This window comes from Myotis nattereri, assembly GCF_964212035.1.
Source record: "Myotis nattereri genome assembly, chromosome: 2".
Classification (NCBI taxonomy): Eukaryota; Metazoa; Chordata; class Mammalia; order Chiroptera; family Vespertilionidae; genus Myotis; species Myotis nattereri.
Genome location: NC_138076.1, coordinates 126,167,541 through 126,239,412, shown reverse-complemented (window position 1 = coordinate 126,239,412; position 71,872 = coordinate 126,167,541). Strand labels below are relative to the sequence as shown.

At 48.9% G+C, this 71,872-nt stretch overlaps 1 protein-coding gene and 1 long non-coding RNA gene across 2 annotated transcripts; both read right to left on the bottom strand.

The window, feature by feature from the left end:
* Nucleotides 1–17,878: 17,878 nt before the first annotated feature.
* LOC308513588 lies at nucleotides 17,879–50,985 on the bottom strand. The gene is made up of 2 exons (XR_013995560.1): nucleotides 48,411–50,985; nucleotides 17,879–18,245 (listed from the first exon to the last, which is right to left on the bottom strand). It is a non-coding gene; the product is annotated as an uncharacterized lncRNA (long non-coding RNA).
* A 519-nt stretch (nucleotides 50,986–51,504) lies between these two features.
* KCNA6 (potassium voltage-gated channel subfamily A member 6) lies at nucleotides 51,505–53,088 on the bottom strand (the record flags this gene model as incomplete). Its single annotated transcript, XM_081083726.1, has 1 exon — nucleotides 51,505–53,088. The coding sequence occupies one exon, from the start codon at nucleotides 53,086–53,088 to the stop codon at nucleotides 51,505–51,507; it is 1,584 nt and encodes a 527-aa protein (XP_080939852.1).
* Between the last annotated feature and the right edge of the window lie 18,784 nt (nucleotides 53,089–71,872).

The following is a 71,872-nucleotide window of genomic DNA, read 5'->3' as shown; positions in this document are numbered from 1 at the left end:
TTTTCCCCTTAGAGGGGGCTTGTTAAACATTTGCCAACACACCACTGTCTGCATCAGCACGCTCCCTCACCTCTGAGCGCTAAGGGAAGCTAAATGGCAAGGAACGTAGGAGCCTGAACTTTCTGCTCTGCAAAATGAAGGGACTCACCATTGTTTCCCACCTCCCAGGTAGGCACAGCCACATAAATGGGCAGGAGAGAGGGCCTTCCTGGTGGTATGGCTTGAAGGAATATGGATAGGATCGCCCCATCCAGACCTTATCCTAAGTACAAATTTGATCTTGCCACTTCTCTGCTCAGAAATCTTTGATGACTTCCTATTGCTTCCAGGATAAAGTCAAAACATGATCTCCCTCACTATCTTCTCCCACCTACCCTCTCGCTTTCCCTCCTTTCACCCCCTCCCACACCCTCCACTCTCCAGTCACAAGTTCAGGCTATTCTCCACATGGACCCTACTGACAGCTCCAGTCAATATTGCTTGCTCACTATGTCCCTTTCATTGGACATGAGCACCTTCAGTTTTGGAGGAGAGTTGAGCCCATTACCTGGACTAAAGGTCTGGAATGTGTGAGGGATAATCAGACACTAAAAACCAGATAGGGGCACTGCTTTAAGGCTTGGACTCTGGAGACTTCTTGCATGTGAGGCTCAGTTCCATTGCTTACCTGGTATGTGACCTTAAGCAAGTTACTTACTTCTCTGAGCCTTGGTTTCCTTCTCTTGATTATTGCACATCAAGGGCTTAGCACAGTGCCAGGTACAGAGTTAGCATAAACAAAGGTGATATCATCATCATCATCATCATCATCCCCATCATCATCACCATCGACATCGCCATTTTTATCATTAGATCATTCGCCTCAGGTCATCATCATCACTGTTCCCATAGCAGCATTTTGGACTATAAGTAAGTCTCCGCCCACACAATCCGTTGTGTTCTTCCGCACTTGGTTAGACTCTCTTTGGAGCAGGAAAGTCTCAGGAAACAGTTGGTGGCCTCCATCCATCCCTGCCACCCTGGCGAGGACAGACTTTAGAGATTCCTGGGGCCATGTTAACAGCCCTGACTTTCCCAGTCCCTTATAAAAGCCCACACTATGGTCAAATAAATATCCTAATGGACAAATAAGAAAACTCTGTTTAAAACATCCAGCGACAGCGGGAGTTTCTTGCAGGATATCTAGCCTAGGACTCTCCCACCCTGTGCAGCTCGGCTCGGTGTTAGCTCAGCAGAGCATTTTGCTGACAGCACATCCTCCCAGAAGCTGTGCGTCTCCCAACCAGCAGCTCAGTGTCGGGCGGTTCTGCTCCTGAACTTGCCGAGGCAGCAGAAGCGCCGGGGAGATCTGGTGGTCCATCACGGGAGACTTGAAGGGGCGGAGGATGATCCAGTAAAAGCCAGTGTTGTGAGACGTAGCAAATGCTCTCTGCATTCTAATGCAGCAGTACACAGCCTTCAATGACCCCTACGGTCCGACACATGCCAGGCAAACTTGCCCATCCCTCCCATCTGACTCATCTCAAATATCAGCTGGAGAACAGAAACTCATTCTCCACATATTCAGACCCATCTGCCCATATCTGTAGGACCGCTGAGGAGAATCTAACACAGCAGTTGATTGGCGTGAGAAAGGCTGCAGTGCCTGCTTGGAATAAATGGATGCCAGAGATCAGACCACTTCCCATCTAAAGCAGCAGCACAGCATTAGCGGGGAAGGGAGGGGAGAGCCCCGCGCCGCCGTGTGCTTCACAGATCACCCAGCCCCAGGACCTGCCCCTGGGTCCTGGCTGGTGGGGTGGGGAGAGGGAATGGGACTGGGAAGCAGGGAGTGGGAGCTGCTTCACTCAGCTCTGTGTGAGGCAGGGAGCGCAGAGGCATGGACTGCTGAAGTCGGCTTTCCCAGTCAAGGTGACCTTTGGGATGCTTAAAGGCAGGGATAGAAGCTGCGCCTGGAGCTGGAGGAGGAATGGGGAGAACCAGGAGAGGGCCTCACGATCGTGGGCTCCAGTGGCATTTGAGGACAGCAGCAGTGGGATCTGAGCATTCGCTGCCAGGACAAATTCTTAGAGCACAGGAAGTGTTTGGGAACACTCACCACCACCGGGTGCCTTGGTGGAACAATTTCCTCCTAGAACATGTGGAGACAGGGCCCAGGAAGGACCAGCTTTGGACTCTAGTTGTTATCTTATATGTATCCAGGTTTGTCCCAAGTCCTGAGGAAATGGGATTGTGATTATTCCCGCAGCACCCCACTTTCAAACCCTGTTCCACCCCTTACTAACTGCGGGTGGTTTGCCTGAGCAATTTACCTACATTCTTTGAGTCTTCGTTTTCTAGGGCAGATGTGAGAATTAAGTAGATTAATACCTGCAAAGTGCTTTGAGTGGGACACGGTGAATACTGTCAGCTGCATCTCCACCTCCGCTGTCATCATCCAGAGAGTAAAAGAATGGCAGAAGTGTCCTGCACCCAGACTGTCAGGGTTGGAATTCCGGCCCCACCCCTTAGAGACTGTGAGACACTGGGAATGTAGCTACTCTATCCCAGTGGTTCTCAACCTTCTGGCCCTTTAAATACAGTTCCTCATGTTGTGACCCAACCATAAAATTATTTTTGTTGTTACTTCATAACTGTAATGTTGCTATTGTTATGAATTGTAACGTAAATATCTGATATGCAGGATGGTCTTAGGCGACCCCTGTGAAAGGGTCATTCAACCGCCAAAGGGGTCGCGACCCACAAGTTGAGAACCGCTGCCTATCCTCTCTTCTATACATGAGGTTAATACTAATACCCATCCCTTAGGGCTGTCCCAGAGAATCAGCGACTCCTGTAAAGGGCTCAGACCTGCGTCACAGGGAGCACTCTTAGCCGTGTCCAAATGAATAGCCGTTATTCAGCTCCCTGTCAGTCTGGCGAATGTCCTTGCACTGTCTTCAGCCCACCCCACCATGGAGCAAGGCTCAGCCTTAAGGACGCACATTAACCAACCCGCACTGCGCCCTGCATGGAATACCCTCGCCTCTTCCCCTTTGTGTTTTAAGACCTGATTCAAGTCCTACCTCTTCCCAGAAGTCTCTCCATCACAGTGGCCTCCCCCTGCCTGACCTCCGACCTAATGAGCTCCCTCACAGAGAAGCACCCAGGTGTTCTCTGCCACAGGCACCTGCTACTGAGAACCTACTCGGTACTGGACCCCATGAAGATACGGGGGACAAGGTTCTGGATTGGAAAGGTCCCTTCCCTCAGGCTCATATTAAGGGGAGGATAGATAGATGAGGGGACATTCGCGTCCAATGGACAAATGTTACGACAGGAATAAGCTCAGGGGCTGATGGGACATGGAGAGGGAAACTAGCAGAAATTCCCAGAGAATCAGGCAGCTGTGCTGAGTCTTGGAGGGTGCGGGGTGGCAGGCTGAGGTAGAGGGATAGAGGAGAAGGGGTCCCCAGGCTGGACTGTTCTCCAAGACTTGCTGTAGAATCACCACATGTCCGTGGCTGAATGGCAGAATCTGTCGCTCCCATTTCTAGAGGCCCAATGTCTGAACTCAAGGTGGTGGTTGGGCCCTACTCCCTCTAACGACTGCAGGGGAGAAGCCTTCCTTCCTCTCCTAGCTCCCGAGGGCTCCAGTCTTCCCAGTCTTCACATGGCTTTCTCCTCCTCCTGTCTCTCCTCTGTGTGTGTCTGGTAAGAATACTCACCATTGGATTTAAGCTAGAATGCTTGCATTTCAAGATCTTTACTTAGTTGTATTAGCTATGACACTTTTCTCAAATAAGATCACATCCACAGGTCCCAGGGGTTAGAATGCAGACCTGTCTCTGTGGAGACCCCTGCACAGATGTTGGGTCAGTGTGAGTAGGGGGTGGGGCCCGGCAGTGAGTTTGTTTTTCACTCTCCCACAGGCCCTCAGGGACTCAGAGTCCAAGACACCAACAATGACTGTGGGCCCTTCTCGGCATCCTTGAACTCACCACTCCTCTCACGATTGCCAACCTCTACAGTCCTTCCTGTCTTTGTTCTCTCATCAGCACTGCTATCTCTGCAACTGCCCCCAGCATGCACATGCTGCTGGGGGAGAAGGGGACAGGTGGTGGGACCAGGCCGGGCCAGGCCAGGAGAGCCCCTGAGGAGTGGGCCTTGAGGCTGGGATGGATCAGCTGTGCTGGACTGAATGCTTCTTGGCAAGACAAGGTTATTCCAGCTCCTGAGGCTGGCCCTGACCAGGCTGGCATGTTCCATGGCCAGAAAGGCACATTCCTTCCCTCCCTCTACGTGGGACTCCAAGCTGCCTCCCCAAAGCCAGCCCTGATTAGGCCCGCCTGGCCAAGAGTGTGAAGTTCCAGCTTGGCCACTTACCTGTGGAGAGACTTCAGGTCAAGGACTTAACTTCTCTGAATTTCTGTTTCCTTAACCATAAGCACAGACCATAAATCCTTAAGCTGTTGGTCCCAGAAAGCACGTTGTGAAGATATGCAGCATAACGGGTGTAGAATAGCACTTGGTACATTGAATCGAATCACCCTAAGTCTGTTTTGGCACAAGTCACACATGCAAACATATGCACACACATACACACACACTCACTTTTGTTATTGATTAACATCATTGTTTCATGGTCTCCTCCTTTCCTAGTTACCCGGTTGCCATGACTCTAATCTGTGCTGTGGATACACATATGTTATAATGGTTCCTGGGTTCTGCCCACGCGAGTCAGAGTCCCTCAGAGCAGGGACATCGCTGCTTCTCAGAGTAATGGGGTTCAGTGCGGGTGTTGGCTGGCTGACAGACTGCTGTCCCCAGAACGAGAGGTGCTTCAGTGCCTGGTCCTCACACAGCTGCCTCTGCTGACAACTCAGTGACTAACACCTCAGGAGTGGGAACATGCGAGTGCAGCCCTGCGCCCCACCCCGCAGACCACCCTTGGTGAGGACGCTGACTCCCTAGGAACGAGGGTGACACAGCCCTGATCACTCCCTGTGAGCAGAGTGTCTGTCTCTTTGCTGCCTCAGTTTCTTTACTACTCACAGTGCGGGTCCTGCTTAGAGTAGCCGTCTTCAGAGGCAGGTTTTTCCACGGCCTCCCTGCTCCCCTCCAGGTGGCTGAGACCCTGGGGACTCTGTTTGCTAACTTGTTTGCCCCGAGTTTGGGAAGAAATCTTACCCCATGAGGAAGGAAGACACTTGCCTCCTTGGCCTGGGAGGGAATGTAATATTGTTGTCTTTTAAAGCAGAGAGGGTTTAGTGGCCACTGGAACTGCCGAAGTCATAGCCTGGGAACAAGGAACCCGGGTTCCACTCAGTCCCTGATTGGCTGTGTGATTCTGGGCAGGTTGCTTCACCTCTCTGGGCTCTAGTTCCCCCTCCTGCACACATGTGGGCTGAGCTCTGATGATTTCTTCAGCCTCTCCTGCTGAGGTTCTGAATTGTTTGTTATCCCGGAGCCCACACTGATCTCTGCGTGTCTGCTGGGTGTTGGGCTCTATTTTCCCGCATCACCTCCCTGAACTCTCCGCTGGCCCAGAGAGTCCGCTGGGAGAGTCAGAGAGGAAATCTCCCAGGATGCTTACACCATGGCCCACTTTGTTCTTTTTTATTCATTAATTCAACAAATACTAAAACATGGTCTAGGCACTGAGGAATTTGTTGTGACAAGGGAAATGAAATCCCTACCCTCATGGAGCTTAGGTTAGGAGACATAATAAACAAGCGATGGAAAGATACTGGTATGCCAGATGGTGGTAAACTAAACATTAAGCAAGGAGGGGAACAAAGGGGTGCCAGGAGAGGGAAGATGGCAATTTCAAATACAGGGGCAGGGAAGGCCCTACCGAGAAAGTGACCACTGATAACGAACGCGAGGGTTTCACAGAGATGAGAATTAGAGGAGGGGTGTCCCAGGGCTCTAGGCTTCCATGGAGCCTGATATAACAGGCACAGAGGGCACCGTGAGCTTGGCCTGGGTCTTGGGCAGGTAATGGTGGAGAGGCTATGAGTGTGGGGAATGTGAGGGGCTTTTGTGGGGGCATACAGAGCTCTGGCCCTTGTCCCCGTGTTGATGGAGCCAGTAAGGAAGGCCATGCTGAGCTGTGGGCAGGGCTGAGAGCCAGGCCAGGCCTCAGCTCCGGCCCCGATAGAGCAGCCTTTCCCAGGGGGCCTGCCAGCCCCAGGCAGACCGCGCACCAGCATCTCCACCGGCACTTGTGGGGACAGTCATGTGATCATGTGCTAGTGAGCTGGATGAAAGACACCCTGCTTCTCTGCCTCCTCCCTCCTCTCCCCTTTCCCCTTGTACAGCTGGAGATGGGGGGAAGGGGTCTGGGGGCAGGCGGGCATCAAGAACCCTGATCATCTGCAGGGCAGTGCCAGGCCCCACCTAAGTGCAAGGAGGAGAGGGCAAGGAGGGGTGCGATCAGCTAAGCTGGCGGAGAGGCTCAGGCACCCACAAGGAGGCCCTCTGCCGATTCCCTGCGTGGAAAGCAGAGGTAGGGAGGCCTTGGTTCAGTTTCGGAGCACATGCACCAACCGTGTCTGGAATTTTCCACTCAGGCCTCTCGCCCCACCTGCGCCATCCAGATCTTGTGGACGCCCCTCCCGGTCCCAGAGGCCTTGCAGTGGAAGGCTGAGTGCCAGGAATGGGGCTAGGGGGAAAGCGGCATCTATGGGGCTCTTCAGGAGGCCACCGCACCCCACCCGGTTAGCAGCTCTGCCCAAGCAGCGCTGCCCTCTGAGGCCTCGTTTTCTCTTTTCTTTCTCTTCTTCTCCATCTGTGGAGCCTGTGGCCACCAGAACTCTGCCTGCTGCCTTGTCCCCACCGACTGCGGAGGCAGCCCTCTGACCCCGGTGATAGTCTGTGCACACCTGGGCCCTTCTCCTCCCCCAGAACTGGCCTCCTGCCCACCCCGCTGTCCAGAACCTTACCCAACTCAGCTGGCCTCTGCAAGGTGCTATGGTGGAAAGGGAGGTGGGGAGAGACAAGAGACATGAGTGTGGACATCCGGGAAAAGGAAAGGCAAATGCAGTGAATCAAATCAATTGCCATGTTGGAAGGCAATGTCATTTCAGGGGCTGGATGACAGAGTCCGGCTGCCTGGTCCCAGCAGGTCTAAGCCCTGGGTGGTTAGAGGGAGGGGCCTGATGGGTCTTCATGCCCCCCCCTACCCCCCGCCCCCCTGCTGCCTGGGATCCAGCTTCTGCCAACACTCCGTAGGCCTTTCCTGACCACCTCCACAGGAAGACGCCCATCCCCACGCCCTGGTCTCTCCCACCTACTGCCAAGTCCCATGAGGAGTACTGCAATATTTGGGCTCCGTGAGGGCTTTATAAATAGACTGTGGATCCCCTGCAAAAAAATAAAAAAAAATCCCTGGCTAAAAATAGCTCTCAGCATCTAGGGGAGGAAAAAAGAAACTGCAGCAAAATTCAACGGGACCAGTGACTTTCCTGCCTCTGATGTTCCGGGTCAGTTCCAGCACCGAGAGGGCGAGGGGATGGCAGGCGAGGTCCTTCAAGGACAGGAGACAGACCCCTAATGGCAATCCAGAGCAGATGCTGTGTCTGTTCCCTGGCTTTGGGTCATTGGACCCTACTGGTCCAAGCAACCAGGCAGCACTCAAAACAGCATCAGGGGCCAGCCATGGCGCCCAAATAGGACGCTGTGCAGGGTGGCCAGGGTACCGGGGGCAGGCACAGCAGTGTCCCCCAAAACGAGAGTTTAGGGGAGCGGTAGGTCAGGCTAGGATCTCATGCTGCAAGTACCTGCCATCCAGACAGCTGCAGAATGGCTGAGGGGTGCGTGCAGAGGTGCTGGCTCAAAGAGCTTACTACTTTTGCACTCAACAAGAGACAAAGAAACCCTTTTGGAAAATGTCATTAGGGAAGTCAGAATGTACGTCCAGGACCTCAGCACAGGGGAAAGGAAATCCCATGACCTCATGTAAGACCCTCTCCGTGCTGGCAATACGCAGAGCCGTGTGGAACTGGCACAGCACGGAGATGTGGATTTGCTTACTGAGAGCACTTTAAGAAGAGTGCTCAGGGTGGGAGCTTATAGCGTCACACACACACACTCACATACACACACACACACACACACAGCCCCTTTGCTAATGCCAAAAAGCTAGCACAGGGAGCTGGAGAAAGCTCGTGCTGCAGCCTGAAAAGAAAGGGTCTGGCCCTCCACGTGGTTGTAATGGGGGCTGTATCTGACCCACTGGTTTGCCTGTGTTGGTCCCAGGAACAGAAGAATAGCTAGTGAATTACTGAGGGCCAGGGGAGCGCCCCTGAGGAGAGGTATGGGTGGACCCAGGAAATACACACCATGTCCCCAAACTAAATTTTTACAACTAATGTTCCATCACCGTAGAGGCTGTACACTGGCATGCACACAAAGGCACACACTTATATACACAGAAACATGTAGAAATGTGTTCCTCACATGAATTAGGTTTCAGAACACACACCTAGCCCACTGATGATTCCACATGTCCCAATGTTTCCTGGACTCATATCTTCTCTTCTAAACCACTAGGTGGCCACTTTCATGCCCAGAAAAGAAAGAAGGGGCTTTTTGACGACTAAAATGCAAACCCCTTCCAAATAACTTGTAGGAGATTAAGCTCTTCCCAAAGCTCATTCACACTTTATTTTTTTAAATATATTTTATTGATTTTTTACAGAGAGGAAGGGAGAGGGATAGAAAGTTAGAAACATCGATGAGAGACAAACATCGATCAGCTGCCTCCTGCACACCCCCTACTGGGGATGTGCCCGCAACCAAGGTACATGCCCTTGACAGGAATCAAACCTCTTCAGTCCACAGGCCGACGCTCTAGCCACTGAGCCAAACTGGTCAGGGCTCATTCACACTTTAGATGAAGAGGGTGTAATGAGTGAGGAGGAAGAGGCAGGGATGCCACAGAAACGTTAGGTGGTGAGTTCGTGGTCAGAGGTTCTAACATGCATGCCCCCAGATGAGACCAGCTGACAGGGTGTGGAAAGGCGACACCTGAGAACTCTGACACCGCACGTCTTTACAAGAGCAGAGTAAGTAAAAGGCCCTCTTGGCCATGGTATCTTCTTAGCTCCCAGGACTGCCTTACTCAGTCTTTTTCCCCCTAAAGAATCCCTTCGCTGTTCCCACCCCAGGGATCACAGCCTGACCAGCACCATGGCATTGGGTCAACAGAGGCCTCAGAGCTGGCCCGCCCGCACCAGGCTTGCATTCCCTCCACAACACACCTGGGCAGGACACATTTTGACCGAGCCCACCCAGCCCGACTTTACTGTGATCTTGCACAAGCTCTTTTCTCCCTCTTCTTCCCTTGATCTATCTGCAAAATTGGGATGGCAATCTTCATTCCACCTCAAACTTACAAGTCATCTATTGCATAACGGGGTGAACGTGAATGCATTGTGAGACAGAGGGTGGAAAACCAAACAACGTGAAACAGAAACAACCCCCGTCCCCGCTGAACCCTAGTTCTTGATGGTGCCTGCGCACACGGAGATTGCAGTGGCGCGTGCTGCTCCACACGGAGAGCTGCAGCATTCTCTGAAGAGCTTTGCTCACCCTCTCCAGTACTTTTCCTCTTCTCAGCCCCTCAGTCCTGGCTCCCCCTAGTGGCCAGTAGCCCATAGCACTAACCTGGGATGCTTCCCGCCAAGGTGGTAATTAGCCAATAGTTTGGTTAACAACCACACTCTCCATAACTAATGTGGGAGAAGGGGCCATCCCTGCTTCCTTGAGGATTCAGCTATGCATGCACCCATTGCACTGACTGTTCCCTGTGAGCTCGAAAACCCCAGGTTATCGTCTTCATGTTGCTCACTGCCCTGGATGTAGATGACAACCTGGTGTCATCACTATGTTCTAGGCCAGTGCTACTCGAAATGACGTGCCCTGACCTGCAGCATCGGCATTACCTGGAAGCCTGATAGAAATTCACATTTTGGGGCTCCTTCTCCCACCAACTGATCAGTAACTCTGGGGTTTGGAGCCCAGGAGCCTGCCTTTTAACAAGTTCTCCAGATGATTCTGAGAAAGGTCTGTCTTAGACCAAGCAAGCCCTCGTATTTTACTCCTATTAATGTCCAGTACCTTTTCTTAACTACTGAGGCACTGGACGAAAAGGAAACTGAAAGCTACTTCTTCCTTATTCTAACCAATAATGCATTGATTGAAGTAACGTATTGTTTGGAATAAGGAATACCTCTCCCAGGTTTGCAACTAAGGAAGTTCTACATCCCCTTCCCATTGTCACCCACTTTTTTCCCGTCAAAACCCAGTTTGGAATGAAGTCTTAGTCACTGAAGCATCTTTTAGCAATGCTTGGAAATTAAGAGCAATGAGGATCCTGTCACCAGGATGTGAGGCAACCTTGCAGAACCCCAACAAGCTGGCTGCAGCTGTCAAAAGTAAGCAGGACTGAGAAAGAAACCAGACAGTAGGCAAGTGATTGCTGACACAGAAAACGTAAACCTTAGCCCTGTTTTTGGACTTTTCTAGCCCTTTGCTGTGAAATGTACCAATTACTGTTGACACGGTTAAGCGCAGAGGGCTCTGAATCATTTTGATGAGTTGACTGGTTCTAGGAGGTCAATCTAATTTTAATTTTACTGGTATTTTTAAAAGATGCTTATGCGGGAAAGGGAAATGACTTTTAACATGTTTCAAGTTTTTGAAAAGAAAAGAGTTCGTGATAAATGAGCCGCAGTGCAGGACACCACACTGAACTGGCCACTGTTCCTTTCAGGCAGGACCTTGAAGGTCATTGAAATCAACCTCCTGTTTGACCGAGGAGGAAACTGAGGTCGAGAGTTGAAGGTTTACCCTAGAGGCAAAAAAAAAAAGTTGTGCACAAGGTCCCCTAACCACCTACTCCCTCCTAACCCCAGGTCCAATTAGCTGGTAGGAGTTCAAGATCACTCAGCCGGATTCTTAGCCTGGCGAGATTCTGGAAAGTCTCTGTGACTGGGTGGTATTTGAATTGGGAAAGCACTTTATCAAAAGAACCTGATCTCTTGTCATATCATGTCCCCAGCCTCAGTGGATAATTTCCCTCCACAGAGAGCAAATTGGGAAAAGAGTTCCCAGGATTCCGGGCTTCAGTGTGGAATTTCCAGGGCAGTTGCTTCTGGCTGCTCTGTTGCCTCTTCTGGGTGGTTGAGGACACCTCACAGGCAAGGGTTGCCCACCAGACTTCACAGACCAGGAGACCGGGGAGCCTTTGAAGCCTGGGCTTCCCTTACATCTGCCCAGGATCTCTGAGCAGCTTGTTCACTACTGCACATGGCACCTCCTCTTTGTATGGACAATGGGGCAGGCATCAGCCAGTTCACTGGACATCCAGCCACACCAGGGCTGCTGGGGAAGAGACCCTGGTGGCCCCAGAGGAAGGGCAGTGCAGACTCATGGCCTCGAATGGATTCACACAGGACGTTTGGTTGGTCATGCAAAGACCTCATAGAATGGTCCAAGTGTTGCCTCAGGAGCTCTTCCAACCAGGAGGTGCCATGGACCCCCAAGGGCAGCTCTGAGGGCCTTTGTTTCCCATCAGGCCTGTGGAAGAAATACAAGTGACAGTGCTCCTTCTAGTGGAGTTGTCAGAAATGGAAGGTGGCTCTGAATCTTAAATGAAGAAGGCACCTGCTGGAAAATACTGAGCTGAGAAGGTGGCCCAAAGATTCTTATGCATGTCATTTTAAGTAACAGCTAAAGTTTTTGGAGGAAGTCATTTTGTTTTGTCTTTTATCACCTCCAGCATGGAAGGCGGTGGCCGCTGGGACAAGCAATCTTGAGCTCTGGCTGTAGGTCTCAGGGTCAGTAACAAGCCAGCAGCCAGTGGGCCAGGAGCACTAGCCTCCTACACAGGAAGTCTCTTCCAGCCTTTGCAACACTGGGGGCAAATCTCTTTCACGTCTCTGGGGCTTGTTTTTCTCCATATGTTGGTGGTGCTTATGTGCAAGTCAACCAGCCTCTCTCCTGTATCTGAGATGCTCTAAAAGGCCGTGACTCTCCAATGAGCTCACAGTCTATTGCCCATCCAGGAGGAAGCTGCAGCTTGACCTCCTCTGCTTGGAGAGAGCCTGACAGTCACCACACAGCTTCACAAACATCACACACTTTGCTCCCATAATGGCCGTCTAATGCACCTTATTCTGATCTCTCCATCTGCCCTGACCACCATGTTGACTCTGTCTTCTGAGATTAAGCTCAAGAGATGAAGGATCCCCTCTGAGGCCACAGAGCCAAAGAGTCCAGACCAAGTGTTCAATCATGTCTGTTGGCTTGAGCTTAGAGCCAGTGAAAGAGAGAATTTCACTCCTCCTTTGCAGAAAAAGAATGTCCATGTGATTCATCCCATAATAGTTAAATAATGATGATGATGATTAACACATATATATTTACTATAGACCAGGTACAGTTCTAATCACTGCATTTGTATATGTACTCATTTAATCATCACAACAAGTTTATGACATAGGTAATCCATAAATGTGCCATTCTTGCCTGAATACCAGAATAATTTTAACAAGAGCCAAAGTCACCTGGTTACTATAACAGCCTGCCACCAGCTACAGATGCTTAAAATAATTTAATCAACACAGATCTCCCTAGGCCAGTGGTCAGCAAACTCATTAGTCAACAGAGCCAAATATCAACAGTACAACGACTGAAATTTCTTTTGAGAGCCAAATTTTTTAAACTTAAACTATATAGGTAGGTACATTTTTATTAACTTAACTAGAGGCCCGGTGCACAAAAATTTGTGCACTGGGGGGGGGGGTCCCCTCAGCCCAGCCTGTGCCCTCTTGCAGTCTGGGACCCCTCGGGAGATAACGACCTGCTGGCTTAGGCCTGCTCCCGGGTGGCAGAGGGCAGGCCCAATCCCTAGGTGCAGCCCCTGGTCGGGCTCAGAGCAGGGTCAATGGGGAGGTTGCGGCGCCACCCCCTGTCACGCACAGAGCAGGGCCCATCAGGGGGTTGGGGAGCTCCCCCCTGTCACGCACAGAGCAGGGCTGATCAGGGGGTTGAGGAGCTCCCCCCTGTCACTCACAGAGTAGGGCCGATAGGGGGAGTTGGTGCACCGCCCCCTGTCACACACAGAGCAGGACGGATCAGGGGGTTGGGGAGCCGCCCTCTATCACCCACAGAGCAGGGCCGATCAGGGGGTTGGGACCCGCCACTCTCACAGTCAGGGCAGGGCCGATGGGGAGGTTATGGCTCTACCCCGTCACACACAGAGCAGGGGCAGTGGGGTGAAGGGGTTGGGGCGCCGCACCCTGTCACACACAGAGCCGCAGGGTGATCAGGGGTTTGGGGAGTTCCCCCCTATCAGGCACAGAGCAGGGCCTATCAGGGGGTTGGAGCACCTTCACCTGTCATGAACAGAGCAGGGCGGATAGGGAGGTTCTGGCCCCGCCCCCTGTCACACACAGAGCCACAGGGTGATCAGGGGGTTTGGGTGCTGCCCCCTGTCACACTGATCCCGGTGCCGGGAGGCCTCTCAGCTCTGCTGATCCCAGTGCTGGGAGGCATATTACCCTTTTACTATATAGGATAGAGGCCTGGTGCATGGGTGGGGGCCGGCTGGTTTGCCCTGAAGGGTGTCCTGGATCAGGGTGGAGGTCCCCACTGGGGTGCCTGGCCAGCCTGGGTGAGGGGATGATGGCTGTTTGCAGCTGGTCACACACCCTTCAGAGTGGGGGTCCTCACTGGGGTGCCTGGCCAGTCTGGGTGAGGGCTGAGGGCTGTTTTCAGGCTGGGACTAAAGCTCCCAACCGCTCCTTTTTTTCTTTTTTTTTTTATTCTGGGCCAGCTTTAGCTCTGAGGCTCCAGCTCTTAGGCCTCGGCTCCTGAAAGCAGGTATCTGGTTTGTTTCGGTTCTCGAAACTCTGTATCAACTCCAGCTCTGAGATCCCAGCCGGCTGAAAGCTGGTTTCTGGGGTTTTGTTTAGCGTCTATATTTGTTACAATGTCTGAAACTGCAAGCTCAGAGGCCTGCAGCGGCAGGTGGGGAACGTTGGAGTCCTCTGTCACTGAAGCAAGCAAGCCTCATGTTAGTTTCAAGCTGCCTGGCTGCTGGCCACCATCTTGGCTGACAGTTAATTTGCATATCTCGCTGTTTAGCCAATGGGAAGGGTAGCGGTCGTATGCCAATTACCATGTTTCTCTTTTATTAGATAGGATTAGGGTACTCCTAAGGCTTAGGAAGAGCCACACTCAAGGGGCCAAAGAGCCGCATGTGGCTCAGGAGCCGCAGTTTGCCGACCACGGCCCTATGCAAAAGGAGAGGGTTTTTCTTTTCCATCATAAACCTGGAAATCAGTTTGTCCTCAGTTACCCGTGTGATGGAGTTAAAAATCTCAGAATTACGAGTTGGGAAGAGACATTGGAGATTATTTGGCCTAATTCTCCATTTCTCAAGTGAAATGGAGAAATCAAAGGTGAAACGTCTTGCTGCTTCTCACACAGTGGGTTTAGTGGCGGGGCCAGGACTGGTTCCCAGGTCTCCAAACTTTCAGCTCAAAGCTCTTTCTGCTGTTCCATGCTGTGGCCACACACATGAGCTGATGCACAGCTCCGAGACCTCCCCGCAGCGGCCCTGTGAGCTCCCTGGTCTTCAGCAAGCACAACTGAGCTCAGGAAGTACAATCATTCTGATACCAGCCTAGGGCACCCAAAAATGGCCTGTTAAACCAGTCCTGGGCCACCTCACCTAAAACAAAGACAAAGTCACCCTGAAATGGTGCATTCCAAAGGCAGACAGATGGGAGAGCAGGGACAGGCTGAGGGCAGCCTATGACATCAGGCCTTCTGCTCACAGCACGAGGGTGACCTCTTCCTTTATCCATCCACTTTGCATGAGGCCTCCATGGTCCCACCCTAAGGGCCATGATTTGGTTGGTGATCCCCTGGTCTGAAGGTGCTTGAGAGCTCTCTGGGCACTTGGCTCTGGGTGGTCTGTCACTTGGCGGAGAAACAGACTCCCTGTGCTCAGTTTGAGAAACGTGCAGAAGGTAGTGAATAAAATCAGAGGGTGGGTGTATGGAGGGATGGAAGAGTGAGAGCCTGAGCATGAATCACAAACTCAGATCAGCCCATCCTACACGTGGGGTCAGGAAATCAGACAGGACAGTGATGATGATTGCCAGTCTCCAGTGGCTTCAGAGAGAAGGCTGAGGGCCTGGGGGTGGGGCGGGCACACTGCTGGGCTTGCTGAGGTCAGGGAGGAGAGCCTGCTCAGCTGGAGGAGGCCAGCCCACAGGCCAGCTGGCGGGGGCGTCACCAGGCTTCCAGCAACAACCAGAAAGGGTCCAGCCTCCAGTCCTTCCTTTCTCCACACAGCTCTCAAACCCACACCCCGGGAGCCTCCTTGCCTCATTCTCTCTCACACCCACATCCAATTCATCCTGCTGGCTCTCTCTTCACATTCTCCAGAATCTGCCCACTTCTCACCACCTCTGCTGTGGACAGACTGGCCCATACCACCATCCACTCTCACCTAGATTACTGAAACAGCTTACTAATTGGTCATTCTCTTAAAATTCATGTCCAATTATGTCACTTTTCTGATCAGACCTGAAGGAATGGCTTCCACTCCAAATCCAAGTACAAGCACAGTCCTTTTAGGCACCTATAAGGCCCCATGTGGCCAGCACCACCCTCCACCACCCAGCTGTCATGGGCCTCATCTCCAGCTCCTCTCCTGCTTGCTCCCTGCCCTGCAGCCATTCTGGCCACCTTGCTGTTCTTAGAAGGTGCCAGCAAGGCTCCCATCTTAGGGTCTTTGCATGTACTATGCCCTCTGCTTAGAGTACTCCCTCCCCCCCCCCCCCGCCCTCCCCCCCCCCAGGTACCTACATGACTCACTCTTGACCTCGCCTGCTCTTTACCAAACATAGCCTTGTAGGTCAGGCTTTCTTCGTTTCCCGTTTCCCTTATTTTAAGCTAATCTTCCCCCGCCTCCCCCGCCCGCCCCCCCGCCCACTCCTGCTGAATTTCATAGTCTCCTTTAGTATTTTCCTTTATTGTATTTGTACTTATGTATAAAATAATATATTAGTTATTTGTTGTGCCAATTGCCTGCCTCCCTAACAGAACCTAACCTTCATAAGGGTATGGGTGTTTTTTGGTTTTATTCATTGGCCCAGTGCAGAATAGGCACTCAATGAACATTGTTAAATACAGAAACAAGCACATGAAAGATACAGCTTAGGATATACACCTTCACACAGGAGATGTCAACGTAATGGCCTTTCTTTACTTAGAAGAGAATCCTGGGAAAGAAAAGGGTGTATGTGTGTCTGTGTGTTTTGCTGGGGTGTTTGACAACCACCTTCACCTGTAGTAAACAATGTGTGAGTTCTTGCTAATTTGTACATCTGATACTATGATTTATATAAGAAACACATATTTGGTCTTTGTCCCTATTTCTAGCATAGAGCTCCTAAATCTCTTGGAATTTCCTAAGCGATGAGAGGGATGGAGGTGTCTTGCTATGTGAATGAGGTGACTTTTGGAAAGCACCTATGGGTAGGGGCTGGTGGTCAGGAGAACCAACCATGTGACTAGAGGGTTAGAACTTTCAGTCTCACCCCCTGACCTCCAGGCTTATGTGCGAAGCCTCCACAAAAACTCATGGGGTCCGGAGAGGTTCCAGTTGGCGAACATGTGGAGGTTGCGGGGAGTGGCTCTGAGAGAGGTCATGGAGGTTCCACTCCCCTTTCCACACACCTTGCCCCATGCCTCTCTGCCATCTGGCTGTTGCTGGCTTATATCTGTAATGGTACACCAGTGATCTAATAGGTAAAATGTGTCTCTGAGCTCTGTTAGCTGCTCAGCGAATTAATTAAACCTGAGGAGGAGGTTATGGGAACCTCTGATTTAAAGCCAGTCGTCAGAAGCACTGGTAACAACCTGGACTTGCGATTGGCATCCAAAAGGGAGTGGGGGGAGCAGTGTCTGAGAATTACTTGTTGGTGTGGAGGAACCCCTCTCCTGGCGTTGGAATTGGGTGCAGAGCCCTTTCAGTATAAAAGTGTTTTAACTGTATCTACTAACCAGAGTCAACACTTTATCCACTCATGTCCTCACTCACTGGTTCACCAGACACTTAGTGAGAGATAATTCTGTGTCAGGAGCTCTGCTGGACATCAGGTGGGCCTGTGGCTAAGGCTCAGGTCCCTGCTGCTGAGGCTTCTGCAGCATGGTAACGAAGCCCGGCACTCAGAAGGTATCTGGGGGATTCTTGACATGAAAGTGGACCGTTACTCCAGCAACACTAAGGGAAAAGAAAATTCAGGGCAGGAAAATCAACCTTGTGTTTTGTCACTGAGAGGAAAAGCTACTTGGGTGAGAGTCTACTAGTGGGAGCAGCCTGGCAGGACCTGAGGGGAGGTAAGTGGGTGAGAAGGAGGGACTTCCCAGAAGTGACCTTGCCGGTTCTTCCCTGAGGACCGGCCAGGAGGGAAGGGCTGCCGGTGACAGGAAGAGCAGTGTGGGTCACACACTAGGAAGCAGGCCCACCTGCTACTGGGAGACCCTGCACGCAGTACCTCTAGGCCCTGGGAGAGCCATGGGAATGGAACTCCGACCTTGACATTCGCCTGCAGTCTTGTACACAGAAGAGGCAGACAACTCCTAGACCATGGGTTACACATTTTTCCTTCTTGGAGAGTGTCCCCTGTCAGGGCAGAGGCTGCTGCCCAGGGCAATCAAGCACCTATTCTGATGATCTGTAGGCGGCGCCTGGGAAGCTGGCCAGGTGTCCTAGCATGCTGGAAACCCACCTGATTTTGTCATGCCTACTTAATTTGCCTGCTTAACTTAGCTGTTGATGTGTTCAAGCAGCAAAACACATAGCCTCTGAGACTTTTCCATATATTTATTTGTTAGCCTTCCACAGCCACTTTTTTCCTGGACGGGTCTGTGGCATGCACTTTCTGGCATCCCTTGACCTCTGACCTCCCCGTACCTGGTCTCTTGCCCACACCACCAGCTTTCACTTCCCCATACAACCTCACTCCAACATTCTGGGCCATCTTTAACACTGGCGGGCTTGGGCTCAGCTTTTTGTAGTCTGTCACTACTGTGGGAGGCCATGGAAGGGTGTCAGGCCAGATCGCCTAAGAAGGGATCCCATCTTCTGAAGAAGTCAAGGGTCCAGGCCCTCTGTCCAGACGCTGTCAGACTTACGTGTAGGTATCCTTGCTTGGACCACTGTGCCAGCCTTTTCCCTGTAAGGGAGGAATCAGAACATAAGGAGTGTAGTTAGTGACATGAGGGTGAGCTGCAAGAGGAATGGCACCAAGAAACCTGGGAATGCCTCTGGCCTCTTCCCTCAGCTCCCCTGGCATTTGAACAGTGGTCCCTCACTCAGCCCCTATTCTTGTTTGCTCAAACCATACCTCCCACATCACGGGCCCCACAAGGGCCCCTGCAACCCATCGGGCCCTGCTGAGCACATGCAGCCGGAAGCCGTCCTGCAGAAGTTGCCTTTGTATACTGCGTCTTTAGCTATCCTCCTTTAGTGGCCCCTTCATCCTCCAGGGATAGCACTCAGCTTGACTCCAGGCCCTGGGGAGTAAGGCTCCATACAATCTACCCAGCTGGGGCCCCTGCTGTCTAACACCCAGCACCGTCCACCCTGGTCCCAGGACCCATCTCTGACCCTCAGTGTGTGTCAGGCATAACCTCCCTCCGGGGAAGATTTCTCCCCTCGGCCATGGCCTGGCTCCTCCCTCAGCCCTTCCACCAGAATGCTGATTTCTCCCTCCCACGCTGCCTCGTCCCACCATCCTTCAGCCCGGCCCCGGCCCCCACTTCCGGGAGCTCCTCTGGCTATCCCAACATGATCGATCTCTCTCTTTTCTGATATACCTGATATCCTGCCGCCTTTACAGTCTTCCCCCAAGACATTATACATGATGGTTTTCCATTAGGAAGTATGTGGGATGTGGGACCTAGTGTCCTGCACTCAAGGTCTGCCTCTCCCACTTCCTGGGCCAAGGAAGTTGGGCCCCTCGCTTGCCCATCTGCATATGATGTATGTGACTCTGTAACTATCCCTATGCCCTTCAAGAGCAGGCCAGAGTTTGGCTAAAAACAAATAAAACCAATACTTGCTTGCAATTCTGTTCCCACTCGTGTAAGACAGGGATGACAGTGTGAGGTGTGTTCCCAGATTCTTAGGGCTACCACAAGAACCAGATGTTTGTGAAACCACTTTAGGAAAGGTAAAGATTTACAACAGGTATTATTGTGCCTATGCAGTAAACTCCTGTGGAATGAAAAGATTTAACATTTGTAATATCAATTATGTGAGAGCAAGCCCCAAGATCTGTCACATGGAGTAAGTAATGGGTAATTTTACTCAAGCACAAAGGTGACCCAGACGCGTACTGTAAGCCTAGGGTTCCGGGGGCAGCAGCCTGCTTGCAGCCAAGTGTCACTGACCATCCGGCGTTAGAGTCACAAGGACATAACCAGTGCTTCCTCTGGCTTTATCCATATGCAATAACTTCTGCAAAGTGGTTAAAAACACGATCAAACCATGGAATTTTCTTTGTGAAATTCCACTGGTCATCAAGTGGAAGGTAACACTTTAGCAAATGGTAAAAATGCCGTTTTTTTGTTGTGTCAGAGGAGAGTGAACAGAAATCTGCTTGCTTTTCTCGCACACTCATGTTTGAAAGAAGCCTGTACAGGCACATCTGCATTCAACTGTGGAGCTGTGTCAGGTGTCTGGACACAACTTCCAAATGCCAACGGCCTGCTTTAGGCCCCATTCTCAGGATGTGGGAATAAACACAGTGGCCTTTATCCCAGGCTGCCCTGATGTTCATACCACAGTGGGTTGAGAAGTACGTGGAGAGTAATGGTGCATGGTGTAAGAAAGCGAAATCCTTATCTTTCATGAAGAAGTCAACTTTTCTGAGACTTGATAGATAATGGAAAAAGAAGGAATAAGTGTATCATTGGGAAACAGCTAAACAGTTTAAAGAGATTGTTTCTGAGAAGTGAAGATAGGGATGGGAGGGGTGGAGCCAGGGACTATTATAAAAATAACAATAAATAACCTGGGTTATTAGCCTTGTTGAATATTAATCTTTCTAAGCTCAGACCAATATTTTAATTTAAAGGAAAAAAAATAATACATGAAAATATCCCTAAACTAAAAGACACAAGTCTCCGGATTAAAAGGCCCAAGTCCCACACTGGCCAGTGCTTCTCAGTGGTTAGATTCCCAAAGGGTTGTAGACTTAATTCCCGGTCAAGGGCATGTACCTGGGTTGCAGGACAGATCAATGTGTCTCTCTCACATTGATGTTTCTCTCTCTTTCTCAAATAAATACATAAATAAATGGAAATAAAAATAAGAAAAATAAAAGACCCAAGTTCTAAGTTTGCCAGATTTAGCAAAAACAAATCAAACAGAAATGGTTTTCCAGTTAAATTTCATAAACAGTGAGTAAACTTGCGGTAAAAGTATGTTCCAAAAGTACTCATAGTTTATTTGAAATTTAAATATAATAGGCATCCTCTATGCCAAATATATGCAGACTAAGGTACAAAGTCATGATATTGCAACACACCAAGGATAAAGAGAAGAAGTTAACTCCCAGATGGAAAGAAATGTCGCATACAAAGAAATCAACTTCTCATGGCAAGGTTGGGTGTTCAGAAGCAGCAGAGCAATGCCTTCAAAATTCTGAAGAAAAATGACATCCATTCTGAAATTTTACACCGTCTAATCATTAATGAAGTTTGAGAATTAAATGAAGGCGTGCAAAGTTTCAAAAATGTGCCTGCCCTTTACCCTTTCCTATAAAATGTGTGGAGGGTTTGCCCCAGCGAAAGAAGAAACACCAGGAAAGAAGAAAAGATGTGCAGGGAAAGGAGACTCAGCACCGGAGAGGAGGCGGTGCATCCCAGGACACAGCGGTGCTGGGGCGGAGGCAGCAGGCAGGACCGGAGCAGGGCACTGGGAGGCTCCGGAATGCAAGACTCCAGGGGAAAGGAACCCGGAGAAAGCCTGACGCTTCAACCACATGGACAGTGGTGTTTAGATGGGTTTTCCAACTCTGTTGGGGGTTTAGAAAGAGTTATAAAGAGCTACACAGAAAATTAAGCAGGTGAAGAAAATTAGGGAGTTATCAACAAAATGTTTACAAGAGTTTAAGTGAACATTGTCATGGTATACTGCTTGGCAATGCGGAAAATAATATTTTCTAGTAATGGTAAATATATACATTAAACATAGATTTAACCAATCAGTTATGTTGGAAGCAGAGAAAGTGGGCACATAGTTTCATACAAAAGTAAAAGGTGATGTCCCATCACCCCGGGTAAAGTCAGTCCTTATAGCAGCCCACAAGGCCCTACACAACAGAGTTGCCCCAACTTCGCATTCTGATCTTATTCCTCATTGCTGTCCCCTTGACACCTTGCTCCAGCAACAGGGGTACTTTGCTGTTCTGTTCCCAGTTACACCATATGTCCTCCCACCTCAGGCCTTCGCACTTGCTATTGCCTTTGCTTAGAATACCCTCCCTCTACACACCCACAGGGGTCTTCCTCCCGTCCTTCATGTTAGAGATAAAACACTTAGCCCTTCCACCTTGCGCCATGCTTGCCCTTTCCCTTGTCACCCCCGTCTCGTACTCACCACGTTCCCCCACCACAGGGCCTTTAGACACGCTGTTCTCTCTGCCTGAAATGCTGTTTCTAGACCCTTTCCCTATTTACCTCCTGTCCATCATTCAAATATCAGCTAAAGAGCCATTAAATCAAAGCCCCGTATCTTAGGTTCTTGTAGTACAGGTATGTGGATCTCCATATTTGTAACACTTGCCACAATTGCAATTTTACATTTGGGCTTGTTGGATTAACATCTGCTTCCACCAGCACCATCGACACTAACACCCCCACACAATCATAAGCTCCATTAAAGCAGGAAATCATTTGTTTTATTTATCATTATATCCTCATTGTCTATACATAGTAGAGGCTCAATAAATGCATATGGAATAATTTGTTGAAATACTTCCTTTTATTACTGCAACAACCAATATGTACTGCTTGGGTATAACAATTAGTCATCTGTCTCATTCCTACCCTACAATTCTAGGACTAGGAGACCGCATGCTATTTCTCTAAAGCCCTGCCACTCACTTTCTCTAGACGTCCAGTTCCCATCTTCACACATAAATTCTGGAAATGTGTATTCACATAAAATACACAAAAGACTATGTGTTGTATGGGGTTTCTATCTTGGTGAGCTAACATATTATAAACCCTTCCTCACACTTTGCCATTTAAACACAATCATTCACGATATATCTCCTGCACTTCACATATGACCTTCAAATACCTAATCTTCCTTCATATTTCAGCTCAGACTCCATTGGCTGAATTCCAGAGCACAACTGATTGAGGCTGGAGATTCCCCATTGTAAGCAAAACTAATGGTTTTTATCTTGTCTCAATTCTACTAAGTTTAACACCTATGGTCTGTTTCCCCTCATGTTTATAAAATAAGGGCACAAATGCAACAGAAAGAGAAAAGATGGTGACACTGACTGGCTGACAGGGCCACCATGAGAATGACCATTTGTCAGCAAATGAACAAAATTCTAATTCCAGCGTAAGGTAGAGGACTCGGGGGTTCTAAATGTGAGCATCTAATGTTGAGCTCACTTGTTTACACTACCTGATAATCCAGTACCAATATAAGCCTTTGCTGAGTAAAACCTGTTTGAATTCATCCAGTTTTACTTCTACTTATTTAGAATTGTATGATAAACCAAATATTTTTAAAGTTTATTCTATAGAACTAGAGACTTGGTGCACAGATTCGTGCACTGGTGGGGTCCCTAGGTCTGGCCTGTGGGGATCAGGAGAAACCAGCAGTTCTACACCCCCTGAGGGATGTAATAGTGTGCCAAGCCCTGGCAGGGCACCGTGTTGTTCCCAGTCATCCCAGCCCCGCTGTGCCTGCCACCACTGCCGTTCAGTAGGCTCACGGCCACTCCACTGCAGTCTCCACACACCCATCCTAGAGCAATTCTGGCATGTCCATAACCAAGGAGAGGCTGCAGGCTGCCTCCCAGTCAGTACTGATGCTGTTCCTGATCCCAGCCGGTCCAAATGGGGAGGGGTGCACAAGGGGAGTGTCCAAGGGAGAGGCTCGTGCTGCCACAGCTGTGTTTGCCAGCCATGAGCCCAGCGTCTGGCACCCATTGGGTCAGCTGAGTGGCGTTCCCACTGTGGGAGCACACTGACCACCAGGGGACAGCCCCTGTGTTGAGCATCATAGCTATTGATCGACTGGCTGAACTGTCACTTAGGCTTTTATATATAGACTAGAGGCCCAGTGCACAAAAATTTGTGCACTTGGGGGGGGGGGTCCCTCAGACTGGCCTGTGCCCTCTCGCAGTCTGGGACCCCTCGGGAGATAATGACCTGCTGGCTTAGGCCTGCTCCCGGGTGGCAGAGGGAAGGCCCAATCCCTAGGTGCAGCCCCTGGTCAGGCTCAGAGCAGGGCCAATGGGGGAGTTGGGATGCCGCCCCCTGTCATGCACAGAGCAGGGTGGATCGGGAGGTTGCAATGCCACCCTCAGTCATGCTCAGGGTAGGGCTGATTGGGGGGTTGGGGCACCATCCCCTGTCACACTCAAGGCAGGGTCGATGGGGAGGTTGCGGGGCCACCCCCTGTCATGCACAGAGCAGGACCAATCAGGGGGTTGGGGCGCTGCCCCCTGTCACTCACAGAGCAGAGCCCATCAGGGGGGTTGGGGCTCCATACCCTGTCACGCACAGAGCAGGGTCGATCAGGGGGTTGGGGAACTCCCCCCTGTCACTCACAGAGTAGGGCCGATAGGGGAGTTGGGGTACCGCCCCCTATCACACACAGAGCAGGGCCCGTGGGGGGGGGTGGGGGTTGGGGTGCCGCACCCTGTCACACACAGAGCAGGGCCGATCAGGGGGTTGGGGCGCCGCACCCTGTCACACACAGAGCAGGGCCAATCAGGGGGTTGGGGCACCACAGCCTGTCACACACAGAGCCGCAGGGCAATCAGGGGGTTGGGGAGCTCCCCCCTATCAGGCACAGAGCAGGGCTGATCAGGGGGTTGGGGCGCCTTCCCCTGTCACGAACAAAGCAGGGCCGATAGGGAGGTTGTGACCCTGCCCCCTGTCACACACAGAGCCGCAGGGCGATCAGGGGGTTTGGGTGCTGCCCCCTGTCACGCTGATCCCGGTGCCAGGAGGCATATTACCCTTTTACTATATAGGATAGAGGCCTGGTGCACGGGTGGGGGCCGGCTGGTTTGCCCTGAAGGGTGTCCTGGATCAGGGTGGGGGTCCTCACTAGGGTGCCTGGCCAGCCTGGATGAGGGGATGATGGCTGTTTTCAGGCTGGCGGGTGACTGAAGCTCCCAACCACTCCTTTTTTTCTTTTTTTTTCTTTTTTATTCTGGGCCAGCTTTAGCTCTGAGGCTTGGCTCCAGCTCTTAAGCCTCGGCTGCTGAAAGCAGGTATCTGGTTTGTTTGGGTTCTATAATCGAAACACTGTTTCAACTCCAGCTCTGAGATCCCGCTGGCTGAAAGCAGGTTTCTGGGGTTTTGTTTAGCTTCTATATTTGTTACAATGTTTGAAACTACAAGCTCAGAGGCCTGCAGCGGCAGGCGGGGAACGTTGGAGTCCTCTGTCACTGAAGCAAGCAAGCCTCATGTTCGCTTCAAGCTGCCTGGCTGCCGGCCACCATCTTGGCTGGCAGTTAATTTGCATATCGCCCTGATTAGCCAATGGGAAAGGTAGCGGACATATGGCTAATTACCATGTTTCTCTTTTATTAGATAGGATACTAGGGGCCCGGTGCAACAAATTCGTGCACTGATGGGGGGGTGTCCCTCAGCCCAGCCTGCCCCCTCTCACATACTGGGAGCCCTCAGGGCATGTCCTAGTGACAGCTTAGGCCCGCTCCCTGCTCCCCTTGGGGATAGGGCCTAAGCTGCAGTCTGGCCTCCCTTTGTGGGAGGTGACCGGGCTGATCAGGGGAAGGCACTAGCCCCATCACCCACTGCTGCAGCCACTGCCAGTCACTGCAGCCAGCAAGGTTTTTTCATCAACACGGACTCCATGTTGAGCTCACTTGTTTACACTACCTGATAATCCTGTACTAATATAAGCCTTTGCTGAGTAAAACAAGTTTGAATTCATCCCACCCTGCCTGCAGTATGCAAATTAGCCGCTATCTTTGTTGGAGGTTAATTTGCATATCAAGTTGATTACCCAATGGGAGGCGTAGCGAAGGTACGGTCAATTACCATGTTTGTGATTAGATAGGATACTAGATAGGATACTATTATTAGATAGGATACTAGAGGCCCAGTGCACAAAAATTTGTGCAATGGCCGGGGTGGGGGGGGTGTCCCTCAGCCCACTTGTGCCCTCTCACAGTCTGGTACCCCTCGGGAGATAACCACCTGCTAGCTTAGGCCCGCTCCCCGGGTGGCAGATGGCAGGCTGATCCCTAGGTGCCTGCCCCGCCTCCCTGGGTTGCCCACAGGGCAGGGCCGATCAGGGGGTTGGGGTGCCGCCCCTGGTCCCACACAGGGCAGGGCCGATCTGGGACCTGGGGTGCTGCCCCAGGTCGCACACGGGACACCCAGGTGGGCCGGCAGATCGCTGCTGCCCCGCCCGGCTGCCCCGGGTCTGGTCGCACACGGGACTGCCCCCCCAGGATCGCAGATAGCAGGCCCCGATGGTGGCTGGGCAGGTGGGATGGCGCTGTCCCACCCTGCCTGCAGTATGCAAATTAGCCGCCATCTTTGTTGGCGGTTAATTTGCATATCACGCTGATTAGCCAATGGGAGGCGTAGCGATGGTATGGTCAATTACCATGTTTGTGTATTATTAGATAGGATAGATAAGACTATCAGGTTTATTCTTTTACATTAACTCCCCTCAGACACAAACTAAGGGAGTCTTACTTTTTTAATGTCTGCATTATAATACAATTACACAACTAAAGCTGAGAGTTTTCATTTGTGTATTATTAAAATACTCCTTCCTTTGCCCCCAAAGCAGTCTCTGGAAATAGCTATGAGGGATCATGTCTTCCAATGGGCTGCAGTCCCAGAGCGTGGACCTTGCCACATCAGCAGAGGAAATCTGGGACCATGATCTGGACGCTCCTCCCTCCTGCTGGACCCAGTGTGAATCACTGGCCCTCTTAATCTCCTGTCTATACTCACTGCTCTTGTCACTGTTTTCAGAGTTAGGCTCAACAGCTGTTTCACAACCATTCTTGGCATTTCTGTGAGTGATGTGGAATCTGGCATTCCTTGAAACCTTGAGCTTGATAAAATTTTGTTCCCCTCGGGTACATCACCAAATCCCTGTGCATCCCCAGAGAGGTGGAGAAGTGGCATGTGGCACGTTGGGGACTATGGTTTATATGTAGACACCCACAGAAAAATTGTCAGGATATTCTCCAGGCCTTGTGTCCACCACTATATATGTTTTGCAGTTTTATTGATATAGTAGAGGCCTGGTGCATGGATTCATACACCTGTGGGGTCCCTTGGCCTGGCCTGCAGGAATCGGGCTGAAACCATCTCTCCCACATCCCCCAAGGGGTCCCAGATTGTGAGAGGGTGCAGGCCAGGCCAAGGGACCCCACCAGTGCACAATTAGAGTTGGGGAATGTCCGTGGGAGGGCTCCAAGGCGTGTCTGGCCTGTCTCGCCCAATCCCAATCAGTTGGAACCCAGCAGCAAGCTAACCTACCAGTCAGAGCATCTACTCCCTGGTGGTCAGTGTGCATCATAGCAACTCGTCAAATGGTCAAACGGTGGAACACTTAGCACATTAGGCTTTTATTCTATAGGACAATTGACATACAGCACTATATAATTTTAAGATTGACTTACATATATTGTGAAATGATTACCACATAAGTTTAATTAACATCATCATCTCATATAGCTACAAAAGAAAAGAAATGCCTTTTTCCTTGTGTTGAGCACTCTTAGGATCTATTCTCTTCACAACGTTCAAATCTACTATACAGCAGTGTCAGCTGTAGTCATCATGTTGTACATTACATCCTAGTACTTACTTATTTTAAAACTACAAGTTTTTACCTTCAACCAATCCCTCTATATTGCCTCTGATAATCACTAATCTGATCTCCTTTTCTGTGAGTTTGGTGTTATTTTTTTATTTTTTTATTTATTTTCTATTCCACATGTAAGTGAGATCATACAGTATTTATCTTTCTCTGTGTGACTTATTTCACTTAACACAATGCCTTCAACGTCCATCCCTGTTGTCACAAATGGCAAGATTTCCTTCTTTTATGGCCAAATAATATTCCACCATTGTCTTTAAGATCAAGTGTAGGTTATAATCTATATATATAAAAGTCTAATATGCAAATTGTCCCCTTGAAAGTTCAACCGGGAGACTGGGAGTTCAATCGCTTGCACTGACCACCAGGGGGTGGTGTGGAATGAAGGAAGACCCTGGTCATCAGCTGAATGCCCCTATTGGCCCTGATAGCCAGCCAGGCCTAGGGACCCTACCCATGCACTAGGCTTCTAGTAGTCAACAAAAATGCAAATTAAACAAGATACTATTTCATGTCTATCAAATTAACAGTCCCCCTCCACAACTAGATTATTCAGAACTGGTTGGATAACATAAACACTCATTCAGAGCTGGTGATTTCTTTCGTCTGTTTGTCTCTCAGTTTCCATAACCAACATTACCCTTTTTCAAGATGGAAATAATTATTTCTGGTCCTAAAAGATACTCTCTCATTGCAAACAATTCAGGCACTGCATAAAATGTAAAAAGAAACTGAAATTCATGTACATCCCTTCAACCCAGAAAACAACACATTGATTTTGCAATTGCACAAAGCTGGTCTTAGCCCAGTCGCTTACTTGGTACCTCATCTGATAAATGGGAATAATGATTGAAGATGCTCACAGTGCGAGGATTTAAGATAATATTTGTAATTGCTAGCTGCGACCATTACTATTATTGATATACTTCCAGCCTTTTTATGCATAAATACATATATGTCATGTACATTTCTTATGTTCCCACAAAGTGGCTTTTGTGTGACAAAAAGATTATTTAGCAAATACATTACTTTGATAAATAAATAAATAATGTACTACAGTTCTAAATCTTTAAATCAAGTTCTTCCTGAAGTTTTGAGTTCAACTGACAAATTTTATGACTCTATTCATAAGCAGAGGTTGCCTCTTTTGTTTTTCAAAAGCCTGTGCTCCTAGAGAGAGTTTGAAAGCAATAAAGAGAGAACTCCTTGAAGGGTTTGTATTATGGATTGAATGTTCATGGTCCTTAAATTCGTATGCTGAAGCCCTAATCCCCAGTGTGGCTATATTTGGAGATGGGGACTTTAAGGAAGTAATTAAGCTTAAGTATGGTCATAGAGTGAGGCTGATCCCATGGGATTGGTGTCCTTATAAAAGAGTGAGACACTGGAGCTTGCACAGAGGAAAGGTCATGTGAAGGCACAGAAGGTAGGTCAGAGGTCAGCAGGAAGAAAAGAGCAGGGATCCAAACACCACTAGATGGTTAACATCCCTGAGGATGGGCAGCATTTGGAGGGTTGACTTTTGGGTGCATACATTTGTCCAAACCTGAGGCTCGGGCTCCCCACTGGGCAATGAAGCTGCATAGACACTGGTGGGTTTGTGAACTGAGATTTACCCAGTCCTAGAGTTGTCAGATTTAGCAAATGAAAGTACAAGAGCTGCAGGTAAATTGCAGTTTCAGATGATTTTGGAATATTTGCAACCCTCTTATACAAAAAAGTGGTCACTGCTTTCTGGAATTCAAATTAACTAGTCATCCTATATTTTATCTGGCCACCCTACCCAGTATGGGAGCAATGATCTGAAGGGCATGTTAGTAATGCACATCAAAACGGTTAAGCCATACAAAATTGTTAGCATGACAACTCCACTTCTAAGAATTTAGTCACAAAAAAATCATTAGATAATAGATAAACACATACAGGTAAGCATATTATTACCATATTGCTTATAATGAGTGAGTACATAGTTAGGGTATTTTTCTTCAAATGCATACAGCCTTAAAATGTTATTTTTTAAATCTATATTTATTAATATGAAAAGATATCTAGGATTTAAAATTAAATTTAAAAAGCTAATAAAATAATTTTAAGTTTGATTTTATTTTTAACTAAGTCTTTTATATGTGCAACTCACACACAAAAAAAAAATCTGAATAATTATACCAACATGTTGACAGGAGTCACCTCTAAATTGTGAGATTATTGGTGACTTTTACTTGGCTCCATATGCCTTCATGCATACAGTATTTTAATAATCAAAACAAAACAATAATGCTATTACAATTTTGAAAGTAAAAGTACTAGTAACTCTCCAAAAAGAATTATGCAAAAGTATTTTTTGATATTTATGTAATCTTACAATCTGAAGCAGCGAGTCCATGTGTAGATAGATTCAGGACCTCCTTACCTAAAGTCGTGGATGTGTTCCTCCTCCTATTTTGGTGTTGATTTATCTAAGCTATGTCATCTTTCTCTTGCCTAAGCCACAGAAAAACCTGGATGCATATTTGCTATTTTTGTTTATTTGTGTTTTAGGGGGAGGTGTTTCTTCTTTTTTTTTTTGGCTACCCTATATCTGTGTTATCCCTTCTTGTCATTACAGAGCACCAATATTCCTTCGGAGAAACCCTCTCCACACCCCATGCTCACTCCATGTGCTGTGGGTAAAACTATGTCCAATCGTGGCTCCAGGGGTGTACATGTAACCCAGATATGTCCAATCAGAGCATACCATTCCCCTGGCCTAATAATCTGCCCAGATAAGAGGATGAGGTGGAATTCTGACTGATGGAAATCAGATCCTGGATTTTTGGGGGGTTAAGAGAAGCATTCTTTCTATTGGACCAGAACCTGAGAGGCTATATGTCTGTAGTTGCTAGCCATCTTACCACCCTCTGAAGCCAACACAAACAGCAGAATTGCATTAATAGAGACGGGGAAAGTTTACCTCCTGGATCACCCTGTACCTGAAGCCCAATTTTATTTCATTTTTGAAGAAGTTCATTATTTTCAAGTAACTTAGCATGGACCTTAGATTTATCACAAATTCTCCAACAAAGGCTATAGTTAATTTAATTGATATGAGAATAAAATTAATTGGTTCTACTAGTACTAGGTGAAAACACTACTTATAGGTATGAGTAGAATTTTATAGGCAGAAACACCCTTACGAGTAGGGTTGGTGAGCATCCTGTATATACAAAACAAGTCTTGTATTTAATGATTTTGCCTTACTTTCTGTATTGGCTTTCTCAGGACACCCTAAATGTCCTCTATTCAGCTTTTTTCAATAAACTCCAAAAATTCAGCAGTTAGAGCTATATCTCAAATTAATCTGGGCATTTACTAAACTTGGTGGCTTTACTAAGCAGTCATTCAATTCCTACAACCTCCCATGCTTCACCCTGCTCTATAGATCTCTGCCAACTGAAACCAAAGTTTAGACAGTTATATGAGTTAGTAAATTTCCCTTTTTTGATTAAAGTTGTTTTAAACCTTATTTACTCTCTTATAACCAAAAGAAAGCTAACTGGACCCAATTAATTACAGGACCATCAACAACTAAGCTCTATAATCTATAATAATAAAAGAGTAATATGTTAATTAGACCAGATGTCTTCCAGACATCATTCCAGACATCCTTCCTGATGAAGCTGGGCTGAAGGGAAGCCAGCCCGGGTCCTGGGTGCCTGCAGGTGGCAGGAGGAGGGAAGCCCAGGTCCCGGGTGCCAGAGGGAAGCTGGTGCAGCAGCCAGGGGAAGGAAGGCCTACTCTTGCACTAATTTTCATGCATCGGGCCTCTAGTCTAATTATAATAATAGCTACATTTTATTAATCACCTACTGTGTCTAAGACATTTTAAATACATTTTCTTATGCATAGGCCACCCATTCTTTGAAATAGACATTATTTTCTCTGTTTCACAAATGAAGAACGTGAGGCTCCATGAGGTTAAATAATTCCCCCCAAATCACTCATCTAGATGGATGGAACCAGGATGTCAGACTCCAATCTACACTCTTCCACTGAACCATCTAGTCTAGACTTTGGATTCTGCACTCAGATCTCACACCACAGAAAGAATTCTTTTACTGGGCTTGGGTTCACTACCAGTTGAGTTAAAATAACCACCAGAAAATCTTACTTCCCACAATAGCTCTGATTTGAAGCCAAGTATATGAAAACTGCTTAAAAATAGCCTCAGTTTAAAGTGGGCAAAGGAAGTCACCTTATTGCTACCATTTTCTCTAATTTCTAATCTTCTCTCATTTTGAGGGGGTGGGGGCGGGGAGGCAACCTAATTTTTGGAGGCCTTGCTTTGGCAAGGCTGAAAAAAAAAGATACAAAAGCAACTAGTTGGCTCACCTGAGTCATGTTGAATACCAATCAGCATCATTGCAATCTCAAAGCATTAATTAAAGTCAACTCCATTGTTGAAGTTAATTGGATAACTGCAAATTTTCCACTTCATATGAACACTGCCTGAAACTGTACAAGCTGGACATGAACATATGCATGCAGACCTGAGACAAGGAAATCACTAGATTTCCAAGAAATAATTTGTTTCTTATCTATATTATAAAAGGCCAGAGGCTGTAACACCATAATGACCAAATGACCGGTTGCCAGGAGGTGCATTGATGGGTCTCATGGCGCAGCGGGTCTGGGTCTTGTGGCGCAGCAGGAGTCCAGATCCCGCCGGTGCAGCAGGGGTCTGGGTCTCACATGAATTCACATGCTGGGCCTCTAGTAAATATATAAAAATCCTATATAATAAAAGCCTAATATGTTAACTGTCCGGTCATCTGGTGTTCGGTCAGCTAGTGACCAGTCGACTGTTCAACCAGTCAAAGTGTAATATGCTAATGATATGCTAAGGCCACTCAATCACTCGGAATGATGTGCACTGACAACCAGGGAGTAGACGCTCCGACCGGTAGGTTAGCTTGCTTCTGGGGTCCGGCCAATTGGAACTGAGCCCGATGGGCCGGACTCGCCCTGGAGCCCTCCTGCGGTTCCTTTCCAGCTGGCCAACCTCCTGTGACCCTCCCCAGCCAGCCGACCCCAATCGCCCTAATAGGGACTGGGTGAGATAGGGTTGGACATGCCCTGGAGCCCTCCCGCAGTCCCTCTCTAGCTTCGATCGTGCACCAGTGGGGTCTCTCAGCCTGGCCTGTGCCCTCTCACAATTCGGGACCCCTCGAAGGATGTCAGGGAGCTGGTTTCACCAGATCCCTTAGGCCACTCCCCTCAGGAGGGTGCCAGACGCAGGGCTCATGGCTGGCAAGCGCTGCTGCGGACCCCACCCATGCACAGATTCATGCACCGGGCCTCTAGTATATAAATAAAATGATTCACGCACATTAACCTGTAACATGACATTCTATGTGCAATCATCTTGTGTTAGTTATTTCTCACAGTAACCCAACATACCTCTCAAGAAATTCAGGTACAGCAGATGGAGGATTAGTTAGTTCTGCTCAAAGTCAGATGGTCAATAGCAAACACATACAACCAAGTTTCTCACTTTCCAGAAGTGACTGAACCCTCTGGGTCATCATACACAGTTCATTGTGCTCTTGCCGTCCTCAGTCTCTGCTCTCCAGCAGTAGCACCCACAATCATCATTTGCAACCTGGGGTGTCAGTGGCATAATGCTGCTACTTCCCCTGAAAGACAGCAAAAGCAGGGACCAGGGGCTCCTATAGAAGCCTGGAGGGACGGAGGCTGGCAGGCCAAGCTTTTTGGTTTGTTTCTGAATAAATCTATTTGTCAAACATCTCCACTTGCCAATTTCCTGGCAGCCCTGAATATTTTATGGAGGAAGTTCCAGGAACAAAAGAGACGTTGTTCCTTACAGCCCCATCCCAGAGGGCTGGGGGAGAGCTGCAGCCTCCTAGAGAGGGTCAACAGGCGACCAGTATGGCTGAAGGGGATGGAATTTGTGACACTACACCCCCAAGGTCAATAGGATGATGACAAGCACCCCACCCCACCTCCACTCCATGCTTCCTAGTGCACATGCGTGCTTTTCACTGTTGAGAAATGGAGAGAACAGTTTCTGTAGCCTGGCCTAGCAATACCCCAAATACAAAGGTTCTTTGCAAATCCACCTCTGAACTTCAGGGCCCAACTCAGCCCATCCACCCATGAGCTCCTAGCAGATGCTCAATAAGTGACTGTAACCTCTTCTACCGTGATTCCTGCAAGAGCCTTCCATTAGTGGCACAGCAAGGTCAGTGCGTTGAGAGAGGTCTGCCCCATACAGGCAATAAAGCAGGGGTGGGCAAACTTTTTGACTCGAGGGCCACAATGGGTTCTTAAACTGGACCGGAGGGCCGGAACAAAAGCATGGATGGAGTGTTTGTGTGAACTAATATAAATTCAAAGTAAACATCATTACATAAAAGGGGACGGTCTTTTTTTTTTTTAGTTTTATTCATTTCAAACGGGCCGGATCCGGCCCGCGGGCCGTAGTTTGCCCACGGCTGCAATAAAGGGACACATTGTCCACAGAGAATTTAAAAACGAGAATAAAACTGCCTTTTTCCACATGTTGCAGCATTATAAACAATGTCAGTGATACAGTATTCCTCCAGACTGCAGTGGACCACCTCTCCCCGCTATGGCGATGCCAGCCTCCGTTCCCTCTCCTTCCCACTCCCAGTCTCCCTTCAGCCAGAAGGATCACTTCCAAATGGGACCTGAGCATGAGAAGCCCGTGATTTAACACTCTTGCTTTCTCCCTCGGCCTTCAGAATGAATCCAACCACTCACAGCTTCCGGCTCTTCCCAATCTGAGTCCAGCCGATTTTTCTAGCCTCCTCTGCATCCTTTCTCCCTCCTCATGTATCCAAAATTTCTGGTTCATTGAACACATCAGCTCGTTTTCAGGCTTCCATGGTTTTTTTTTTGTTGTTCAAGCCATTCCTTCTATTTAGAATTTTCCTTTTAGTAATCTTGCCTGGAAAACCTCCCTGACTGCCTCCAGCCCAGGAAGAATTCATCATTCTTCCTGCCTCACCTAGAGCCCTGCTCCATGCCCCACTGTCACTTACTGCATAGTCCACCCCCTCCGCTTCCATTGACTACAGTTGACGCCTGTGCTCCCCCCAACGAAGCCCCACGCAGTGCCTGGCTACTGTGATTTTCTCCAGGTCTGAGCTGAATGAAGGCTTTCCTAGGAGGTGACTTGTAGAGGTGTCCCATCTCAGCCAAGGGAATAAGTGAGCTAACACTTGAGACTTCAGAACCAACTCTGTCATAAAGGAGCCATGATAGACATGTGGCCTTGAGCCAATCAAATGATCTCTCAGGACCTCAATGATTTTTTTCATTTATAAAACGAGAAAGTGAAGCTGAATGGTGAGCAGACCCCTTTCAACTCCCGTGGCTGGGAGGTTTTCCACAGAGAGACTAGCCCAGGCTGAACCAGAACCTTCTGTCCTAAGTCAGGGCTTCTAGGAAAGAGGCTCAGAGCGCCTCAGCCTCAGCCCTCCACCACGTCAGAGGACAGGTCAACAGTGCCCGCTTGGCTGCTGGAGGCCCAGCCTCGTGGGTGACAGGGCAGTTAAGGAAGTGACTGTGAAGGGCTCTTGGACCCTTTGAAAACCATTCTATCTGATGACATCCAACCAGAATGCTAAAATTTCACCATGCCACTCACTCTGGGCCATGGAAAACTACACCACTGCATCCTTTGCTTTGGGGAAAAGAGCTTGTCATTCCCATCCTCCTCTTCCCTCCTTCCAATCCTCCCACCTGGCAGAAAAGCCACACAGGGGTGGGGGGTAGCCTTCGTAGCAGGTGTTTCTCCAGAAAGTCATTGGGGGTGGGGCATCAAAAGTCATCAAGGAAGGACATTGATTGATCCTCTGCACTAACCCAGCACATCAACTAACAAGCCAGGGTGGGCAGGCCCTGGGAGAAGGGAAGAATGCTATTGCGGCAGGAATCTGCTGGGTGGTGGCTCTATCTTAGTCAGGGGGCTGCTAAATGGGTACATAAAGGGAAGTCAGGGTATCAGTATTTGACCTCTTCCCTCCTGGTGCAGCATGCAGCTCTGCTGCCTGCATTGCCTGAGGCGAAACCCCGCCTCCTCCCGTCCCTCCTCCCAGCACCCCAGGGAGAGAATCTGCAGGATTCTGACAGGAGCGCCTGCAGTCTCTGGGAGCCTCTCCAGGACTGGCCTGTGCAAAGGACAAGGTTTGAACAAGGAGAGGAAGAGTGAAGTGAAACAGTCCTTGGTTTGAGTCAGGAGAGAGTTTGAGCCAATCGCTGGCTGCTGGTGGAGGATGGTAGAGGGTGCATGCGGTGACCTGGTTAGATTTTTCTTTGCCTAGTTAAGCTCAAATCCATTCCAGATGTCCCGGCTGGGGACCCAGCACTGCAAGGGCCTCCAGCACTCAGAGCTGCCTCACAGGATGGATGCAGGTGGGCTTTCAGACTACTTGGGGCAGGGCGGCAGGGCAGGGGGGTGCAGGGGAGAGAAGTTTAGGTGGTGAATGAGAGAAATTATTCGGGTGGGAGGTGACAGTTGAGGATACTGAACTTGGCCCTGGGCAGTTGCTGTTGGAGATAACCCTCCTTGCTCCTGCAATGGCTGTGCTTTCTGCAGCAGACAGCAGTGAGGCGCTAGGTCTGGGGCTGCAGGTCAGACCGCTGCCGTGGGTGCCCTGCACTGTCCTGGTGCCCAGGCCTCCTGTCCTCAGGTGCCATTTTCTAACTGCGAAATGGGGTGGCATTTGGGAGAAAAACCTGACTGTGCTTTGCACAAGCGGCTCCCTGCAGTAGAAGGGATGTGGCTGAGAATGAAAAGGAAGGGCCTCCTGCCGGCAGCACTAGGAGAGGCAGCTGACGGGAGCTAAGGTGATTTCATCCTGGAAGGTCTTCAGGGGGTGGGAGATGCTCTTTTCCAAAGGGCCTGGCAGGACTGGCCTGGGCTGGCAGAGAACAGCTGCTGCTGACTGAGGGAGAAGCTGTGCAACCTTGGGCAACTCCATCAGCCTCTCTGGGCCCAAGGCAAACATCATGTCTGCTCTACTGACCTTAGTGGATTGCTATGATGTTCAACCGTGAAAGAGATTTGTAAAATGTGAAGTGCAAGCTCTTTTATTATCATCCTTAGAATTTCTTAGACTAGTGGTACCCAGCTCTGGCTGCACACTGAAATCGCTTGGGAGCTTTTATAAAAAATGCTACACCTGGACCCCACCCTAGATCAATTATTCAAATTGGGAGAGGAGTAAGATAAGACAGCAGAGGGGCTAGGAAGTGGTACTTAAAAAGAAAAAATACTTTTTGGTGATTCTGATGCCCTGGGAAGGTTCAGACCTACTGCCCAGACTCCCCAAGCTTCCTGAAGATAAAGCACTGTGAGCACATCTTTAAAAAGCAGATTCTTGACTTTTCTCAGATCCAGTGAATCGGAATTTCCAGGAGGCTGGGCAATCTGAAAACAGCATGGACATGTCATTCAGGGGCAAGTCCGTCAGTGCTCCCCTTCCCTGCAGGATGAGTAGTGATGCCCAGCAATGCTCTTGGCAGCAGGGCAGAGCAGCAGCTCAGGGGAGGGGGGCCTCCTTAGACGATGTGTGCAGACGTGTGCTTCCGGGTTAAGGTGGCACTAGATGGCCACATCCAATCTCACTCCTGCTCCCCTGGGGACAGTCCAATTATAAAATGACAAATTTCCCAGCCAAAGAGTCTGAGAGCCTTAAGATAAAAAAGAAGCCGTGATGAGTGTTCTGTAAGTAACAGCACAGGCTACCAGTGTCTTACTGATTAGCCCATGGATTGGCCAGGCTTTCCTGCTTCACACTCTCTGCTGACTCTGTCCCATTCATAAGATTATATAAACACACACACACACACACACACACACTCACACACTCTCACAAACACACTCACAATCACACACACCACACACACTCACACACACATTCACACTCACACTCATACACACATACACACACACACACTCACCCTCTCACAAACATCAAACTCACAATCACACACACTCACACTCACACATTCACACTCACATTCATACACACATACACACACACTCACACTCACACACACAACTCACACTCACACACAGAAACCGCAACCTCATTAAACACACAAATGGGGGGATGAAGAGGATTAAAGGAGCCAGAGAACTGATACCAGGCAAGTGTGTTACTTGGAAACATCACGAGTGTAGAAGTGAAGAAGGCAGATATGTTAGGAAGGAAAGGGGCCCTGGGGGTTATGTTCGACTTAGTTCTCTCCTCTCATAGGGGCAGGGTTAGCACAGCAGCTCAGAGCTAGGGTTCCAGAACCAGAGGCCTGGGTTGAATCCCACCACCTCCTCACTGGCTGCGTGATTGGGGCAAGTGGCTCCTGTGAAATGGAAATACCATCGGGGCTGCAGGAAGATTGAATGAGTTAGTAGATGCAGAGGTCCCAGCAGTGTGCCTGGCACATGTCTGCCGAGAGGTGATGGCTGCTCTCAGTTGCTGTAGCTTCTGTTATTTTATGGTAGGCGAGGAAGCTGAAGTCTAGAAAGTGATTCGCTCAATTTGTTTGTACTTTTTGACTCTCATAGGAATACAGCCTAAGGAAATAGTCATACATGTGAACAAGTATCCATGCTAACAACGGTCACGGCAGCATCACTTAGTTGTAGAAGAATAAACTGAATGTCCAATAAGGCGGATAGGTCACCAAACTAGTGGTGCATCTAGAGCAGTGATGGCGAACCTATGACACGCGTGTCAGAGGTGGCACGCGAACTCATTTTTTTGGTTGATTTTTCTTTGTTAAAGGGCATTTAAATATATAAAATAAATATCAAAAATATAAGTCTTTGTTTTACTATGGTTGCAAAGATCAAAAAATTTCTATATGTGACACGGCACCAGAGTTAAGTTAGGGTTTTTCAAAATGTTGACACGCCGAGCTCAAAAGGCTCGCCATCACTGCTCTATAGGATGGTTATGTAATAAGTAAATGCTTGAGAAAGTTAGAGACATAATATAAAGTTTTTAAAATAAAATCCAATATGATCTCTCTACGGATGTGGATACATAGCAACCTATGAATTAGAGCAATTATACCTTTGTAAGCAGAATTGAGTTTCTAAATAAAGTTTCTAAAATAAAATTCAATATGATCTCTCTAGGGATGTAGATACAGAGCTAATCCAGAAGAAAAACCCAATACAAGGCAAACACTGAATGTCTCTGGTTGTGAGGTCGTGGGGACTTTCACTGTTTTCCCTTATACTTTTCTGAAGTGTCCTAACTCTTTAAAGTCAGAAAATAAAATGTTTATTTCAGGCAATTGGCTCAAGGTGCGGCAGTGCCTCGGCAGCCCAGAGGGCTCTCCATCCCTCCCAGGGCCTGCTGCCTCAGCAGCCTGCACTGCCAGGAGGAAGGGACGCTGAATGGGTGAGGGGGGTGACCGAACACCAAAAAGCAGTGGGACCTGGTGCAGCCGGGCAGGACTGGGGCGCGGCTCAGAGGGGATCCTGGCCTGGGCCTGCAGAGCCAGATGCTTTCTATCCAGCTGAGCCTTTTCGGTCCAGGGCCACTGCGGGTCACAAAGGGGCATTAATTCAATGCCCGCCCCCTGTGTGGCCCGGGGAGAGGAGTCACTGCTCTTTCCCAGAAACGGACAGAGCCAGCTTCTACTCTATCCGAGGATACAAACAAATTGTACCAACTTTCTTACCCTTTGTCTGTTAACAGACTCCATTGCAGTGGGGAGCCAGAGCCCCAGGGAATACTGGTTAGCGCCCCTACCGGTCTGCATTCTCCTGCTGCTTTAATATAGAAATGCCTTTCCTTTCTGTGCCCAACATTTTTCCAATCATGAGGCCAAGGTGCTGACACAACTGAAACCAAGGAATGTTTATTTTGCAACTTTAAAGTAAGAAGAGATCTGGAATCACTTAATAACTAAGATGGACCTCATCAAAGAAAAATAGGCAGGCAGGAGGGCGGGAAAGTAAGAGCAAAGCAGAGCAAAGCAATGTATTACATAAAAACTTTACATCTCTTTCAAAACGGCGCTATAAACTGCCCAGTATATTTTTAAGTGTTCAGTTCTGGTCTTTGTCTAAAAAATAAGAGGCTGGAGAAGATGAGCTCTGAAATTCAGAGATTCTGTGTAAAGTTGGAATTTTAGTAACTTCAACTTCCTTTTTAAAAGATCATTCTGGCTCTAGCCAGTGTGGCTCAGCGGATAGAGTATCAGCTCACAGACCGAAGGGTTACGGATTCAATTCCTGGTCAAGGGCATCTACCTGGGTTGTAAGTTCAATGCCCGGCCCCAGTAGGATACGTGCAAGAACCAACCAATCTATGTGTCTCTCTCATATCGATATTTCTCTCTCTCTCTTCCTCCATTCCTTCCTTCCAGTCTCTCTAAAATCAAAGGAAAAAAAATGTCCTCAGGTAAGGATTAACAACAACAAAAAGATCATTCTGGTAGCAAAAGCCAAGTAATCAAGCTTGCCAAGTCATCAAGGGACCCAGCTGTACATTTAATGAATAAACTGAGCATCCATAGACTTATTTGAACAGAAATTCAAAAGTTGTCTGACCCAACCATCTCGCTTTACAGATGAAGACAATGAGCCAGAGAATAACATTAAAGCTCGCATTGCTGCATGCCAGGCAGGCAACTTGCTCAGGGTCATACAGCAGGTGAGCGATGGACCCAGAATTAGATGCTATTCTCACTTTCCCCAGAGTCCACCTGCTCTAACTTTTAGTGGATTTAATGATGAAAGAAGCAACCATATATCAGAAACTCCTCCTCAGCCCAAGATGTCCAGAAAAGGATCAGGTACCAAGGCAACAGCAGGTCAAGAATAGCTACATCCTCTCTCCTTTCATCTCTGAGCACAGTAGGGAAGCCCTGGAAGAAGGAACTGAGTCCTGGGCCAGCTGGTGGAGGAGCAGACAAGAGCATCAGGCCTTCCTGCGGGGAGCAGACAACCCACAGATGCAGAGCTGGTGGCTAGCGGCCACCCACTCGCCGGGAAGCCACACATCCCACCTGTGAATCCCGCTCCTTGCTCGCTCCCCTCCCCGCGGGCAGGAACAGAGTGACATCTCATTATATGGCATCACGGGAGTAGGAGGTCATCCTCAACTAGGAAACACCCGAACACGGAAGTTTGCCTGTTTCTCATGTTAATCACTTTAGGTGGAAATCCTTATTTGCATCACACACTCCCCGCCTTCTGCCTCGGGCAGAGAGCACAGCCGAGCATGCGCCGGTTCCCAGGAGGCCCCTGCTCTCCAGGCCATGGCGTAGGTCTGTCCCGGCGGAGCTGTGGCTGTGCCTCCGCAGGCTGCCAGCCTCACTCTGCTCTCACCGTCTGTCCCTAACAGCCACACCTGCTCCCACCCACTTAACAGTCCACGGCGACTCCGTGAAAGGGCATCACCCAGGAAGGCCTTCGCGAGCAGGCATTGCACGGGGTCCACAGTCACCAGATGAGGCGGGCCGGGTGCAGCTGCCCTAAACGTGGCGCCCTTCCGTCTGATTTTCTAACCTGCAGGAGAAATGCGCACAGAGGGAAGTGTTTCCCACCGACAGGAAAACAACCGTGGACTCATGAAATGACAGATGGCCCGGCCTCAGTGGGCGCGGGGGTGAAGACAGCCCACACCCCATTGAAGGGGTAGCTGCGCTCAGCTCCTGCTGGCTGGTGCTGCAAAGTCCAAATGCAAGAACAGTGAGGCCAGACCTATAGCTTTTCAAGAAAAAATAAAAATCCGGCGCTGCATGTGAAATATTCCAACATTTATTGTATGTATTCCCGGCTTTAGTGAAACGTAATTGTCATACTCAGTATTTATAACGTCGTGTCACATCGGGCCGGGAGTCAGTGACCCCAGCCGGGGTGTCAGGAGCAGCCGGCACAGTGTTAGGCTACGCGCTCTGTGGTTGCTACTTGGAATTCCGCAGGCATGTGAAAGTATGAATCAGAGGTTGCAGATGCAGATAAAATAAAACAAAACAAAGAAAGAGGCACACTTCCAGATGGGAGAGGGTGACCACCAGGAGCGGAGCCTGGCCGGTGAGTGAGGGCCTGGCTCCCATGCGCACGTGCTGAGCGCAGAGAGCAGTCCTGTGGGGCACACACGCTGTGTGCCCAGCACGCCAGGCTTCTCTCCTCCCAGCCGTGCCAGCTGCCTCCACAGCGCTGGGGAGCGCCTGTCTGACTTATGGCTCAGCTACCATGGCTTCTGGAAACCTGGCTCTCCCTGTGATTTATTTATAACAGAGATCTGTAACACAGCAGTGACTTCTCTTTTTCTACCAGGACAACAAAGGGCAGGGAAGAGCCTCGAAGCTGATTCTGTTCCCCTGGCATCAGAAGCCGGCACGCGTGGGTAAGATGCTAACTTTCTGCATTCCTTCCTTCCTCTCTAAAACACAGAAGTCTGAGTAACCCCTGCATTCCCGGTTTCCAACCTATGACAGTGTCCTGCAGCCCCGCCAGGACACTTAGCAGAAAGAGTAAAGGCCTGAAAGGGTAGAGACGCTCACTCAGTGAGGTTGGTTGCTGAGGGCATGCCGCCCAGGCCAGAGCCCGGGCCCAGCCTCTCTTCGCACAAGGCAGGTACCTTTGGTACTCTCCCAGTGGTCAGCAAACTGCGGCTCGCGAGCCACATGCGGCTCTTTGGCCCCTTGAGTGTGGCTCTTCCACAAAATACCGACTTCTGCGCATGGGTCACAAAGTTTCAATCGCACTGTATGTGTGCGCCCGTGGTATTTTGTGGAAGAGCCACACTCAAGGGGCCAAAGAGCCGCATGTGGCTCGTGAGCCGCAGTTTGCCCACCACTGGTCTAGCCTGAGGGACAGTTATTAATCCTTCCTCCAACATCCAGCAGCTGGTTATCTGATTAAGGATTCCTCTAGCCAGGCCTGCTGCCTCTGTGCCCAGGAAAGTCAGGGAGGAGAGATGAAATATAAAAGCACTGAATACCATTTCCCGTGGACAGTGCAGGTAAGGAGTTTGGTTGGGAAGGAAATGAATAAAGTTGGCTCAAAAAAATGGTTAAATAATCCCTAGGTTTCTGTTTCCTATGAAAAAATATACTGAAGTCAGAGTCAGAAAAGAGTCCTAGACTCAGCCTTCCCCATCGCCTGTGTGAGGGGAGGCTAGCATCCGACTTACTGGCCTCAGATTCTGCTTCCGTGAGGGAGGCATTTACGGCCCCTTCCAGTTCCCACACTCTGTCCCTCTGTGGCCTCAGCGCTGTCATTCCCAATGCTCTGGTGCTCCTGGGAAGGGGCAACTGAATCTCTCATTCTACTTTGGTTGAAAACTGTTGGGAAAAAATCTATATCTATAAAAGCCTAAGCAACCATTACAACCAAACAACCAGAACGACCAGTTGACCAGTTGCTATGATGCACACTGATCACCAGGGGACAGATGCTCAAGGCAGGAGCTGCCCCCTGGTGGTCAGTGCGCTCCCACAGCCAACCTCTTGTGGCCCCTCCCCCAGGCCAGCCAGCCCCCATTGGCCCCTGGTGCTAAACCATTCATAGAGACCTGCTTCTGGGTCGGGGTTTTGTTCATAGCAGAGCAGCTCCCTCACAGATCTATTGAAAGTCAGCCCTCCACACAAGGGTTTCTCCCGTCCTCTCCCTTCCCCTGGGGCCGCCTGCCTACCATGGTAACAGCTCAGCGGTGAGGGAAGGAGGAGGAGAGGCAGGGAACCGCACGTGGTGGTGGGGTGCCGATGGTGGCATCGGTGTCTGGTGTCTGTTCCTTCCACGCCTGGCCCAGCAACCGTCGCCTCCTCTCCCAACCCCACCGGGGCCTTAGGGCCTAGGCTGGGACAAGGAACCAGGGGTAGGTGGCAGCGAATGTGGCCCCTTTCCCAGGGGGGCGAGGGCCGGCTCCCTCCTTGGGGTGGGGCCAACCTCCCGTGGTCCGTGTCCCCCCCTCTCCACCCCCCACCCCCCGCACGAATTTGTGCTCCAGGCCTCTAGTTACCAGTGTATCATTCTATCCTTACAAGATATATTCAGATTGCATTTCTACATATCACATCACGTGGTAAGTGAAATTATTTAAAGAGATGCTGCTGTGAATCCTTAGGCAAAGAGCCTTCTGGTAAAACAGCTAGCTATCTTGAGTTGATTTTTTATGTCATATTTGGTTTCAATGTGTGTTTGAGAGAACAAAGCTGAAGTCGCAGGGACCCTGCCTTTCTCTGAGAGTGCAGGTGGCCCGGCCCCACCCCAGTGGCTATTCAGAGTCTGGAGTGGCCCCCGCCCCCCCAGCTGCCTGGCAGAGGGAAGAGCTACTCAGCAGAGAGTTTATTTCCTGCTAAACCCTCTCCCTTGCAGCCTTGTGTAAGCCTCACAGCCTCACAGAAAGCAAATGGAACTAGCTTTCTTATTTTGCAGATGACAAAACTGAAGCTTGGAAAGGTTAAATAAGGTGCAGCTACTAGGCGGGGATTCAGACCAGACTCCTAAGGCAAGCCAGCCAAGAGGCTCTGAGCTGACATGGGAGGCAGTCCCTCCCGCTCCGCCCGCCTGGGCTGGTCCTTGTGGGAAGCTGTGGGGACAAGGTGAGCATCAGCAGAGCTTCTGGCCTGGTGGGACCCCAGAGGAGGCTAACGAAGCTCTCTAGTCACAGTGGAAGCAAAGGGACACAGAGGAGTAGGGGGAGCCGGCTTCTCCTGACCCCGGAGTCTCCTGTCTCCTCCACCTGAAAGGAGGAAAGGGAACCTGGGACACACCTGAGGGGGAGGGTGCAGTGAGGGGGAGGGTGCAGTGGGTGTGAAGGTGACCGGGGAACAGACGGGGGGTGTGCCTAGGGGGGTGCCGAGGATGAGAACCAGGGCAGGTTTGGAAAGCCACTGGAACAGTGTACAAAACGTCTGAGCCAGGGTCTGGCTTATGGATTCTGTCCCCAGGGCTAATTGTGAGGCCCTGCATTTGTCCCCAGGAGGCAGATGCAAGGAAATGGGTGAGGAAGGCTCTGGTGGAGTGCCAACCCCTGGGAATGCAAAGTTGTGAGGTGAGGGGAGCGCAAGGGTAGTGAGGAGAGTCCGTGGAAAGATGTAGAGACAGCCACAGGCTCTCAGAGCCCAAGGGAAAGAAGCAGAGCACACACACTGGTTCTCCGTCGGAGAGAAACTGGCATGTAAATAAAAGCTCATGTATACTTCCCGGAACCACAGGTCCATTATGCCTTCTTGCTTGCGGCCAACCAGACCCTCACTGCATTCTGTTCTATTATATCTCTCCTGAGGACGATGGACCACACATGAGCTACTGCCCTTGATGGTGCCCTCTAAGCCTCAGCTGCCCCACCTGCCGAAGAGGAAAACAGTGCCTCACCCACCCACCTCTCCTGGTTGTTGTAAGATAACAATGACAATAACAGCCTATCTTTGTAGAGTGCTTACACATTGTTCCACATTACACTATGTACCTAGCGTTACATATTACACATATACTAACTCACTTAATCCTCAAAACAGCTCTGTGAAATTGGTACTCTTACAACCCCCCACCTGACAGAGAAGGAAACCGGTGAGATTTCAGAACTTGTTCCATGTCAGCCAGCGGGGTGAGTGGCAGAGGTGGGATGTGAACCCCAAAATCTGGCCCGAGTCCATGCTCCTAACCTCTTTGCTGTATGACATACTGTGCATTTTAAATGAACGGTGCATGGTCATTCCTGTTAGAACTACTCCCACTGGGGAGGGAAGCAGAGGGAGAATTCCTGGGGAGAGAACCGCACCTCCAGCCTTAGAACTGGCCCAGCTCCCCGGGGCCAGGCTTCCCAGGGAGGGGGCAGGAATGACAGGTCTCCGGCCCTGCCAGTGCAGGGCTGTCTTCCTATGCTCCTTTTCAAAGCAAAGTGTCTCTGCTGCCAAGAGCGGGTTTGTCCGTCTCTTGGAGACAGCAGTTGTCAAGCCCAGAACAGCAAGCATGTCAAAAATAGCAGCGCCAGCAGACTGCGTGGCTGCAATTTCCTTTTGAAATGTCGGCTTCGCTCTCGCCAAGAGAACCGGGGTCTGTCTATGCTCCCTGCAGCCGGCAGCGGAGGCTGCTGAAGGTTCCAAGACGTTTGCTAGGGGCCGGCGGAGAGTGTCTGCTGGGGACACCCTCTCCACAGTAACCATGATGAGCTTGGAGTTGTGTTTAAAAGTGTTGTTGTTGTTACAAACCCCACCAAGGGTAGCCCCGGATAGGTGAAGTGGGAGCCACGGTGAGACCAATATTGATGATACTGACTATAGTGAAGGCCCCTTTTCTCTTCTGTTCTGGAAAGAAGGGAGTCACTGTTCGGTTTGGATCAGCCACCGCTAGGTTTAAACCACTCCCCTCAGGGTCCCAAGGAGATGAGGATCAAGGAGGGATGGAGAGGCAGGGTGGATGCCTTTCTCTGGGAGTTCAGAGCTAAGGAGCCTGACACTCCCCAACCCCACAGAGCCCTCGAGTCCAGAAGGGGAAGTGGTTCATGGTGAGGCAGGGTAACATGAGAACCAAGAGCCATCTGCCGTTATTCCCGTGGCCTCATCCCGGACGCTGACGCTCCGTCTCCGCTAAGCCCAAGCTCCAGGCCTGAGCATCTGTGCAAGCTGGGGCGGGCGGCGGGTGGAAGTGGGATGGAGGGAGGCAATCCTACAGCTTAAAGAATGCATTTCTTTTCCTCCCCTAAGAGATCTTGACAAGCTAGAGTGAGACCACGCTTTGCTTCCTGGGGCAACAACACGCAGTCAAAACCAATCAGAGCCGGACACCAGTTCCAGCCAGACTGTCCCGGGAGGACAAAAGTCTCTACTTGGCGTTTACGTGCAGGTGCCGGTGACAGAAATACTGCCAAGAGCCAGGGCTCAGCCAGTGGAAGGAGGAAAGATAAGCAGGGGACTAGAAGGTGTCATGTGAGGAAAGCAGGGGAGGAAAGCAGGGACTCATGAGCGAAAGGCAAGTAAGAGCCAGAGAGAACTGTCTGCGGGAAGGCGGCTCCCCCGCTTCTGTGTGCAGGCAGCACCCCACTGCGGGACCCCACCCAGGGGCTGTGGAAGGGAATGGGTGCCGCAGGGGAAGGGAGGAGGCTGGGGAGTACAGTCCTGACTCCTGTGCAATTTCTTCAGGAAGTCTGTGTTCACAGGTGCAGAGATTAGGCGGGGTTTTGGTTTGTTTGTGGAGGTTTTGTTGTTTTTATTTCTGTTTTTCCAGCAAAGTATAAATCCCTTGGGCAAATTCACTGCCTTAGTCCCATGTAATAAATAATGTGCAACATGCTTATTGTAGTTTAATGATGATAATTATGCTCTGCATCTACCAAAAGCAGTTTGACCTATCTTTAGAGCAAAAACAAACAAACACATATGCAAATCCCACCATGATTTGATGGTATTAAGAAAAAAAAAAAATCAGTCTTTGGCGCTGTACATGAGGAGCAAGGAGCAACTGTATGGAAGGATCTAAAGTGTCCCCCTGCGGCAGAAGAGAAAACTGTCATTCCATCCTGGATACTCAGTCTGGTCCATCTTTAAAAATGCTGCACTCCTAGATTTAGGGATCCAAGCCATTCCCCCAGCCACGCTGTGACTCTCCCAAGTATTAGCTTTGTCACTTTTTTTTCACAATCAATGAGTTTTTTTAATTTATAGAGTTGTACAACTCTTGCCACAATCCTGATTTAAAAAACCTCCAGTCGCCCTAGATCAGAGGTTCTCAAACTGTGGGTCGCGACCCCTTTGGCGGTCGAAGGACCCTTTCACAGGGGTCGCCTAAGACCATCCTGCATATCAGATATTTACATTATGATTCATAACAGTAGCAACATTACAGTTATGAAGTAGCAACGAAAATAATTTTATGGTTGGGTCACAACATGAGGAACTGTATTTAAAGGGCCAGAAGGTTGAGAACCACTGCCCTAGATGGTTTGGCTCAGCGGATAGAGCGTCGGCCTCTGGACTGAAGGGTCCCAGGTTCCATTCCGGTCAAGGGCACATGGCCAAGTTGCGGGCTCCATCCCCAGTAGGGGGCGTGCAGGAGGCAGTCTATTAATGATTCTCATCATTGATGTTTCTATCTCTCTCTCCCTCTCCCTTCCTCTCTGAATTCAATAAAAATATATTTTTAAAAAATAGAAAACCTCCAATCCCACCCCCAAAGTCTCCCCATGCCCCGCTGCAGGTGGGACTTACCCTATGCTCTTCGACCTCCAGCAAGGAGAGTGCACAGCTCTCTCACAGACTGGTTGGGGAATCTTAATTCAGCTGGTCAAGGAGAGGCCCCTGCAGCTCACACCACGGGGATTCATGTCCTAGCTTTTGTCCTGCCTTCAGTGCACAAGAGAGACTGCTGGGTACTGTGAGAACCTTCCAGTGAACTAAGGCAGTTAGAGGGTCACCCCTGAGTTAAGGCCCTTTCTAGGCTAAGTCCCATCTTACACCTTTCTAAGTCATCTTTTCTCTGTGTATTTTACTATTTCTACTGTCCCTTTGTCTTAAACATCTCTGTAAGCTTCTCAAGGCTGAGGGACCCTAAGGTGAATATATTTAGTGCAACATGGCCGAGTATTTTATCAGACACTTATAAGATCCTCTCTCTTTCTCTCTGTCTCTCTGTGTTTGTCTCTCTCTCTCTCTCTTCCTTGCAGGTTGAGGAAATTCTGGGAGACACCTTTCTGACCCCACCGCAATCTCCTCTTGCTTCGTAAGTTCAGGACTGCCCTCCACAGAGGTGAGCAGGGTAGGAAAAGGTGGTTTACTGAGATGCCAGGGAAAATGTGTCCTCCGGCTGGAAAACAACAGTCTCAGCAAACACAGCTAGTCCTAGAGTCCAAAGTGTGAGCTCCACAGAAACCCCAAAGGGGCTCCCAGCCACCAAAAAGGTGAAGAGGGGGAGAAAGATAGACAAGATACACACAGAGGGAAGAAGAGATTAAAAACAACACAGGGGAAATGTGAGAAGAAGAAAAAACGCAGAGTCAGAATGAAAGGAAGGGAAAATGCAGAGAAAAGGAGATGATTGGGAAGGGCGGGGCACAGCAGCAGGGAAAGAGAAACAGAACAAGAAACAAAAGCAGGTGGAATAAAATACATACACGGACTGAGAGCGAGGTGCTGCTGACGCTGTGGAAATCCAAACCCTGATTTTGCCCAAATGCATTCCCTCGCACCCTCTCTCTGCCCCTCCCCACCCTGATTCTAATTTGGCCCAAGGGACTGAGCCCATGCAACATTCCCCAACAGTAGGACCTACCTCAGATGCACAGATGGCCAGCTGCACCTTCCTCACATCCCGGGGTAGTCAGGCAGGAGGACTAGCCTGTGTCTCTGTGGAGCCTAACAGGTCCAGGACAGCCTCCAGGAGCTTCTGCGGGCCGAGTCCTGGCCTGTGCCGGCAGCTGTGAGAGTGCAGCCCAGCTGTCACAGCAACATGGGGTGCTGTTCTCTTGGTTCTCAGAGCACAAATCCACACAGAGGCCCAGTCAGAGAGGGATCACTTGGTAAAATCCTCCACAGAAACTAGGGCAGGTTACAGCCTCTCGGTTTTTCTTCGACACCTTAAGAAGAGCCACCTATGAAGTTCCTCCCAGGAGCTAGACTGTTCCCTGGTGGGGAAGAATTGTCGCTTCCCTCCATCGCTCAGAGCTGGGAGGAGCCTCTCTCCGAGGAGATGGAAAGTTCCTGGTGCTAGGGTGGACTGAAACCTCTAGGACTTCTCAAGGCCCAGGTGGCTGCCTGAGGATCAAGTCCCCTGCAATGCTCCCCTTGTCATTTGAAAAAGATCATATTGACATTGGTTTAACTGGCAGTTACTTAGGATTCAAGTTTCTTTGAAGAATCAGAGGTGAAATGAGGCAGCTTCCATGTCTGGGCGGGGAAACCGGGAAGAAAGGTCCAGGCGGAAGTTGTAGGGACCTGCTTTTTCAAAGGTCACACATCCCTGTCCTGGCGCTCCCAGTCCCTGGCCCAGTGTGGGGGAGGTGCTCCCACTTCAGAAGCTGGGGATATGTAGTCTCCCGGTCTCCCTTGCTGCCCAAATCAGAAAATAGAGAGAACAGTCTGGAAGGTTGCTACAGCAACCAGAGTCCCTGGAGAGCCCAGTGCTCCACAAACCCTTTACTCCCGGGCATGCTCGGACTTGGAGAAGAAATGTATTAGGAATGGTGATGAAGGTGATCACATACACACATGTGGAGATACACGCCTGCATGGTCCAACATTTACCCTCAGCTGGGCCCTTCTCCTTTCCCTAAATACCCAAGAGAAACTGAAGAGATTTGGAAAAGTAGCACTTCATGGCCTCAGAGCAGGTTTCTGAATCATGAACTCCTCTATCTCCCACTGTATTTCAGGTTTGGAGAAGCTGAGCTCCAATCAAAGTGGCCTCCAGTCCTAAGGATCACAGTGAACCTGCCTAAAGAGCACCCTCCTTTCTGAAGGGTAAGGAGAAAGACTGCAGCCCAGCTCAAGAGGCTAAGAAGGGATTTACGGAGCTCATGGTCCAGAATGGCCTATTCTTGGGCTTTGGATCCAAGGCAGAAACTCTGGGGGGAGGCCTGGCCTACGGGAGGTGGGAGGCAGGGTAATGAACTAAAAGTCAAGTCCATTACTAAAATTCACACATTTGCATAGAATCACCCCCAGCTTCCCACATGAGTTCATTGAACGTTCCCCATGAGGTAGGGAGGGGAAGACATTAATGTTCCCATGTAATGGGTGGGGAAACTGAGGCATTAAGAGGATGGTGCCAGTTACCCTGTAAAGCTGTGGCAAAATCCAGACTGAGATCTGGCACTCACAGAGTGGTAGTATCTCAAGAAAACCCTCAAAAGGCCACCCCTCCTAAGTTGCTCTTCAAGAAAATAATTTAGAAAAAAAAAAATCTTATCCAAGAGTCTTAAAGCATAGATATAAAATTAAAAATATGTTAACAGTCCTTTTGGTTTCTGAACTGTACCCAAAAGAGCTCAGAACAGTACATCACAGTTTATCAAGGCAACAAACAAATGGCGGTGTTACCAGGAGGGAAGTGAGGGGAAGTGGGCAGTGTGATGGAAGGCAGGGATTTCACGATGGAAGGAGATGGCTTAGTCCAGGTGGTGGTGACACCACCAAGTTACCTTACCAGTTAGAGCAAGTCGGCTGCAGCTCTGAGGGGCAGAGCAGGCGAGTGTTTGCTTGACTCAGCCAAAAACCTCTAATTGTGTGGTTGTCAGCAAAGACATAAAGCTTCCTCTTTACTCTAAACCAACTATTCCATTCCCAACAAGATGGGAAGACACCCACACTAGCATCCAATGTGTGCTTTACCTGTCTGCAGGTCTAAGCTGGAGTTGTTTTTAGAAAGCCTTCAACTGTTCTAAATCAAATTCCCAAGAAGGGTGGAGGGCTAGAGAGGTTGGGGGGAAGCGAGGGAGAGAAACTTGCCATCTGTAACAACAGTCCACTGCCCCTCTGAGATGACAGCATCTGTTTAAGTGCCACCTCTCTTCAGATGACATGGACATGCCAGCTGCCTGACTCTATTCGGCCATTTCTCCCGGCTCTGTGGTTGCCTTTTGCTAGTCCCTCTGCACAGGAAGGCACGTGCACACCGAGCATTTGGATCTGAGAAAGAACCTTCCTGGAAGGGAGAGAGAGTCAGGGGCTCAGAGTCAGGGGCACTAAATGTAGACCAAAGCCTGGTGTCTACTGTGCCAGAACACACCTGGGAGAAAACATCGGCCCCTTTGGTCCGGGACTCACACTAACGTCCTCCAAATGGCCAAGTTTAATTGCAGTTTCTCTAATTCCACTTGAGACTGTGCATCTAACGGGTCTTCTACAGGATGACCAGCAGGTGTTACAGGGCCCTGGAATAAAGCAGCAAGATGAGTCCTGTCTCTGTCCTCCAGCTTCTGCCAGGTACCGCCTGGCCAGAAGTTAAGACAGGTGCATGCCCCAAAGCAAAGGGCACTGAGAAGAGAAAAGAGACCCAGGAATAACCTGGTTTCCATCCTATTGGCATCTCTGTACCTACAGCTGTTAGAAGTCTCAGACTTGAAAAAACCAGAATCTTGAAGGAAAGTCAGACAGAAATCTCATCCACATAACAGAAGATGGCATGAATGGGTGGCACCATTAGAATTTCAAAAATATCACTTAGATGGCTAAAACTTGAATGCTGCAGGGGCCCAAGTAACAAGGTTGACAGTCCAGGTGTTTGGTCCTGGACGCCATGCACTAGGGTAAGGGAAGGAGTCAGGGAGCCAACCGGAGCTCAGGTGAGAGTCATGGAAAACGAGAAGGCAGCCTAAGAACTTATTTGCTCAGTGTCACCCTTCTCGTGTAGAACCTGCCTGCATCAGTCAGACCTCAGTGAGCATCCTTTTCTCTGCATACATCCGATGTGGAGTGGGAAGGTAGCTGGGTCTCCGCTCCCGGGCAGCCTCAGAGAATTCAGGCTTGCCAAGTCCACCGTCGGCCACCTTCAGGTCCGGTGCAGGCTGCCCACACGTGACGTGGGTGTACTGGCCTTGCTCCTCCTGCTCGGTCTCCCGGTGGTAGAAGTAGTTGAAGTTGGAGACAATGACCGGCACTGGTAGGGCGATGGTGAGGACCCCAGCGATGGCACAGAGTGAGCCCACAATCTTGCCTCCAACGGTCATGGGGTACATGTCCCCATAACCTACTGTGGTCATTGTAACCACTGCCCACCAGAAGGCATCTGGGATGCTGGGAAAGAGCGAATCATCATCGTCAGCCTCTGCGAAGTAGACGGCGCTGGAGAAGAGGATGACTCCGATGAAGAGGAAGAAGATGAGCAGGCCCAGCTCCCGCATGGAGGCCTGCAGGGTCTTGCCCAGGATCTGCAGCCCCTTGGAGTGGCGGGAGAGTTTGAAGATGCGGAACACCCGCACCAGACGGATCACGCGGAGGATGGCCAGGGACATGGCCTGCTGCCCGTTCTGGCCACCCCCTCCGTTGGCTGACTGCTGCTCCTGTTGCTGCACCAGCTCCGTGCCCAAGGTGATGAAGTAGGGGAAGATGGCCACCAAGTCGATGATGTTCATGATGTTGCGGAAGAAGGCGGGCTTGCTGGGGCAGGCGGAGAAACGCACCAGGAGCTCAAACGTGAACCAAACGATGCACAGGGTCTCCACCAGGAAGAAGGGGTCGGTAAAGAAGGAGCCCCCGAGAGTACTTAGTGAGGAGGGGCCCACTCCCCCAGGGGTGATGCCAGGATGAAAGGTATAGGCATCGTCTTCATCCTCTTCTTCCTCCTGACTCCCCCTGGAAATTGAGGAGACTCTGCTCACACCACCACCATTGCTACCACCTCGGCCATCTGCACGGAACTGGGGCAGCGTCTCCAGGCAAAAGATGACGATGGAGATGAGGATGACCAGCACCGAGACGATGGCGATGCCCCTGGCGGGCCCCGAGCTCTCCGGGTACTCGAAGAGCAGCCACACCTGGCGCTGGAAGGGCTGCGAGGGCAGAGGCTTCTCGTCCTCGCCGCCCTCGGGAAGGCAGCCCTCGTCCTCCCGGAAGGCGGCCAGGGCCTCGTCCCCCAGCTGGTAGAAGCGGATCTCCTCCAGGAAGATGTCCAGGGGCACGTTGACCGGCCTCCGCAGCCGGCCCCCCGACTGGTAGTAGTAGAGGATGGCGTCGAAGCTGGGCCGGTTGCGGTCGAAGAAGTACTCGTTCCTCAGCGGGTCGAAGAAGCGGACGCGGCGGCCAGGGTCCCCCAGCAGCGTGTCGGGAAACAGCGACAGGGTGCGCAGTTGAGTCTCGAAGCGCAGCCCGGAGATGTTGATCACCAGCCGCTCGCTGCTACAGCAGCCCTCGCCCGCGCCAGCCTCCGGGAAGTCTCCCGCATCCTGTTGCTCGCCCTCCGGCCCGCGGACCTCCCCCGGCGCCGCCAGCGTCAGGGATTTCTCCGATCTCATGTCCTCTCCGCGGTGCGCTCCCCGCCACGGCAACAGCGTCCCCGATGCCACCTCTGGAGCGGCAGCGCTTCCCAGCGCCGGCGGCGCCCTCTGTCTAGGGTGGGGCCCGCGCTCCTCCGAGCTCGCGGGCTGACCTGCGGTGGGATCCGTGAGCCCTATACCCCTGGTCCCTGCAAGGGTAGGTCCGGGGAGGTGCCCTGGGCGCAGAGGATTGGCCCCGCGCCTCCAGCGGTCCGCGCCGGGGGCTGGAGCTTACTGGGATACCTGAAATCGCACACTGGGCGTGTGACACCGGGTGCCCGAGAAGACGGCGCTTCACCCCCTCACCTCCGTGCCGGAGACTGGGCTTCTGGACGCAGGGTTAGCACTCCCCAGCTCCCACTGCGCGCCTCCAACAGCTCAGCCCCGCCACTGCCGCGGGAACCCAAGCGCCAGATGCGCCTCCCCCTCCGGCTCCGCAAAGACTCCTGGCGGGGCTCGGCCTCGCCCAACGTCCACCGCGGGCTGGCTCCGTCCAGCCAAGGTCGCCGTTTCCGCGCCACAGCCGCCACCTCCTCCCTGTGGGCCTGCCCTCAGGCCTCCGAGAGGGCCTGGGCTGCCCCGGCGCCGGAGCGCGGGGACCCACCTCCCCACCGCTCAAGCCTTGGCTGCAGCCACCGCAGCTGCAGCGGCTCGGCTCTCTGCTCTGTCCTTCTCTCCCAACACACACTCCCGGAGTGACGTGGCAGGCCCCGCCTGCTGCCCCCTCCCACCCCACTCCCACAACACACCCCTCGCCCAGCCAGGGGTGCCGCGAGCCAGGGCGCTGTGAGAATAGACACACATTTGCCTCAGGTAATCTTTCCCGCGCTCTGCGGGCACGCCTCTCCCCTTCGCACGTTCACACTCCGGGCCCCTAAACAAGCACTAATGGCCTCACACCACACCCCCTCCACACCCGCAATCAGCTTTTCTCAATGGCAGTTTACAGCTTTGACCTGCGCAGTGCATTTCATCAATAAGAAAACACACCCCACTCGCCACACGCACCGAGCACTGTGCCTCCACTCATCCAGAAATTTAATGAGAAAATCAAATCCTATTTTGCCCTTCTGTGTTTACAGAGACCGATTTGCCAGCATCTCCAATCTCTACTGAAAATAAAAAGGAAAAAGGAGAGACAGCATTTTTGAGATGTCTTGAGAGCTTCCTATTTAAATTGGACTCCATGTAAGTCCCCAGAGAATCCCATCCCTCCCTTTGCAAACCTGGGAGGCTGCAAGTCTCCTTAGGCATAGTGCCAGAAAAGAAAGGGGTTGGAGGCCTCCCGTTGTCTTTCCCATCAGAAGTTTTGACAGGAATCCTGGGAACTTGGGCAGCAGACCAGGTAAAGAAAAAACAAACAAACAAACAAACAAAGATGGTGGCATTTCAGAGGTATTGTGGTCCAGGGAAGTGCGGTCTGGAATTCATTTGCTCCAAGCCTCCCTGGGAAGGCATCTGGGATGTCTGCTTATTGTGCAGACAAGAAAAGGGGTGAGTGGAAAGAATATGTAAGAGTGTTGATAAAAAATAAATAAATAAATAAATAAATAAATAAATAAATAAATAAATAAATAAGTTTACTGAGCATCTACTATGTGCCAGCTACAATCTAGGTGCTTTCTCCCTCAGGCCTTACAACCCTATGACAAAGATGGCCTCTGCTCTAGGTTACAAGACCCACTTGGCCATATTTGGGTAGGGACCAAAGTTTGTTGTTAAAGATTCCTCACAGAACTCTCCGGGAGGGAGGTGGTGAGAATGGTTTTCCATCCATTTTGGCCAAAGACCATATAGTCTTTTGTCACTAGAATAGACAGGTTAGTGTCTGGTGGAGGAGAGGTGGTCTGATTTTTAAGACTGCCACTTCCAGGTAGGCTTAACAATTGCTTCTCTGTGCCCCAGTTTTCTCTTTTGGGGGCATCTATGGCCAAATTGGCTGACAAATACGGGGTGTTTTTGTGTCTCTTCTTCTGCATATTAGATCATTAGTAAGAGTTCACTGAAGATAATGATGGGAATGATTCATAAAAGTACTCTCAAACCACAAGATACACATAAGAATGCTTTGCATTGCACAGTGTTTTAAAACCACAATGGCTAGCTCCCAGGGGAGTGAGGAGTGGGGTTGTGGGGAGTGGGAGAGTGGGGGAGTGGGAGAGTGGGGGAGTGGGAGGGTGGGGGAGTGGGAGAGTGGGGGAGTAGGAGAGTGGGGGAGTGGGGAACTACGTTTCCTGGATGTGTAGAAAAGAGGTCCCGTGGTGAGGGGGTAGGAGAGAGACCAGCATCTCATGGCATCTTTATTTTCCAGTCTCATCCCTCACCAGGCTTGCCTGTCTCCTTTCTGTGTTTGTACTGTTCATTCTCACTCCCTACTCTCACCTTGCATATTTCAGTGAAAAGCGAGAGGGAGCAAGTGTTCCAAGCCACCCAGTTAAAAGTTTTCCTATTTACAGGCTATGTAATTGGGCAATTTAGCCTTCACCCAACTATGTTGTTCCATTCAAAAATAATTTTTAAGGCAAGGAAAAGAAAACCAACAACAACGACACATAGAAGATACTCTTTTACCTTTGTCCAGTAATTTGGAAATATTTTCTGGGTTGTAAATTGATTTCTTACAATTCTTTTTGTATTTGTTTTCAAAATTTATAATGAAATATTCATTTGCATATTTGATTTTGTTGTTGCCATTTTTATCCACCAGTTTATCAACTAGGCCAACAACTCCTCCAAACAAACCTTAGAGAAGCATGGGAAGGACCAGGCATTCTTCCAGAAGGTGCTCAGTCTAACATGGTGGCAGGAACCACCATTTGAGTGCCCCTCGGGTTAAGCCTGCCAAGCTACCAGCAGAGCTGATGTTCCATGGTTACTTTCACGTGAGGCATAAGGCTGTGCCTCAAGAGAGGTTTCACTGTGCACAGGGAGGTTCCCCTGGAAGGAAAAGCCATTAGCAAAGTCATGAATCAGAATCTGTTCGTAGTTCTTCTGTGGAAGAGACTCATTTCTTAGCATTAGAAAAGCCCTTTGCCTAGATCATTCCTGCCCAGCATACAGTGAGGGTGAGTCAAATCACACCTTCAGAAGTGCCAGTTCCAGGTGAAGGAAGACAAGGGAGACAGCCCCCTCCCAGCAGCATTTCCCCATTTTTCATGACAGCACAGATTTTTCTTGTTGTGTCTCAATATACAAGAAGAATATTTGCAATGACAGTAGGGGTCATTCATTCACTTGAAAAGCATTAATTGAGAAGCTACTGGGTGCCCATCATGGTGCCAAGTGCTGGAATTTAGGAGTGACAGACAAAATATCTGTTCTAATGAGTTTACATTTTCATTCAGTGAATACACTCTAGGTATAAAATTTCAGCAGTAAACATTAAAGAAGATATCAATATATTGTAGTAGATGTTTGAAGAAAATAAATGACAAGTTATGTCAGAAATGAACCTAAGGATTCAACCCTGAGAAAGGTGGTTGGGAACGTTCCCTCTGAAGAGAGAATCTTTCTTTTTTAAAATATGTGTTTTTGTTGATTTTAGAAAGAGAGGAAGGGAGAGAGAGAGCAACATTGATGAGAGAATCATCGATTGGCTGCCTTCTGCACAACCCCTGCTGGGGATCAAGCCCTCACTCAGGCATGTGCCTGGCCAGGAATCCAACTGGGCACGGGTGGACGCTCACCCACTGATCCACAACCGCTACACTAGATAGTCTTTCAACTGAGAGTTCAAAAGCAAGAATGAGCCAGCCTTGCTAAAAACAGGCGGAGAGCATTCTGGGAGACAAGTGCAAAGCCCTGAGCTAGAAAGGTCATGGGTGTTCAAGGATGACAGAGAAGGTGATGTGCTGGGAGGAGAATGGACACCAGAAGGGACCTGCAGGACAAGGCTGAAGAGGAAGCAAAGGGTACATTCTTGCAGGGTGAGGTGCTCGGGTTTTGCTTTAAGGGTGATGGGTGTGGAACCATGAGGGTTCTCAATCAGAGGAGAGACATGGTATGATTAACATAGAGGCTGTCCAGAGAATAAATTATGGAGGGGCAAAATTAAATAAATAAAAAACCAGGAAATTGTAGTAGTCTGGGGGAAAGATAATAGTGACTTGGACAAAGGTAAAGGATGAACAGAGATAAAGTGGGGAGGAGGCAGGAGAGAGGGTGGGAGGGTATTTCGGAGATAAAATTATCAGGAACTGGTCATAAATAGAGCATGAGAAATAAATAATGAATGCCAGGTGCTATTTATTGAGAAAGGGGAGAGAAAGGGTTAAACAAGTTGGGATCAATCAAGATCTCATTTTTAGATGTATTAAATTGAAGAGGCAAATTAGACATGCAAATGAAGGCATCAAGGAGGGAACTGCTTATTATGATAGATAAGTTTATGATTTTTAAATTTAAAATACTTAAAAATATTTAAACTCATGGCACTAAAGTCTCCTAGAGAGACAGAATATGGACAATGAAAAGGAACATAACCAAGATCAAGTTCTTCACATACTCAACAATTTACAGTTCAAGTTTAGGAGGAAGAGGACCCAGCAAAGGAGACCAAGGGAATGTCATGAGGTAGAAGGAAAACCAAGAGAAGGAGATGTCCAAAACCAAGAACTGGGACCAGACCCCAGGGCTCCCATCCTCCAAGGCCAATGCTGACCTTCCAGCTGAACACAAATTATATTAGATCAGCAACATATGGTGGGAAGAAAAGGGTGCCATCAAGGAGGAATCATTTAAAGGTGGATGTATGTACCAAGCAAGATGAGTGCATATAATGTGCACATAATTTGATAATTACTTATATTGTTATCTCTGCCCTGAACCTTAAAATGTACTTATTCCAGGTATAACAAGTGATCATTTTATTCTATTTTCCAGGCTTCTCTTAGTACATTTTTTACCTTGCTCTTCGCGTCTCTGTGTGTGTGTGTGTGTGTGTGTGTGTACATACATGTACACTCACTTGTCATTACCCCAGCAGTAAGATCCTTTCAGTTTTTCTCTGGGGAGAGAGGATAGTGGTCATAAGCTTCGCCTTGTTCCTCTGAATAACCTCTGGGAATGGTTCTTTTCAGTGTCCTAGCACCCACAGGCCCCTGTGGAAGGAAAGAGTGGTAAGTGACCAACTCCCTCAGTTCCCACTGAGTAAACACCTGTGCACAAGTATACACACACCCTCGTTAGGAAGAATTGCCTCTCTCTATTGCTTTTCACTGTAGAGGGCAAACCACACAGTGATTGTTGAGGGCAGGGTGATGAGTCAGGCACTGTGTCCTTCATCTTCTGTCTCACCTCTGGGCAAGGCTCACTGCCCTAGACCTTCTGTTCTTCAGGATGGGCAATGTGGAAGTTCCTCTGACCAGAAGACGGTCTCCCTCATGCTCCAGCCCCCTTCTTCCTGGGTCATTTATACTTATTCTCTTAACCTTCCCCCACTTTCTTTGCTGGAGAGATAAAGGAAGGAGGCTTTGAATCCTGGAGTAAATGGGAGAATAATGAGCAATTCTATATTTAGCACAGGATTTTTGCTATTTTCCTCTTGTTCTCCTCCCTCTACACACACACACACACACACACACACACACACACACACACACAAATTTGGTCATCAATAAATTACATTTAAAAGAAATAAATGTCTTGAACTTTGAGGGCTAATTTCCTGCCCATAGCACCTATTGATTATTCAAACTAATTGATGTCCACTGCCCATGCTTGTTAAGATAACTCTTACACCTAACGTCCATTCTATTAATTTAGTCTTTGGAAACACCAGGACCACTTCCCTCCTTCTGGATCTAAAGTGGAGAAAGGGAAGGACAAATGCAAATATATACTCTGTTAATAAGCATCACTTATAATTAGCTGCTTAGACAAAGTTTTGATGATGAGGAAGAGGAGGTGGAGGAGAATGAGGAAGAGGAGGAGGAGGAGGAGGAGGAGGAGGAGGAGGAGGAGGAGGAGGAGGAGGAGGAGGACATCAACTACAAAGTGCTGAAGGTGATGATGAATTCACCAGAGAAAAATCTAACAGCTTTTTTCTTGAGTGAAGCTGTATAATGAAAAAAGGAATGCATTAGACATCTGTGCCATGCCAATCACCCGGCCTGTGAAATGACTAACCACACCAAGAAACAAATCTGTAAAGGACTCCTTATCTTTCAGGGAGCATCCCAAGAGAGCTTCTTAGCAGCACAAATTTGCAATCTGCTTCTTCACCTCATTTCCCTGCTGTGGTAGTCATTAGTGCTGGTTTCTAAACGTCTCCAGTTCTCTAGCTCACTTACGGTTGGACCAGGCAAGCAGCTCTGACTGTAAGCAGAGATATATGTGTCGATTCCAGACCAAAACATTTAATTACCAATGAGGAAGCCTCCAGAGCTTTCTGTATCCCAGACACAATGGCCAGTGTGGCTCAAGATGGTGGCTGTTCTTCAGAGTGAGGGCGTTCCAGAGTGAGGTGACATGGAGACGGACGCCCAGCTGAAGCAAAAGCAATGTTCACGAGTGAGAAACAATCCTTCTTTGTTCTAAGCCTCTGATATTTGGGGATTGACTCGTTACTAAAACATAATCTAGCTCTTCAAACTGACTCAGTAGTAGGACCCAGAAATGAGGAGCAGCTATAACCAAAAACCTAAACTTAGTGACATTGGTTTAATGGCCAAAAACTTCACTGGAGGCTGCTAAGGGCAATCCTTGTCACGAGTGGCAAAATATTTGAAAAATTGTCATCTGTGATAACTTAGAAGGCAGATAATCTACCTAAAATTTGCATATCTTGGAAGAAGTTCAAAAGCAGGCTGTTAGTATTGTATAGGGGCTGCTATTGGCCGACTCTGACAATGTAATACAAGATATTGATGAGTTCAGAAAAACACTGGCCAGTTAGCAAGCAGAGATGAAATGGAAAAGAGAAAGTCCAAAAATATGGGGATTTTTAGGGTCGACAGAGGCAACTGCTTCTCATCCCCAATAGGAAATTAAAAAAACAAGTATACAAACAAAAACATCTCTGTGTGAGGCAGGCTGATTAGTATTTAGGCTTAATTTATGGAACAAATCAGCATAGTGCAGTCATGCCCATTGCTAATACCTCTGAATGGAATGAGGTGTTTTAGAGCAAAACCTAATTAAAGTTTTGAAACTATAGCTTCCAGACAAATCATTTGATGGACAAAGTGGTTTTGGGGTGGGGTGGGGCTAGAGGTTTAATCTCCTACAGCAAACTGATACAGATAGGAAAAAGCCTGAGAATATTTAAGACAATCATATTGCTAAAGGAACCATGACCTGGACTAAACTATTCAAGACTTAAAAAAAACCATTAGGCTCCTAAATTTTTATGTTCAAGAAGCAAATTGAGAAAGTTGCTCAATTCCCACAGAGGGTATCACCTGCAATGCCAATCTCAGACATGACCAATGAGAGAACAGTGGAGAAAAAAGAATGTTCAGGAGGGAGAAGCTAAGGGGCAGAGAACAGTGGGTGGGGAGCCCCTCCCAAGCAGCCAAATGAGACCCAATTTTACTTAGCGGGGTTTCAGAATCACAGCGAAGCAGCGATGGCTGTGTTTCCTCTGTCTTTCCCATTTCTGAATAGGAATATTCATTAAAGCTTTCCTTTTCCCAATCAACCATTGTTTGTTATCTCTTGGGAGAGGGAAAGATACCCTGTCTTTTTTATTCCCTCCATTTTTGAATTAGGAGGAGCCACATTCATTACTGATGTAGAGACCAGAACATGTCACCCCCTAACATAACATACTTTATATTACTAGAGATCCTAGAACTTCAATTTGATGCCAGGACTGCATAGAACTTTTGGATTGTCTCCCTTAGGGAGTTAGTACATTTTGCCGTGGAAGCCAAACATTTTGTGATTTGAAGGACAGTTGATGATTGTTGCTATTTACTAAAAACATTCCAACTTTCCACTCTGGACATGTGCTAGGATTGTGTCCTTCCTGGTCCACGTGTGGTTGAGTAAGATCATGTGGCTTGTGCTAGCTGATGAGTTGTGCCATGTGCTAAATCTGGCCTGCAGCACTCATTACCAGAGCTCTTTTCTCTGCCATAATGATCCAGAGCACTCAAGAGGGTGGAGAATGTGGCTGCCCCACCAATGTGTGACCCAGATTGGAAGACATAAAGCAGAATCCCAAGAACATCAGTCATGGATATGTACAGTAAGTCCTCACTTAGCATTGTTGATGGTTCTAAGACTTTAAGTGAAGCAACGTATAACACAACCAACTTTACCAAAGACTAATTGATATAAATGAGAGTTAAGATTTATGGTATTTGTGTTACTAGAGCATAACCTAGCCTTTCCTGACAAATACACTTACTTGCTTTCCTTCTTGGAAGATACATATGACACAGAAGTCATTAATGTTCTATGGCTACAAAAGAAAATTGAACATGGATCATGAAATTCATTTCAAAAGCTTAACTTTAGCCAACTTTTTTGTTCTTCTTGTTGCTTACTTCTCCCCCCACCATATCATTCTGTAGAGATTTTCCCATGTGTTTATATGGAACTAGTCTACATTTTTGTTCATCTTTGTCGATTTTCTGACCTAACTCTGTACCACTAAGGTAACAAAACCCTGTTGTCTAATTCTGGTGTCCTAGCTGACATCTTGGGATCATGGACTATGCTAAATCTTTATGATAAAATGTTGTGTTTATTAAATATTAACTAAGGATAATAATAGCTACATATATGAATTTAATGAATGCTTACTGTATTCTAAGCACTTTTCTAGAAGGTGTGAGGCAATAACTTTCCCTAACCTCCTTATAAAAAATAAGAAAACTGAAGCACAGAGAAGTTACATATTTCCCATGTTGCAGAACTAGTGCGTACCAGAGCAGACTTCAAAAGCAAGCAGTCTTATTGTCAGAGCTTGTGTTACAGGCACTCTGTTCTTTATTCCCAAACTGTGTTTTATACAATTCTAATTTTACATCATGTTAATAGATGTTTACACACACACACACACACACACACACACACACACACTCCCCAATTCAATGAGTTTTAGAATCTGATACTTTAACTGACTCAGAGGTTTACAATAGACATTATAATAAAGGCTATTTAAAAAGGCTCTGATACACTCATACAGCTCAACAAAAGGAAGACAAATAACCCAATTAACAAGTAGGTACTTCGTCAAAGAGAACATACAGATGGCCAATAGACATATGAAAAATGCTCAACATCACTAATCATCAGAGAGATGCAAATTAAAACAACAATGAGGTATCGCCTCACACCTTTCAGAATGGCTACCATCAATAAATCAACAAACAAGTACGGCAAAGATGTGGAGAAAAGGGAACCCTAACACTGCTGGTTGGAATGCAGTCTGGTGCAGCCACTATGGGAAACAGTATGGAGTTTCCACAAAAAATTAAAAATGGAACTATTTATTTGACCCAGTGAGCCCACTTCTATGTATCCCAAGAACCTTGAAATATCAATCAGAAAGAATGTATACACCCCTATGTTCATAGCAGTGCAATTTATAATAGCTAACATATGGAAACAGCCCAAGTGCCATCAGTAGATTAGTGGATAAAGAGTTGTGGTACATTTACACCGTGGAATACTATGCAGCAGTAAAAATGAAGGATTTCCTACCCTTAGTAACAGCATGAATGGACCTGAAGATATTATGCTAAGTGAAATAAGCGAGGCAGAAAAAGACAAATATCACATGATCTCACTTATATGTGGAATCTAATGAACATAATAAAGTGATAAACAAAGTAGGTCCAGAGGCATGGAGGCATGGGAACAGACTAACGTATCTCAGAAGGAGGAAAGGGGGAGACAGGAAGAGATTAATCAAAGAACTTATATACATACTAGGGGCCCGGTGCACGAATTTCGTGCACTGGGTGTGTGTGGGGGGTGGAGTGTCCCTCAGCCCAGCCTGCCCCCTCTCACATACTGGGAGCCCTCAGGCATTGACCCCCATCACCCTCCAATCGCAGGATTGGCCCCTTGCCTAGGCCTGACGCCTCTGACAGAGGTGTCAGGCCTGGGCAGGGGACCCTCATTTCCCCCCATCACTGGCTCTGCCCCTTGCCCAGGCCTCATGCCTCGGCCAGAGGCGTAGACCCCCATCACCCTCCAATCGCCTGATCAGCCCCTTGCCCAGGCCTGACGCCTCCGCCAGAGGTGTCAGGCTTGGATAGGGGACCCCCATCTCCCCCCGATCACTGGCTCTGACCCCTGCCCAGGCCTGAGGCCTCTGGCCCAGGAATCATGCCTGGGCAGGGGACCCCCATCTCCCTCTGATCGCTTGCTCCACCCACCACCCAAGCCTGATGCCTCTGGCCCAGGCATCAGGCCTGGGCAGGGGACCCCCAGCCCCCCGCCCAGGCCTGATGCCTCGGCCAGAGGAGTTGGCCCTCATCACCCTCTGATCACCAATCACCGGATCAGCCCCTTGACCAGGCCTGAGGCCTCCGGCAGAGGTGTCAGGCCTGGGGAGGGGATCCCCAGCTCCCCGCGGTTGCAGGCTCTGCCTCTGCCCAGGCCTAATGCCTCTGGCCAAGGCATTAGGCCTGGGCAGAGGATTCCCAGCTCCCCGCGATCTCCCGCTCTGCCCCTGCCCAGGCCTAATGCCTCTGGCCAAGGCATTAGGCCTGGGCAGGGGACTCCCAGCTCCCTGCGAACTCCCGCTCTGCCCCTGCCCAGGCCTAACGCCTCTGGCCTAGGCATCCGGCCTGGGCAGCGGGGACCCGCAGTGGCAGTGGGGGGGGGGGGCGCCGCGATCGTGGGCTCTGCTTTAGGCCCAGGCAAGGGACACCTAGCTCCCGGGACTGCCAGCTTCGACTGTGCCCAGCTCCCATCGCTGGCTCCACCCCTACTTCCTGCTATCACTGACCAAAGTGGCAAAGGCGCCTGATTCTCTGATCATGGCGGGGGGGGCAGGGCTAAGGCGGCCCTGGGGCCGCCTTAGCCCTGCCCCCCAGCTCTTAGCTCCCCCCTGGGTTTCCGATCACTGTCAGTGAGTGGCAGAGGGCTTCTTCCTGATTTCCCTTTCGCCTCTCTGCATTGTGCCTACATATGCAAATTAGCCACCATCTTTGTTGGCAGTTAATTTGCATATAGCCCTGATTAGCCAATGAAAAGGATAGCGCCGTATGCCAATTACCATTTTTCTCTTTTATTAGTGTAGATACTGTATACATAACCAATGGATACAGACAATAGTGTGGTGAAGGCCTGGGGTGGGCAGGGGCTAGAAGAAGAGGGGAAGAGGAAAAAATTGGGGGACACCTGCAATACTCTCAACAATTAAAAAAAAGGCTCTGCTACACCCCTTAACATTATTTAACCCAATTATGGAATCCTATTTTTCACCAAAGCTTATATTTTGAAAGATCTGTGTGTTGTAGGACATAATTTGAAAAAATTGAATCATAGAAACCAAGCATTAGGAGTGACAGTGAACATCACCTCACTCAGCTGCATTGTTTTGCTGATGCTGGAACAGGACTTCAGCAGGAGTAATGACTTCTCCACCGCCTAGGGCACCATGATTGGAACCCAGATCTCTCACTTCCTGTCAGCATGATGTCTCTACCCCAGGTTAGCAATAGCAAACTCTCCTGCGGTGAAGTGCAGATCAGAAAGAAGTACAAGTCCCCACAGATTCCAATCATTATAAGGACAAGGACCCTGTCTATCTATTCCTCCTGGCCTACCACAATACCCTTCACATAGCAGTTGCTTCTCATGTTAGTTGATGAGTAACAAGGAGGAACGGGAGGAGGACAATGTAACCAGAAAGAAGTTATGAAGAGAGCCCATGGCCTATGCAGAGAGTGTGTTGGTTACTAAACAGGTGACATAAAGGCCACAAGATCCAAAAGTATCTCTCTTCACCTAGAATAACACCATCCTTCTCAGGGCAATGATGGAGCTAAAGCAAATCCAGTAGAGCTGTATATGTGAACATGAGTGTGTGTGTGTGTGTGTGTGTGTGTGTGTGTGTGTGTGCGCGCGCGCACGCGCGCGCACATACGGTCACAGACCAAGGGGTTGGATGGCAGAAGAAAGGAGAGCTGGACAAGACACAGAAAATCACATCTAACTAAAGGCATTGTCCCAAATAACAGGTATATAGGTAAAGGGGTGCCAAAGCCAGTCAGTAATGGAAGAACAAAGAGCCATGACTTGCAGAATATGGAAAGAAGGAAAAAATGTATTCCTTCCTTTGAATAAGATCACAAAGAGTTTGGTCTGGAACCTTTGACACAGTTAAAGAAAATGAAGTCTCAAAGTTTATATCTATTGTTGATTTTGCTAAATGTGGAGTCCATGGAATAGAAAGTTCTTTTGGTTCTGAAAACTTTGTTTTTATATGGAAGAATGGCCAACCCTAGGGTATGATTTGTGAAGGAGACCTTAGACAAAAGAAATTAAACCACTCCACATCAAAAATGAAATGATTTTGGAAGCCTACAGTTATAGAAGAGAAGAAATTAGAGAAGGCTCTCTGTTGAATAGCACAAGTCCCCAAATAGGATGGGTCAACAAGGTCTCTAAGCCAGTCCCCTGTAAGGCACTGTGTCAGGTAGAATACAGAGATTGGAACAGGGATGTCTGATGTCCATTTTTAGGCTGTTCTTTCTTCTGGGCTTGAGTTCCCCTTCCAGCTTTGGGGACTGCAAGGGCTGCCTCTTGAGAGGAGAAGGGGGAGTAGAGGGAGGATTCTAATAGAAAGAGGAGGCTCCTCTAGCATCACCCACTCCCCTCCCCACCTTTCTTTGATGTAAACACATGGGAACGGTAAGGGGAGGCTGGGTGGCCGGTGCCCAGGCAGAGGGCCACTGCCCCTTGCCGAGTGAGCCTGAGCTGCATGGAGTTGGGCCTCCCAGATGCTGCTTTCCTTCCTAAGGAGCAGAGGGTGTGATTTAATGTTCTGGTTCTTCTGCTTTACTGATGTAATGAAATAGCTGGGCCTAAATAATGCAAAACTCCTGGCCCACTGATGGTAACTTCTCTCTTTTTTTAACTACAGATTCTAATTCACTCCAAGTAACAAATTACGTTTTATGGCCTTTTATAAAATATTCATTCCTCCTCCCAGTGCTCTGGGTAGTTCAGGAAGCCTGGTGTAAGGAGGACCTCACTTCCTCCCAGACACAACTTACAGAGGGCAGCTGGGCTCTGACCACTGAGGGGTGACGGTGCTGACCTGAGCCAGAGTGCGGGTTCTGGCATTCTGCTCCCCACGGGACTACACCCCCAGGTCACTGGGAGATGGGGGCCTGGAAGATGTGCTTCTTTAGCGTCCTCACACTGAACCGGTCAAAGCCGCGCCAAGCACCCTTCATACTCTTTCTTCCCTTCTGCATCCTCTCTGAAATGTTCATATGTTTCCATCCAGGCCTGCACTCCGAACAGCAGTGAGGCGCCAGAGTCCAGAGACAGAGGGCGCCAGAGTGCAGAGGGGGCACTGGGAGAAGAGGCCGGGTGAGCTGGTCGCAAAGGGTGAACACTAAGTTGGAGTGAGGGAGCCTGGCTTCCAGGCCTGGCACTCCCACGGCTCGCCCACGTCACCACTTCCCCGGGCCTCACTGTCCTTTCTTGCACAGAGAAGAATTTATAGGAGACAACTCTGCGGCCTGAAGTAAATTATAGTCCTAGTTCGATAACCTCAGATTCTGGATACACTGTCAGAGGGTCTCTGGGCATCTGCCCCGACTGGCAAAAAGAACTGCATTTTCCCAAAAGCAACAGTGCAGCGACTCCTGATGAGAGTTTTCTACTGGCACTGGGACCCAGATGTCACCCACCAGGCCCTTCACGCCAGGTGAGGAGTGAGCTTTCTGCACCCCTCCTGGCAGGGCCAGGACCTGATTCTTAGCGGCTGTGCAGAGGACAGATATTACCAGCTACAGTGTACAGAGACCCAGAGAGAGGGAGGGGGGAGGGAGGGGGAAGGAAGGGAGGAAGGGAAGAAGGGAGGGTGGGAGGGAGGGTGGGAGGGAGGGAGGGAGGAAGGAAGGGAGGGAGTAGGGTGGGAGGAAGAAAGCTAACACACTTACCACCCCAGGTGCCATTCCCCTCTATTCAAAAGTATCCCTGTACCTTTCTGGATTAGCTCATCTGAGGATAAGATGAATGGCAGAGGCTACAAGATCTTATACTAACAGCCAAAACATGGAGAAGTGAAAATTATAGTAGAGGACATTTCCAACTGATTTGTCGTCTAAAATTCTCAAAGTACTTTGTGTCTCCCATTTGTTCCCAGAACTTATTAATCTGAAAAGCCAAAATTAATTATTGCAGGCATTTTACATTATCCTAGCCAATAGTGTAGATAGGATTCTATGAGCCCTGAACTCCTCAAGCTGTATTAACTGCAAAAGAACTAGAATTCTCCACCATGTCAGGGTGAATTGAGCAGTACTTGCGTGTGTGGAGAGCACGGGAAGCAGGCTCCTTGAAAGGGCTGTCCATGCTCATTGCCCGCTGTCTCTTCCCATGCATATGGAGACTTGAGTGGAATTCATCCATTTATTCAACAAATGATTATTGAGCATCTTCTGTGCACCAGATGCTTTGTTAGGCACTGGATATACAATATGAACAAAATAGTCATGGTTCCTGAACCCAAGGACAGTCTATCTAATGGGGGCAAAGTATATGTACACACACACACACACACACACACACACACACACACACACACCCCTAGGCTTGGTGTTTCACTATCTTATCACCAGAAATGAGTCTTTACAGGGAAAGGGTATACCCTTTCTCTCATTTTGGGAGAAAGCTTAGCTAATCCAAGAGGCAGGGGACCTTCAGATGCCGGATCTGGCTCTAGCCCTGCCCTGCAGCACAGAGGAACCAGACATAAGGTTTCAATTTGAATTCCATTTCCATGAAAAAGAAACAGAAAACTTCCAGCCTAATCCTCTGGTCCTTCCCAAAGCCAGGAAGGGGCCCTGCTCTAGGGAAGTGCCCTGAATCCTCACAAAACAGGTTCTTGCCCCCTGGTCAAAAATAAGGAGGCCAAGAATGGAGGAGCAGGTGCAAATGGAGGGCAGGTCCAGTGCTATCTAGAAACCCCGCCGTTGGCATTCTTGATTTTTTTCAGCTTAGGAATTGGCAAAGGAAGGGGCAAAACAACATTCTGAGCAAAGGAAAAAGAAGTGGCAATTTTTGACACTTTCCATGTGTCCAGATTCCAGTTCCCACAGCTGCTTGGGGAAATGTCAAACCACGTGAGCTGCTGGGTTCCCTGAAAGCCAAGGATAGATGGGAGTAAGCAAAGGGATTTGTGTCCCAGTTTGTAAAGGGGAACCAGGAGTGGGTGTGGAGTAATTCACAAGGTCAGAGACAATGTCTTATTCATCACTGCAGCCCTAATACCTAACTGGGGTAGCTGATAAATAATAGACACTCATGGTTTGTGGAGTGAATAAAAAATCCCTGTACATTGGCTTGGTGTCAAGTTCCTATACCTTTCAGTAAGGGGCTGGCTTGCCTGGGACCTTCTGGGAAAGAGCACAGACCACTGCCCCAGATGCCAGTCACCAGCGGGGTGCCCCTGGGTGCATTTCTCAACCTCTCTGAGCCTTAGTGTCCTCATATCTAAAATTTCTCTTCTTCCTAAATTAATGTGAAGAAAAGGGATTGGACAGCCCTTTCGAGGAGCCTGCTTCCTGTGCTCTCCACACTTGCAAGTACTGCTCAATTCACCCTGACATGGTGGAGAATATATTTAGAATACTTTACATAACGTGGAAATTCAATAACTGTAATCCCTTCTCTTTACCTTAAGTTGCCACAGCTCTAGGAATAAAATTTTGCCATAAAAAAATCCATGACCTCGGTTTCTCCATTCTTTCTGTTCCTTTCACCTCCCTGCCCTTGCAATCTTGCGTACAGATTCCCTTTGGAATGTGGGGCTATACTGAAGTGCATTTGAGGTCCTGATGGGAAGCAGACTCTTAGGGTTATGTTTTTAAGGAAGACTGTCCAAGGCTTTGAGACTGGGCCAACTGGATTTAAATTCCAACTCCTCTGCTTCAGGCAAGTTACCTCACTAATATGGACCACCAATTTCTCATCTATGAAACCGGAGCCGTAACATTACCGTCGTCAGCATTGTTGAAGGGTTGCCACGGTATGGATTGACAGGTTGCAGAGCAGCCAGCGAGAGTGAGGCGGAAACCCTGACATCCAGCCTGAACGCCACACCTGGCCCAGGGCTGCTCACTGCCAGGGGGAGGGCTGTCTTTTTCTAATTTGTACTCTGTGGCCTAAAGGTGGCCCTGGGCTGGTCTGAGGATTAACAGAGATATAACAAGAACATCATTTACTCTGGCTCACAATAGAAGGAAACTTTACCAATAGACCCCAATCTCACTCCTGTTTCTCACCTCGCTGCTACTGCTCTAGAAGGCTCTCCGTTGGTGTCCTGCCAGTGGTGTGCCGGAGCTCACCTGGCTCACAAGAATCCACTGCTAAGCTTTCGGGAATTTTGCCAGTCTGTTGGTAGTTTTAAATGGGTCATGGCAGGAGCATTTATACCACAGAAATGAGAAAATATTACAAACCAGCGTCTTTTTCTTTCTTTCTTTCTCCCAGAGAGCTGGTTTACTGACATTTCACTCATTCCACGATCAGAGTACTTTAAAAACGTGAATCCATTTGCTGTTTCAAAGATTCCAGCAGCTTTCCCTCACACTATGGAGTCTGAACCCCACCCTCGGGCCTTCGGGTCCTATGTGATCTGGCTTAGGCTGGTGCCTTCCTCTGCGACTCCAGTTCCTAACATTCCTCCTTGCCCTTTCCGCTCAGCCACGTGCCCACAGCCCCTGGGCCCTGGAAGCTCTCTGTGGCTTTGGGCCTTGCATTTGTTCCCTCAGCCTGGCCGTTCTCCCCCCACACATGTGCAGAGCTCGCTCCAGCTCTGATCCTTGCTGCAGCTTTATTCTCTTCATAGGGCGTAGCACCACCTGACATAATATGTATTTGGGTTTTTTGTTTGTTTGTTTGTTTGTTTGTTTGTTTGGTAACAGCTTTATTGAGCTATAATTCACAAACCATACAATTCACCCATTTAAAGTGTACAATTCACCGGTTTTCAGTATGTGCAGAGTTGTGAGCCATCACCACAATCCACTTTAGAACGTTTTCATCACCCCAAAAGAAACCCCTTTAGCTATCACTTCCAAAGCCTCCCCTACAGCCTCCTCCCTTTCTCACCAGCCCTGGCAAGCACTAACCTACTTTCTGTCTCTATGTATTCGCCTATTCTGGACATTTCACATGCATGGAATCATATAGTAATTTGTGCTCTTTTATGACTGGTTTCTTTCACGTAGTGTAATATTTTCAAAGTTCATCTATGTATGTAGCATGTATCAAAATTCATTCCTTTTTTGTGGCCAAATAACATCCCATCACAAAGATACATATGTCACATTTTGTTTATCCATTCATCAATGAGGTTGTTTTGGCTATTATAAATAATGCTCCGGTGAGCATTCATACAAGAGTTTTTGTAGACATGTGCTCATTTCTTTGGGATACATACCTAGGAACAGAATTGCTGGGTCCTATAGTATTTAAACACTGTATTTAACTGTTTGAGGAACTTTCAGACTGTTTTTCAAAATAGCTGCACCATTCTACATCCCACCAGCAGTGTCGGGGAGATCTGATTTCTCTATATTCTCACCAACATTTGGCATTTTCTGTGCTTTGTTTTTTGTCTTTTTAATTATAGCCACCTTAGTGAGTGTGAAGTGGGATGTCACTGTGGTTTTGATTTGCATTTCCCTCATGGCTAATGATACTGAGCATCTTTTCATAGGCTTTTTGGCCATTTCTATAATATCTTTTGATAAATGTCTATTCAGATTCTTTGCCCATTTTAAAATAATTCTTTACATTCTAGATACAAGTCCCTAGTCAGAAATATGATTTGCAATATTCCTTTCATTTTGTGAATTTTTAAAGACAACGACTAGACTTTATTTTTTTTAGAGCACTGTTAGCTTTATAGAAAAATTGTAGGTTGTCTTTTCACTTCTTGATAGTGTAATTTGAAGCACAAAAGTTTTTAGTTTGATAAATTCAAATTAATCTATTTCTTAATGTGAGTGGATTGAGAAGTACAGATTGGTAGTTACAAAATATTTATGGGTATGTAAAGTACAGCATGGGAAATATAGTCAATAATATTGCAATAACTATGTATGGTGCTAAGTGGTACTGGAAATATCAGGGAGAATACTTTGTAAAGTATATGATTATCTAACCACTATGCTGTACACTTGAAACTACCCTACAATATAAAAGGCTAATATGCGAAGTAGAGACTGGGAGTTTGATCGCTTGCTATGACATGTGCTGATGATCAGGGGGCAGCGCAGAACATGGCGGGCACTGGTGGTGGCAGTGGTGGGGCACTGAGGGAGCAAAGGAAAGAGGAGGTGGGGAGGTGGGGAGGCAAGGAACCTGATTGGCCCTGATTGCTGGCCAGGCCTAGGGACCCTACCTGTGCACAAATTTCATGCACTGGGCCTCTAGTACAAAATAATATTGAATGTAAACTGTAATTGAAAAAAAATTTTAATTTTATAAGAAGAGAAGCACAAAAATATTAATCAATTTCCTTTTGTCACCTGTGCTTTTGGTATTATAACAGAATCCATTGTCAAATCCAAGGTCCCAAAAATTATGCCTGTGTTTTCTTCTAAAAGTTTTA